Source organism: Macaca mulatta, chromosome 14 (assembly GCF_049350105.2).
Source record: "Macaca mulatta isolate MMU2019108-1 chromosome 14, T2T-MMU8v2.0, whole genome shotgun sequence".
Taxonomy (NCBI): Eukaryota; Metazoa; Chordata; class Mammalia; order Primates; family Cercopithecidae; genus Macaca; species Macaca mulatta.
In genome coordinates, this window is record NC_133419.1 from 5,618,635 (window position 1) to 5,681,844 (window position 63,210).

General features: G+C 53.1%; 3 protein-coding genes across 36 annotated transcripts; 2 read left to right on the plus strand and 1 right to left on the minus strand.

Annotated features, from left to right (window-relative positions):
• Positions 1-1,725: 1,725 nt before the first annotated feature.
• LOC114672218 (uncharacterized) lies at positions 1,726-19,266 on the minus strand. Of its 13 annotated transcripts, XR_013403459.1 has the most exons (6): positions 17,189-17,327; positions 13,747-14,964; positions 6,608-6,715; positions 6,243-6,335; positions 2,423-2,549; positions 1,726-2,275 (listed from the first exon to the last, which is right to left on the minus strand). XR_013403459.1 is itself a non-coding variant. In XM_077961876.1 (5 exons), exons 2-5 carry the CDS (start codon positions 18,085-18,087, stop codon positions 14,948-14,950), a joined length of 543 nt encoding a protein of 180 aa, XP_077818002.1. In that variant the 5' UTR covers positions 18,088-18,192; positions 18,293-18,357; the 3' UTR covers positions 13,630-14,947. The 13 variants fall into 13 exon arrangements, 2 of the variants coding, with proteins under 2 accessions (XP_077818002.1, XP_077818003.1); XM_077961876.1 differs by lacking the exons at positions 1,726-2,275; positions 2,423-2,549; positions 6,243-6,335; positions 6,608-6,715; positions 17,189-17,327 and adding exons at positions 16,148-16,404; positions 17,680-17,868; positions 18,008-18,192; positions 18,293-18,357 and having other exon boundaries at positions 13,630-14,964; XR_013403455.1 differs by lacking the exons at positions 1,726-2,275; positions 2,423-2,549; positions 13,747-14,964; positions 17,189-17,327 and adding exons at positions 4,106-4,223; positions 18,493-18,575 and having other exon boundaries at positions 6,608-6,826.
• On the plus strand, positions 16,997-27,707 carry MRGPRF (MAS related GPR family member F). Of its 22 annotated transcripts, none has more exons than XM_077961863.1 (5): positions 16,997-17,317; positions 17,612-17,733; positions 21,563-21,697; positions 22,008-22,111; positions 25,848-27,707. In XM_077961863.1, exons 4-5 carry the CDS (start codon positions 22,064-22,066, stop codon positions 26,829-26,831), a joined length of 1,032 nt encoding a protein of 343 aa, XP_077817989.1. In that variant the 5' UTR covers positions 16,997-17,317; positions 17,612-17,733; positions 21,563-21,697; positions 22,008-22,063; the 3' UTR covers positions 26,832-27,707. The 22 variants fall into 22 exon arrangements, with proteins under 22 accessions (XP_077817989.1, XP_077817988.1, XP_014968957.3 ...); XM_077961869.1 differs by lacking the exons at positions 16,997-17,317; positions 21,563-21,697 and adding exons at positions 18,487-18,892; positions 21,716-21,904 and having other exon boundaries at positions 17,610-17,733; positions 22,008-22,124; XM_077961864.1 differs by lacking the exon at positions 16,997-17,317 and adding an exon at positions 18,487-18,584 and having other exon boundaries at positions 17,610-17,733; positions 21,560-21,697.
• Positions 27,708-48,851: 21,144 nt separating this feature from the next.
• MRGPRD (MAS related GPR family member D) lies at positions 48,852-50,105 on the plus strand. The gene has a single exon (XM_001101665.4). It carries the CDS (start codon positions 48,970-48,972, stop codon positions 49,981-49,983), a length of 1,014 nt encoding a protein of 337 aa, XP_001101665.3. The 5' UTR covers positions 48,852-48,969; the 3' UTR covers positions 49,984-50,105.
• Positions 50,106-63,210: the final 13,105 nt, after the last annotated feature.

Below are 63,210 nucleotides of genomic sequence, written 5' to 3' on the forward strand. Positions count from 1 at the left end.
AGCAACAGGAATTTGGGGAGACCCGGGCCATTTGCTATGTTGGGAACAAAACGGCCTGTGGTGGCAGCCAAGGATGGGGCCGTGGGGGATGAGAGTCACCAGGGTGGCGTCGGGAAAGTGAGGGCTGAAGTCCGAGCCCAGAGGCCTGTGGGGTCGCGGGTACAGAGAGGGGAGAAGGCTGGGAGGGGCCCCTGGGGTGAAGCCCCAGGAGAGGGGGTCGGGGGTACAGAGAGGGGAGAAGGCTGGGAGGGGCCCAGGGGATAAAGCCCCGGGAGAAGCGGGGGCCAGTCAGGCCTGCCTGGGAGGACAGCCAGTGGGGTGGAAGCTGGGGCCTTGCCAGGTCTTAGGCCGGGGCCCTGGACACTCCCGCTGAGACAAGGATTTCAGCACAAGTAGTGTGTTTGGGTGGAGAGCCTGGGAAGAGGGGGAGGGAAGGAGGGAAGGGGTGCATGGGAGGGGAGAAGCCCAATTACGGGATTTTCAGCAGTGGCAGCAGGGCTAGGCCCCATGGAGACCTCGGGGAGACCACATAGAACAAGCCTCGGAGGTACTGGGGAGGTTGGGAAGCAGGGTGTTCCCCCCACTCCCGGTGGTCGCTGGCCATGGCTGGGAGCTGTTCCTGGGGTACAAATCTCCCTGCGTCTGTCCTGGGTCGGGGAGTGCAAACATGCAGCGGACGGCACCACGCACCCCTGCAAGGAGGCAGTGCCGAGCTCAGACCCTCCCCACACTCCCCACACACCCAGCACCCGCGGTTTGAGGCTGCAGTGAGCTGTGGGCATGGCAGCTCCAGCCACGCGGCAGAGCGAGACTGTCTCTAAAAAAAGGTTTTTAGAGACAAAGGCAGTTAGGACTTTCACTCATCTTCTTTTCTGTTTATTTATTTATTTCCTTTGAGGCAAGGTCTAGCTCTGTCGCCCAGGCTGGGGTGCAGTGGCACAATCACAGCTCACTGCAGTCCTGACCTCCCCAGCTTAAGCCATCCTCCCACCTCAGTCCCAAGTAGCTGGGCCACAGGCGTGTGCCACCACATCCAGCTATTCTGTTTCTTGGTTGTAGAGACGGGGTCTTGCTATGTCGCCAAGGCTAGTCTTGAACTCCTGGGCTCAGTGATTCTCCCTCCTTGGCCTCCCAAAGTTTTGGGATTATAGGCATGAGCCACTGCACAAGGCGAATTTTTTATATTATTATTAAAACAAAAATAAAAACAAGCACACAGATAAATAAAAAGTACAGGCCAGGCGCAGTGGCTCACACCTGTAATCCCAGCAATCTGGGAGGCCAAGACAGACGGATCACCTGACCTCAGGAGTTTGAGACCAGCCTGGCCAGCGTGGTGAAACCCCGTCTCTACTAAAAATACAAAAATTAGCCAGATGTGGTGGTGCTCACCTGTAATCCCAGCTACTAAGGAGGCTGAGGCAGGAGAGTTGCTTGAACCCAGGAGGCAGAGCTTGCAGTGAGTCAAGATCGTGCCACTGCACTCCAGCCTGGGAGACAGAGCGAGACTCCATCTCAAAAATAAAATAATATAAAATAAAATAAAAATAAAAGGTACAAACTGGACCTGTGCTACAAAGGGACTGATGAAAGGAACCAACGTAACCCACCCCCCAGACTATGTGTTATTCGCCCACAGAAAGCAGTGAGGCACCAACACCGGCTTCAATGGGAGTGGATCTTGGAAACATGACATTGAGTGAAGGAAGCTCGAAAGGCCACATATTACGTGATTCCATTTATACAAAATGTCCAGAATAGGCAGGTCCCGAGAGGGAAAGCAGCTTTACGGTTGCCAGGGCCTGGGGGGAGGGAGGAAGAGGGAGAGACTGCTAACAGGGATGGGGTTTCCTTTTGGGGTGATGAGAACATTCTGAAATTGGAAAGTGGTCATGGTTTTTCAACCTTGTGAATATACTAAAAACCATTGAAGGGTATCCTTTCAAAAGAGCCCATTTTATAGTAAGTGAATGATGGTGCAATTTTCAAAAGCGCACACGCAGCAGGGCCATCTTTAAATGAGATAAACGGGGAGAGCCTCTGGGGGGAGGCGCTGCTTCAGCTGAAGTCCAAAGGCTGATGAGGGTCCACCACGCCCTGGGTACAGACAGGGAGGCAGGAGGAGCCAGTGTGCAGGGGAAGTGCTGGGAGCCGTGAGCTTGAGAGGAGACGACCCAGAGGAAGTGAGGGGCAGCTGCAGACCCCGTGGGGCCTGGTGTCCGTGTTGAGAGGTTTAGACCTCACTCCGTGAGCAAGGAGAAGGCCACCGGAGGGTCTTGAGCAAGGGAGAGAAACATGTGGGATTTGTGCTTTTAAGAGGCCCCTGGGGGAGGCCTGGGGAGATTAGAGAGGAAGGAGGCCGATGCTCCAGGGGGACCAGGTGCCTCTGGGACGCGATGGCTTGAGACTGGGCTGCCGTTACCTGGTGCAAGCAGCCATTCCCCGCTGGGCCTGAAGAGGAGCCACGGTGGGGGCAGCTTGCTCTGAGGTGGCCGAACCTCACGATGTCTTAAAGGTGGTAACCCTGCCCTCAGACAATGAGCCCCAGGCTGCGAAAGAAAAGTCTGGGGGTGTTCCGGCACAGGAAGGGGCTCCACAGGAGACCCACCTCAGGGCTTTGCGGTGAGCTGAGGGTGAGTGAGACCCGGTGGGGCGGGGCCAAGGCCAACGCCACAGCTGCCCTGGGACCAGACTCTGAGCCGGCCTTGCAGGCGTTTTACAGCAGGGGACCCAGAGCCCGGAGGTGGGAGAGGAGGCTCCGGGATAGACTTGAGGTCGGGCGGGGCTGGGGGTCACGCACTCAGGGAGGGCTCGTCCTTCCACGGCCTGCCAGGGGCGGATCTCATCTCGGCTAGGGGGCCCTGGCAGTTCATGGGCAAGGCCTACTCTGTCACTGCAGCTTGCCCTTGTGGAGCTGAGAAGCCCTCACCCATCTCCCGTGGCTAGTAATGTACGTGAGCAGCTTGGAGAGTGGGCAATGTCCCCCAGCCCAGCAGCCGGGACCAGGAAGCTACTCAGGGACTGATGCCAGAAACAGCCTCTGTTCCCCTGCTGCGCTGGCTGAGTCCTCCACGCCGAGGACATTTACCACGCACCAAACCCCCACTGAGCATCTCCTGCGTGCCAGCTCCTTGCTGGGCACTGGGGTCAGCAGCATATGTGCCATGGTGCCCATCCCTGGGGAGAGGCAAACAAGCTCACCACAGGGACAATCTCACCGCACACCCCCCGAGGCCAGGAGCCAGGTCAGTCTCATTTACCCCAGGGTAACACACAGAGACTCAAAACATAGTAGCTGCTCAGCAAACGTTGGTTGGCTGCACGATTGAACCCATGCGTGTTGAATGGAGTCAGGAGCAGCAGCGCTTACGGAAGCGACAAACTGAGCTTGGGGTAAGGAGCAAGGCTTCATGAGGAGGCTTCCTGGAGGAGGTGACATCTGAGCTGGGCCCTGAAGGATGCATGGAAGTTTTCCAAGAGACAGTGGTAAGGAAAATAGTGTGATCACAAACTAAGAGGCGGAAAAGGGCCTGCACCAACCAGGGACCCCAGCAGTCCATGGCGGGGCAGGGGCTGGAAAGTTGGGGAAAGTTCTCCAGGAGGACTGTGGCTCTCCGGTCCCTCTCTACCTGGAGCCCCTTTGGGCTGGGCCAAGCCAGCATAATTCATCCAGCTCCTGGCTTGGCTGAGGGTCCCCCTGCTCCTGTTCCCGGAAGCCTCTTTCCCAGATGAGGCTGAAGATTGCACGGGTCAGGACGGAGGTGAGGGAGCTCTGCATTTCTACCAGAAGCGACTTTGGTAAAGCTCAGACCTGGGAGGACATGCACGGAACGTGGCGGTGGCTCTCCCCATCTCAGGGAGAGAACTCGGGCTTTGCAGACCTCCCTGCAGGGACCGCCCCCACCGCCCACCTGCAGAAAGAGGCCTCAAAACCACGCAGCCACACCCTCCCCTATAGTCAGGAAAGCTGCTAGGGCCTTCGTGCATTATCAAGGTGGGAGGGGTGCATGCCAGGACCAGACCCAGGACTCAGCATGGTGGAGCACGGGCTGGGATTCAGCCCCACTTACCCTCTCAGCCAAGGGCACTTGAGGAGTACACAACCCAGCAACAGGACAGGGCAGCCCTGCCTACAGCTCTATCCGTAGGGTCTCTGCAGTCTCAAGACAGAGGCCAGGCCCTGAGACATGTCATGCTCTGCTCTTTGGAGCTTCTCATTTCCCCTGAAAAACACTGGGAGCTGCCATCCACACTGCGGCTTTTATAATGAATGTTTCTGCTACTTTTCGGTAAGTGGGTTTAAAAGCAATTTTGGGAAGATGGGACAGTGATGCCGTAGTTTTTTTACCTCCCCCAATTCCCCAACGATTGACAGAGCACCTAGGATAGCAAAACCAAAAACCTCTGGATAACAGCCACAGTGAGACTAGGTGGCAAGCTGTCCACAGCACACAAGCAGGTGGGTACAAGTCACTGACAGCCACAAGCCTTGCATGGTATCAGCAACCGCAGGAGAGGGAGAGGAGAGAAGTCAATGCAGAGGGGGATTCTGATGATCCTGAGATCTGGAGAGACCCCCAAATCACAAGCAGGTACTCCCTGGAAAGCCCATGGTCCAGTCAGAGAACAAGAGTCAAAGCAGGGAGACTCACAGCCTTCCTTCCACTCACAGGCGCCTGCAAGGAGAAAGCAGCAAGGCAGATGGTGCGGGAGCCACTGGGCCACGGACTCTTGAAATTAACCAAGTGCAACTCACTTGCAAGACAAAGCCCGGCGCCGAGAAGATGTTGCTGGGGGTAGTAGAATCCAAATTGACCAGGGCAGAAGCAGAAAGGAAAACAGGTCCCAATAAAAGGGAGAGAAGAGAGCAGAGGCAGCAGGTTGCAGAAAGCAAGGGGCTGTATTTACCATCTCTTCTCAGAACTATTAGGTTGGTGCATAAGTAATTGCAGTTTATTACTTTTGCACCAACCTAATAATAACAGAGGGCGCTCTCGAGGGAGCTATCCTGGCCCATCTTTCCCCCAGAGATATTCAGAAAGAGGCGTCTCACTGTGGGGGACAAATGATCAACAGGAAGTGTTGTCCAAACCCATACAGAGGCGCTATACAAAAAGAGAGACAGCCGGGCGCGGTGGCTCACGCCTGTCATCCCAGCACTTTGGGAGGCTGAAGCAGGCGGATCACCTGAGGTCAGGAGTTCAAGACCAGCTTGGCCAACATGGCGAAACCCCGTTTCTACTAAAAAAAAAAAAAAAAAAAAATTCACAGGGCATGGTGGTGTGTGACTGTAATTCCAGCTACTCAGGAGGCTGAGGCAGGAGAATCACCTGAACCCAGGAGGTGGAGGTTGCAAGTGAGCCGAGATCGCACCACTGCACTCCAGCCTAGGAGACAGAGCAAGATCCGTCTCAAAAAGAAAGAGACAGGCTGGGCACAGTGGCTCACACCTGTAATCCCAGCACTTTGGGAGGCTGAGGCAGGCGGATCACCTGAGGTCAGACGTTCGAGACCAGCCTGACCAACGTGGTGATACCCTGCCTTTACTAAAAATACAAAAATTAGCCGAGCATGGTGGCACAGGCCTATAATCCCAGCTACTCAGAGGCTGAGGCAGAAGAATCGCTTGAACCCGGGAGGCGGAGGTTGCTGTGAGCCAATATCTTGCCATTGTACTCCAGCTTGGGCAAAAAGAGTGAAACTCCATCTCAAAAATAAAAATAAAAATAAAAGAGAGAGACTAAGGAGCAGAATGACAGCTCTACCCAGCCAACAATGGTGTGCCCAAAGGACACGTCCTCAAAACAGAGAGAAGCAGTCACTTTAACACAGATAATCATAGTATCTATGATTTTAGATATTAAGAAACTAATAGAAGTTATGGAAAATAGCATAAATCAGAACTAGAAAAACTCAGAAATGAAGCAATTGGTGAAAAGGAAAAGTTGTAAAGAGATGATGAAAGCAGAAAGGCGTCTAAATAAAAGAGAAAACTAATTAAGAAATGAATATTGAAACTGAAAGGAGTAGAAGGGCAAATGAGTACCACAAGTAAAGCCTTAAGAGAAACAGACTAGGAAAAGCAGGCTGCAGGGACTCCTGCCTGCGGTCACAACTACTCGGGCACTAAGGAGGGAGGATCGCTTGAGCCCAGGAGTTCAAGTCCAACCTGGGCAAAACAAGACTCTCATCTAGAAAGGAAGGAAGGAGGGAAGGAAGGAAGGGAGGGAGGTAGCTCATACCTGTAATCCCAGCACTTTGAAAGGCTGAAGCAGGCAGATCGCTTGAACCCAGCAGTTTGTGACCAACCTGGCCAACACTGCGAAACCCCATCTCTACAAAAAATACAACAAATTAGCCAGGTGTCGTGCGTGCCTGTAGTCCCAGCTACTTGGGAGGCTGAGACGGGAGGATCGCTTGAGCCCAGAGGTTGAGGCTGCAGAGAGCTGTGATCGTGCCACTGCACTGCACTCCAGCCTCGGTGACAGGGCGAAATCCTATCTCAAAAAGAAATTTTTTTTAAACTAAAAAATTAAACACCATATCCATCTGAGTTGGGAAAGGAAAGCAGGGCCACTCCATGCATTCCAGAGAAAAAGGGGCTTACTGTAGAAATCAGGGCTTCCACAAATGCAGGAGGAGCTGGAGGCGGGGGCTGGGGAAGGTGTGGGAAGCTTGCTGCAGTCTTCACCAGCGATCACATGGAGTCAAGGGCCTGCAGAAGGCAAATGGACGACGGTAGCTGTTGCAACAGAACGTGCTGGTAAAATAAAGAGTTTGCATCCTGTGAAGTTGGCGGCCACTTCCTATCGCACTGGAGAATTTGCTGGGGAAAAAAAATAAGAGCTCAGGGCTTTAAATATCCAGTTCAAGACCTAAAGTACCAGAAAACCTCCACTGGTGTCTGAAAGGAAGCCCATATCTCTTGTAGCCACTGAGTTGAGAGATCAAAAAAACCAACCCCAAACTCTGATCCCCTGGGTGGCAAAATAGAATCAAGTTCAACTACTCTGCGCTTGAACTCAGGGCCGCAAGCTTCTCTTCCGTGAAAGTCAGGGCACTGATGGGGAACGGATTCCATCTGGGAAGATTCTAATCCTAGGGCAGACTCTTCCTCAAAAGCCCCTACCACCTCCGGCTTCTAGATCTGTAACTAAACCGCAATCCCAGCAAGCTCCAGGAATGTGGCCACAAAATCTGACCCAGGAAGATGTGCTATACGTAACAAAATAATTAGGAGTCATTTCCACTTCATATTGGCAGAAACCTAGGAAATCTGTATGAGAACAAACCCTAAGGGTGTCAGACCGGGGGAAAGAAAGTAATGTCGGGTTGGGCTTAATTATTTTGATATGGTGCACTCGCCAGAGATTCTGAGCTCCATGTGTCCACTCGGCAGCTGGGAGTGGCTGTCAGAGTTGGCCCATTCCAGCAACTGAATCCTGGAGCGGTGGTGACCCATGATTTTATTTATTTATTTATTTATTTATGGAGACGGAGTTTCACTCTGTCACCCAGGCTGGAGTGCAATGGCGTGATCTCGGCTCACTGCAACCTCTGACTCCTGGGTTCAAGCGATTCTCCTGCCTCAGCCTCCCGAGTAGCTGGGACCTCGTGGTCCACCCGCCTTGGCCTCCCAAAGTGCTGGGATTACAGGTGCGAGCTACTGTGCCCAGCTGTTTCACCATTTTCAACAAGAAACACTACAATTTAACATCGTTCGGCCTAATATCTGGGCAATGTACTAAGATCTTACTTGACCTGATCAAGGGGATCTGTGAACAGGCAGCTGACTCAAGTCACTGTGGTGGAGGTTCGGTGCCCCGACCCAGTTCCCAGATTTTACCCAGAGCTCCTTGAATAAAGTGGGGCTGGGTCTCACTGAGGAGGGACGCTGCTCCAAGCATTTACAAGGTACACACGTTTTCCTTGCTGTTCCCAAAGGGACCTGTGCCATTTATCTGGGAAGGGTGACTGTGGAAAGGCAAATACCCAGAGGGGAGGGGGGTCACAGGGCACTGGTCTTAGCGGTACCCGTTCTGCCTGACACACACAGCCACTGCGGTCCCACAGTCACAGCACGGGCTTTTGGAGATCAAGCAATGAATGGGGTTTGTTCTGATCCGTCTCACGGGAGGCTCCGCAGGCCCTGAAACCCACCCTATAGTTATTTTCTGGCTCTGGAAAGTACAGTGGAAAAGGCACTCAGTCGTGCAGAAGCTATGGAGTGGCTCCTTGACTGGTAGGGTGAGGGCTACTATGGTAGAAAGGGCCACATGGACGCCACCAGCCCTGCCTCTCTCTCTCAACATGGAAAACCAAAAGTCATACTGTGAACTTAGTCAGGCAGTAACTGCAACTTCCTGTGCTCTTCTGGATGTAATGTTTTTTTGTTTTTTTTTTGAGACGGAGTCTCGCTCTGCCGCCCAGGCTGGAGTGCAGTGGCCAGATCTCGGCTCACTGCAAGCTCCACATCCCGGGTTCACGCCATTCTCCTGCCTCAGCCTCCCGAGTATCTGGGACTACAGGCGCCCGCCACCTCGCCCGGCTAGTTTTTTGTATTTTTTTAGTAGAGACGGGGTTTCACCGTGTCAGCCAGGATGGTCTCGATCTCCTGACCTCATGATCCGCCCGTCTCAGCCTCCCAAAGTGCTGGGATTACAGGCTTGAGCCACCGCGCCCGGCCAGGATGTAATGTTTTTATGGAGCAAGTCAACACAGCTCCCAACACTTAATACCAATTCTTTTATCTCTATACTCATTACTTAACAGAAACAGGCCAGGCGTGGTGGCTCATGCCTGTAATCCCGGCACTTTGGGAGGCCTAGGCGGAGGACCACTTGAGGTCAGGAGTTCAAGACCAGCCTGGCCAACATACCAAAACCCCATCTCTACTAAAAATATAAAAATTAGCTGGGCATGGTGGTGCATGCCTGGAATCCCAGCTACTCGGGAGGCTGAGACACAAGAATTGCTTGAACCTGGGAGGCAGAGGTTGCAATGAGACAAGATTGCACCTCTGCACTCCAGGCTGGGCGACAGGGCGAGACTGTCTCAGAACACACACAAAAAAAGAAAAAGAAAAAGAAAAAAATAGAAACAAACAAGAAGCTTGTTCCATTGGGCAGTGACAGCAAAATACCTTTGCCCCGTTACCTCAGGCCTACCAACTCCCCAGCCCTCTGTCCCAGCTAGTTCTGGAGTACTTCCATTACCTCACCATTCCACAGGCTGACACACTGGTCCACCGTAGTGATAGCATGCATGCGTTGGACCTGACAAGAATCAGGAAATACCTGAGCCATCTTGGCAAGACACATGCATGTCAGCGAGTGGGAAATGAGCCCCACAAAATGCCTAACATCTCAGTGACGTTTCTAGGGGTACGATGGTGTGGGGCGTGTTGAGATAGCCCCTTGAAGAGGAAGACCAGGCACCTCCTCCTGTTAAAAAAGTGGTGTGACCTTTGGCGGGGCTCTGGGTTTTGGCGCAGCTTACGCCTCATCCAGGTGTGCTCTTCCGGCGGACTCACTGGTAACCTGCAAGGCTGCTGCCAGTTTCAGGACCCAGGATGAGAGGAGGCTCTGCAGTACATCCAGGCTGCTTTCAAGCTGTCGTGCTATTGAGGCCAAGTGACCCAACAGATCCAGTGGATCTGGAGGTGTCCGGGGCAGGTAGGGACTCTGTATGAGGCCTCTGGCAGGCTCCAACAGGTGTCACAGAAGAGACCATTGGGATTTTAGAGCAAAGACATGTCCTCTTCTGAAGATAACTATTCTCCTTTTGAAAAACAGCTTCTGGGCCGGGTGCCGTGGCTCACGCCTGTAATCCCAACACTTTGGGAGGCTAAGGCCAAGGCGGATCACCTGAGGTCACGTGTTCAAGACCAGCCTGGCCAACATAGTGAAACCCCGTCTCTACTAAAATACAAAAATTAGCCGGGCATGATGGCAGGTGCCTGTAATCCCAACTACTCAGGAGGCTGTGGCAGGAGAATTGCTGGAACCCGGGAGGCGGAGGTTGCAGTGAGCCAAGATGGCGCCATTGCGCTCCAGCCTGGGTGACAAGAGTGAAACTCTGTCTCAAAAACAAAAAAGAGAAAAGGCCGGGTGTGGTGGCTCACGCATATAATCCCAGCACTTTGGGAGGCCAAGGAGGGCAGATCACAAGGTCAGAAGTTCAAGACCAGCCTGGCCAATATGGTAAAACCCTATCTCTACTAAAAATACAAAAATTAACCAGGCGTGGTAGCAGGCGCCTGTAGTCCCAGCTACTTGGAGGGCTGAGGCAGGAGAATAACTTGAACCCAGGAGGCGGGGGTTGCAGTGAGCCGAGATCAGGCCACTGCATTCCAGCCTGGATGACAGAGCAAGGCTCTGTCAAAAAAAAAAAAAAGAAAGGAAGGAAGAAAGGAAGAAGGAAGGAAGAAAGAAAGAAAAAGAAAGAGGGAGAGAAAGAAAGAAAGAAAGAAAGAAAGAAAGAAAGAAAGAAAGAAAGAAAGAAAGAAAGAAAGAAAGAAAGAAAGGAAAGAAAGAAAGAGAGAGAGAAAGAAGGAAGGAAGGAAAGAAAGAAAAAGAAAGAAAGAGGAAAGAAAGAAAGAGAAAAAGAAAGAAAGAAAGAGGAAAGAAAGAAAGAGAAAAAGAAAGAAAGAAAGAGAAAGAAAGAAAGAAAGAAAGAAAAAGAAAGAAAGAAAGAAAGAGAAAGAAAGGCAGGAAGAGAAAGAGAGAAAAAAAAAAGGAAAACAGCCTCTGGCTTGCTGTTGGACCCTAGAAAAGACTAAATGTGTCACATTTTCCCACAGGATGTGAGTTGCCCATCTGAAACTAGACGGTAACCAACCCAACACAGGATACACGTGATGTGTGCCACAGCACCGTGATCAGGTGGAAGGGGGCCACATGAGCTCAGACTTGAGTGGCTCCTGAAGTCAGTTGCATAAGCAGATGGCCCAGACTCCTGTGGCACCCCCTTCGCTGCAGAGCTCCTCCCCCTCCATCCACACGAATGATCTCATAGGAGTCCCTTATGACCAGCTGACCAAGGAAGAAAAAACTCCAGGCCTGTTTTACGTATGGCTCTGCTGGCATCGCCTGAAAGTGGGCAGCCAGAGCTGTAGCCCCAGGAAGGGTGGCCTTGAAGTGTCTGGGGACAGACCTGCAAACCGTGTACCTGGTTGTTCACTTTATATAGAAGGAGAGATGGTGAGAGATGTGGCTCTACACTGACTCATTGGCAGGACCCAATGACCTGTCCGGAGCTTGGAAGGAACACTACCGGACGATTAATCCAAGGTCTCGGGAAGAGGCATGAAGGCGAATCCCTTTTAATGGGCACAAGGGAGGAGATAGTTCTTTGTATCCCATGTAAATACTGGCCGCCAGTCAGCCTCACAGAGAAGGCTCTCACTAAACAGGTGGACCGGATGACCTATTCCGTGGATGACGCTCAGCCTGTTTCTCTGGCCACCTGGTTTCCCGTGAGCTCAGCCATGTGAGCTTCCCCCGGCCAAGGCGGATCCATCTACAATCACTGTTGAGATCCTACAGGCCCATGATGGGACATCATTCCCCAGGGGACCGCCAGCCACCTCGTGCGTGGCAGGTTGATTTCCTTGGACTAATTCCACTGTGGAAGGGGCAGAGATTTGTTTTTTCTGGAATAATCACTTGTTTTGTTTTGTGTTTTTGAGATGAAGTCTCGCTGTGTCGCCCAGGCTGGTAGTTGGGATTACAGGAGCGCCCCACCACGCCCGGCTAATTTTTTTTTTTGTATTTTTAGTAGAGACAGGGTTTCATCATGTTGGTCAGGCTGGTCCTGACGTCGTGATCCGCCTGCCTTGGCCTCCCAAAGTGCTGGGATGACAGACGTGAGTGCTGGGATGACAGACATGAGCCACCGCACCCGGCCAATCACTCGTTTTGAATATGGATTTGTCTTCCTTGCCTACAATGCTTCCTCCAGAACCCCCATCCGTGGGCGTATGGGACCTTACAGGTCATTACTGTGCTCCCTGCGCGTTGCTGCTGATCAAGAAACTTAGTTTTCCACAAATGCGATGGACCCATAGGTTTGTACCCACTGAATTCTCTGTCTTGCCAAGTTCCCCATCATCCTAAGCAAGGAACAATTTTTGGACACATCGCCGCCTTTCCATGGCAGGCGATGACACGTTGTGGGACTACAGGATGAAGTGTAGGCTCTGAACCATCAAGCCCTGAGCCCACCGGCACAGAGGGGATCACGGCACCGGCTGAGGTGGCTGGCCCTGACTCCAGGAGAAAGTGGGTTGCTATGATGCAATGGGAGACCCGTGCCTAGAATCCAGGAGATTCTCTGACGCATCCCTTAGCACTCCGGTGTCCCATGGTAAAAATTCATAAGAAACTACAGCAATGCAAAAGAGGCAGCCCCACCCAGGGCACAGATCCTTCGAGAATGAAGGCCTACATCCTGGTTAGTAGTAACCCCATCTCTACTAAAAATACAAAAAATCAGCCTGGCATGGTGGCACATGCCTGTAGTCCCAGCTACTCGGGAGGCTGAGGCAGGAGAATCGCTTGAACCAGGGAGGCGGAGGTTACAGTGAGCTGAGATTGCCCCACTGCACTCCAGCCAGGGTGACAGAGCCAGACTCCGTCTCAAAAACAACAACAACGGCCGGGCGCGGTGGCTCAAGCCTGTAATCCCAGCACTTTGGGAGGCCGAGACGGGTGGATCACGAGGTCAGGAGATCGAGACCATCCTGGCTAACACGGTGAAACCCCGTCTCTACTAAAAAAATACAAAAAAATAGCCGGGCGAGGTGGTGGGCGCCTGTAGTCCCAGCTACTCGGGAGGCTGAGGCAGGAGAATGGCGTGAACCCGGGAGGCGGAGCTTGCAGTGAGCTGAGATCCGGCCACTGCACTCCAGCCTGGGCGACAGAGCGAGACTCCGTCTCAAAAAACAACAACAACAACAACAACAACAACAACAACAAAGAAGGCCTGGATCACCTCACCAGACCAAGAACAGTGACAAGCTGAGATGGCAGGAGGGCAAAGGCAATGGGAATGCCGGGGAAAGGAGGCCTTATCTGCCCAGCTGGAGTCACAGGAACAAGGCTCGCGGCGGTTACGTGTGCTTTCATCCCTGCTTTGGTGTGAATACATGGTACATATTACTGAGTTCTTTTTCCTTCCCTCCTCCCATTCCTAGTCTATCTGATGTGTGTTCGTAGCTGTCAGCCGTATACCTAGCATTTAAGGTACAGAATGTGCAAGGCAGGTGTGGCTTAGGAAGGAGAGAGATGGACATGACCCAGATGTGGATAAAGGGACAAATGGGAACGGGTGCAGTGGCTCATGCCTGTAATCCCAGCACTTTGGGAGGCCGAGGCGGGTGTATCACTTGAGGTCAGGAGTTTCAGACCAGCCTGGCCAATATGGTGAAATCCCCTGTCTCTACTAAAAATACAAAATTAGCTGGGTTCGGTGGGCGCCTGTAATCCCAGCTCCACAGGAGACTGAGGCAGGAGAAACAGTTGAACCCGGGAGGCGGAAGTTGCAGTGAGCTGAGATCGTGCCACTGCACTCCAGCCTGGGTGACAGAACTAGACTCCATCTAAAGAAAAAAATATATATAAACGGCTAAAGATAAATTTTATATTATGCACGTTTTATCACAATTTAAAAAATGATCCTGGAATTAAATATTTTTTAAAAAGCAAAAGTGACTTGAAATATACACACCAACACACCTACACCCACCCCCCAGCCAGTGTCATCTGTTCAGCCATCCCGTGGAATCAAGCGTTGGGGAAATTCCAGATTCAAGAGATGCATTCGAGGCTGAACAATAGGAAGTTTTGTCTGGAAGTAGCTGCTTCTGATAAAAAGTTTCGGAAACATGGTCTCCCCCAAACAGAAGACCCCAGATCTCTCAGACTTGAGAAAGCAAAGAGTTTTGTACCAGTTTTGCACCAGTCCCAGGGGAAACTGTGACGAAGTTGGATTGGATCTGAAGACATATTTGAGTTTGGTTTGCACAGGCGTGCCAGTGGCAGGCCCAGAGGAAAAGCCCGCACGTGACCTCAGTGTTCAGCGTGACTTCAACTCTGGTCTCCCTCTCTGGATGCCCCAGAGCAGGAGTGAGCTTCCCGCCAGGCCCCTGAGGGTCCGACAGTCATCCTGGCAGCTGTTCTCAGGCTGTCTCTGGCTGCCCAAGCCACCCTCGCTGAGGACCGACCTAGGGTTTGCAGGTGTCTGCTGCCACAATAATCCACGAAGAAGGCAAGGGCAGTGGTGAGCTGAAGACAAGACCCCTCAAAGCAAGGTGGGAGGGAATTCTCAAAATTCTTTCTCTTCCCTGTAATGTTTCTTGGGGTCACCCCCCAAATAAAGTCCTTGCACCTCTCCACTAAAAGATTAAGTCTTGTTAAAAGAGCATCCGCATGGCAAACTGACAATTGCGTGAGCGGCCACCTCCTTCTCCTTCTCCTTCAGGTCTCAGTGCAAGCATCATCTCTGTAGAGGAGCCTCCAGCCCCACGCCAGCTAATCAGGCCTGGCCATCCCCCTGGATTAGTTTCTTGTGGCTGCTATGACAAATGACACACACTTAGTGGCTTAAACAACACAAGTAACTCTAGTAAGAGTTCCAGAAATCAGAGGCCTAAAGTCAAGGTGTTGGCAGGGCTGGTTCTTTCTGGAGGCTCTGTTCTGGAGGCTCTGTTTCTGGTTCTTTCTGGAGCTTGTTCCCTTGTCCTCTCCAGTTTCTAGAGGCAGCCTGCATTCTTTGGCTAGTGGCCCCTTCCTCACATCAACACATGGCCCACTACTCATTCTGATCTCCTGTCTCCTTCTTACAAGGACCCTTGTGATGACATGGGGCCCACATGGATAATCCACGATGATGCTCTCATCTCAAGACTCTTCATCCCATTTGCAAAGTCCCTTTGGCCAGGGTAAAGTCACATGTTCTCAGGATCTGGAGATTAGGACATCAACATCTTTAGGGGCCACTATTCAGCCCACCTCCCATTCCTCCCTGCCTACCACCTAAGTTTTTGCCACTAAGCCTGTTTGGTTTTCTCAATGCACTAATCACAGGTTGGAGTTCTTGTGTTCAGTTGTTTCTATTTATCACCTGCTCCCCATGCCCTGTGTCTGGTTCTTCCACAATTCTTTTCCTAGCACCAACATTGCTGGTGTTCAGTAAAAATGTGTTGAATTCAGGTAAGAATGAATGGATGGGTGGATGGGTGAGTGGGTGGGTGGAAGGCTAGATGGATGAATGGATGGATTGATAGATACATGGATGGATTGATGATAGATAAATGGATGGATTGATGAGTGGATTGATGGGTGGATAGATGGATGGTTTGCTGGGTGGATGGATGGATGGGTCGATGGATGGATGGTCTGATGGATGGATGGATGGATGGATGCATGGATGGATGGATAGATGGATAGATGGATGGATGGATGGATGGATGGATGGATGGATGGATGGATGGATGGATGGTCTGGTGGATGGATGAATGGATGGATGGTCTGGTGGATGGATGGATGGATGGATGGATGGATGGATGGATGGATGGATGGATGGATGCATGGATGGATGAGTAGGTAGATGGGTAGTTGGGTGGGTAGATGAGTGGGTGGATAGATGGACAGATGGACAAATTAACAAATGAATGGTCTACCATATGCAGGACAGAGGAAAATGTGGACTTTTCCTGAGATTCCCAAGATGCACCTTCCAGCACAGAAAGGCCCAGCCTAGTGGAGGAGGGGAACAGAGCGGAAGGAGAGGGATCCCTTTCACTATTAGGAAAGACAGCTAGGCCTTGGTTCAACCTTTATTTTTTAGACAAAGTCTCACTCTCTCACCCAGCCTGGGGTGCTGTAGTGGCGAGATCTCGGCTCACTGCAACCTCTACCTCCTAGGTTCAAGTGATTCTTATGCCTCAGTCTCCCAAGTAGCTGGGACTACAGGTGTGTGCAACCATGCCCGGCTCATTTTTTGTATTTTTAGTATAAAAGGGGTTTCACGATGTTGGCCAGGCTGGTCTTGAACTCCTGAATTCAGTCAATCCACCCGCCTCAGCCTCCCAAAGTGCTAGGATTACAGGTGTGAGCCACCACGCCAGCCGAATGGCCCTGCACACCTTCTTCATTGCAGGTGCGTTTTACTGTGTTTCCTTTGACCTGGTCTGCCTCTCTGTTGGACATCAGCTCCCGGAGGGCAGGGACCTCGCCTGTCCTGTTCATCAGCGCGGACCACAGTGCCTGGCACCCAGCAGTGCTCAGGAAATAGCTGCAGTCTTTACTGAGGATGGTGCTGGCTGCAGAGGGCCACAAGGACTGGTTCACACCCGCCCCCTTGTCCAGGGAGCAGCAGGGCAACCGTAGGCAACAGAAGCACCTGGTAGGGAGACATCTCTGCGGTCTCCTTCCCCCAAGGACCCCCCAACAGAGGAGGGTCCAGGCCTGCAACCTCAGGAGGGGACATGGGGAGAGGCGTAGGACCATGAGGCCCTTGGCAGAGGATGATTAAAAACAACGTTCTACTGGGAGGGCAGGGGAGGACTCCTGACGGCAAGTGGTGGCTGTTTAGAAAGTGAAGGCTGGACGAGCAGGGGCCATACCCCATTCTCAGCGTCAGCCAGAGCCCTGAGCCTCGCTGGGAGGGAATGGCACCAGCAGGACGCCTGGAGCAGGGAGCGGCGTTGCTGAGGTGCACGAAGAGCTCTTCCTCCAGGCGTCCGATCCCTCCTTGCTGTAACCCTGTGGGTCATTACCGTTTCCCATCTGACAGCTGAGGAAACCAAGGTCCCCGGTGGAAAGAAAACTGTCCAAGGTCACCCAAGCCTGGAGGCAGCACGGGAACTCCTTGCACTGGACCTCCGGGTACCCCCCCACACACCCCACCACTCCCCCGGAGGGCGGGGAGAGACCCCCAGGGTGGCTGCTGCAGACTGCACGTTTGTGGCCCCACCCCCTGCCCCTGCCCCGCTGCCCCACTGCCCTGAATTCATATGTTGACATCTAATCTCCGGTGTGAGGTGGGGCGTTTGGGAGAAGAGCGGGTTATGAGGGTGGGGCCTCATAATGGCATTAATGCCCCACTAAAAGAGGCCCCATCGAGCTTCCTCGCCTGCCTGAAAGGGGTCACCACATGGGGATGCAGTGAGAGGCTGGGTCCTCACCAGACGCTGAATTTGTGGGTGCCTTGATCTTGGCCTTCCAGCCCCCACAGCCATGGGAAGAAACGCCTGCACCGATAAGCCCCCAGTCTGCGGTACTGCGTCAGAGCAGCCGGACACACCAAGCCCACGGTAAGGGGACTCCACAAACCCAGGCCAGGACGACCTTCCCGTTTACAAGCGCCTCTCGCTTATTTTGAGAGAAACAAATTTCCATACCAAATAAGGTGGTGGACTTAAGAGCCTCTGCCCACTTCACACAATTCCTTTTAAGTGTCCAAATGCAATTACACTTGGAACTCGCCGGGATTCAGCCTCCCCCGGCCACCCCATGTAAACAAACGTTCCAGCTGGGCCCCAGCTGGCTGCCCTGGAGAAGAGGGGACGGGTCACCACCCTGCCTGCTGCCTCCAGCCTCTCTCTCAGCCTCAGGCATGGCCCGTGAGCCTCCAGGATCCCAGAGTCCCTCCTCAGCCCATCCCTGAAAAACAGACCCCAGGAGGCCAGCTGGGTCATGCGGGAAGCAGCGCGAGACTCCCTCTTCCACGGTGAGGTTTGCACGTGGGCAGGACGAGCAGGAGGCGGGCAGCTCCCAGCGCAGGTGCAAAGGCAGCTGTGTTTCTCGTTTCCCTTCAAGAAGCCCACAGAGGCACACCTCTCCCAGTCTGGGCACTACGCTCCTGCTGGGAAAGCTCAGAATTCACTTGGGCTTCCTGGACCCTGAGAAAGTTGGCCCAGGGCAGGAGGGGAGCCCTCTCATCACCCCTCCTCCTGGCCACCCTGCTGGCTCCTGCACCCCCCACTTTGCACCCCCACCCCTACCAATGCTCAGCGCCCCAGGCATGAACGCGTTCCAGGACTCCCCCCTCCAGGGGCTCAATGGGGAAGGGGGCCTGACTCATCCTCCTGCAGAGCAGCACAGGCACCAGGCACCACAGCCCGCCAATTTCCAGCTTGCTCGCCGAGCGCCGTGATTTTCCACTTGCGCCATCTGATTGCTATTAGGGCTGGGGAAAAGGGAATTCCTGGTTCCATAAGCCCCCAGGGGGCCCATGCCGAGTCCCGGGTGGGAGGGGGGAGGGGTGCCGCTTGGGCGGTGCTGCCCACCTCTGCCAATTCTGCGCTGCCCCTCCATGGAGCCCTCGCCCTGCTGCCCCCCACCGCTCTGTATCAGCCCTGAGTAAATTAAAACAACGGGGTGGGGCCTAGCCCCTCCTGGGCCAGCCTGCCCCGAAATGCCCACTGGGGGCAGACCAAAGGCGCCAGGCAAGTGTACAGCCGGTGCTCCCTCTCCTGGGCAGCCTTACCGAGCAGCAGAATGCGAGGGAGATGAACAGCTGGACTCGGGCAGCAGTGCTCGGGCCAACGTGACGTCACCAGGCGGAGAGATGAGTTCCCGGTGGGGCTCTGGGGGGGCTCCTGAGCGGGGCATTCCTTCCTGAAGCCTCATCCCTGCTCAGCCCCTCCTCCTGCTCCCCTCCCCTCCCCCTCCTGCCGGGCCAGGAATTGGGTTTGGGGCGGGTTCTGCTTCCAAAGCCATCTCTTCCAGCAGGCGAGGGCTCTACTCTGAGCTCGCATTTTCCGAGGCTCCGGCCGTGCTCGTGCTCGGCGCTGGCCTGCTGCCCCGGCGGGTCGGTCGGCCGGAGGCGGGAGCCACAGGAAGAGCCCTCCACAAAAGGAGGCCTCTGCGGACCAGGACAGCTGCAGGTAGCTCCAGGGGCCCAGGGTCCAGGGGAGGGTGTTCCAGCAACCGGGGCTGCAGGGTGAGGGCCAGGCAGGGAAGGAAAATGACGCGGGCACCGTCGGGGCAGAGAGGTGGACGCTGTCAGGGCAGGCAGCTCCCAGAAATCCTGAGGCCCCAAGCAGAGAGCCCTGAGACCCCAGAGAGGCTGTCACCCACTGGAGAAGCTCCCCTGCAACTCCTGAGGCTCCAGGGTTCCTGGGCCATGGAGGAACTTTAAAAGTCTCCCTCCTGTGGCAGGACCTGACCCCTCCCAGCTGGCCTCACCCCCAGCCCCACTGTCCAGCTCCTGCTCTGTGCTGCTGGGGATGAGGACTCCCTCTTGGTCCCTCCCCCAACCTCACTGGCCATTCAAGCATGCATTCGAGAGGGGCTGGAAGGGAACACCCAGCAGGCAGTGTCCCACACACAGGGAGATGGCTCCCCCTGCTCTCAGCCCTGGGGTGCACACGGGGGGTTCGTGTGGGCAGCCACAGGATGTTGGAGCTGCAGTCCCACCTTCTCCCAGGCCAGCGGCCTGATGAAGCTGTTGGCCTTGGATGGAGGCAGTTCCTGGAATGATCTGCAAGGTCTCAGTCCCCCCAGACAAGCCTCTTCAATCCAAGCTGTTAAGCAGGGCACTCCAGGCCTGGAGTGAGGAAAACAGAGGCTCTGTGCCTCGGGAGCGGGAGCGAGACAGGCCCCTCTGATGGCAGCCCAAGCGGCTAAGGAAAGGGGCTGGGACAGCCCCAGGCACGTCGGGGCTGGGTCATGGTGGGGTAGGGGTGAAGGGAGAGGAGGAGCTTCCTGCGGGCAAGGCTGCAGGAGGCTGACAGGTAGCCAGGCCACCCTTGGGCTTGCTCCGAGGGGAGGGTCAGGTGTGAGCTGCACTGGCAGCTTTTTTGAGTCAGCTTCAGTAGACACTAGTTCTGTCATAGCCCAGATCCCACCCAGAGGAACACACGTACACATGCACTCACACGCTCGCTCGCCCCATACACGTTTCACACACATGTCCTTTAATATGGCCCATCTGGGGTCCACTGGCTTCTAGATCTTTCTGTGCATGAGTGAAATTGCTTTTCAGGTTGTCCCTGGCAGGACAAGGACAAACGCACAGGACACCCACATAATGGAGGGAAGCAGATGGTAGAGAGGGGAGCTGGGGGCCCCCACTGCATGCCCAGCTGCAGCGTGGGGGGGGCCCCAGCCCACTGCCTTTGGGGTACTAGTTGGCTGTGGCTGGGGTCTAGCCTGGCCGGGGTGAATGGATGAGGCTCCTGTGAGTCAGGACATCCCTGGAAACAAGGCTGGGGGCCCAGACCTGGGGTGGTGGGTGTCGAGAAGGGCCACCAAAAAGAGTAAGGGCAATGGAGAGAGCTTGGGGGCTCTTACCAGGCGCCCGGAAGGATGAGGGCAGGTGGTAGGTCTGGGGTTGCAGGGCAGGAAAGTTCGGACAGGCCCCAGAGTGTGGAGAAGGTACGGCCTGTCTGTGGCAATGGCACAGTGGCCCAACTGGAGTCCAAGGAGGGAGACTAAAGTGACACAGGTCACAGCACCAGCTATCTGCAAGCCCAATGCACACACATCAGCAACGCACTGGCTCACTCCGGCACATGGGGCACCCCGAAGACCCCAGGCTGAGTCACCCGTAGGCCAGGCACAGGTGCCCGCAAACGCCCCTTGAAGGCCCAGAGCGGCGCGGTCCGGCTGCGCGGGGCCGAGGGGACCCAGGCCACTGGGTGGGACGGGTCCTGCGAGCGGCCCCTGGGGCTGCACTTGCGCCACCAGCTCCGGGAGGCCAAGGGTTAAAGAGGGGGCGGGCCACACGCGCAGACGGCCACCTCTTCCAGCCAATGGTGGGCGCGGAGGCAAGGGGCACGGCCCGCCCCCAGGCGGGAGGAGTGGGCGGCGGGCGGGGGCGCGTGGCTGGCTGAGGCCGGGCGGACCTGCTCGGCACAGAGGAAAGAATTTCCGGGGAGTTGAGCCGAGCGGGCTGCCTAGCTCTCCCCTTGGGAAAGGAGGGGCCCGGCAGCCTGCGACCCGAGCTGTGCCCAGCAAGTCCCTTCTCCGCTCATAGCCTCAGTTTCCCCCCCAGTACAGCAGGGAGTAATAGATGCTTCTCTGCGGGGAAGGGGGACAGGGCTCCACGGAGAGAAGCTTCCTCCAAGGGGGAAGCTCAGGTTGGGGGACAGGGATCAATTCCAGAGGACCCAAGGCAGGCAGACCCATGAGATCTGGCCGGCCAAGGTGGACCGGCCTCCAGCAGGGTCGCCCCCCTCCCTAGGCCTCCATTGGCAACCTTAGGGTGGGTGCAGCTTCCCCTCCTTAGGCCAGCAGCCCCTCCCTACGGCAGCTGCTCGAGACACAAATCTGCAAAGCTGCAGGGCATGGCATGGCTCTGGGTGTGCCTTTGGGCAGGTGACTTCACCTTCTAAGCTCAGGAGCGCCCATCAAAGGGGCATGAGGATACCTGGCCCCTAGCTGGTCATGAGGACCAAACCAGATGATGGGTGTAGGCCGGCTGGCAGGGTAAGTGGTGGTGACAGTGACGCTGATGACCGGGCTGTCTTGCCTCTCAGGCACTGTAGGGGAAAGGCCAGGTGCCTTAGCATGTTACAAACACCGGCTCAGCCAGAGCCCTCCTCCTCCAGCAGGTCCCCCCTGCCAGAAATGATCCCTCTTCCCTCTTCCCCTGCTCCTCCTTCTGGGACCGACTGCTGGGAAACCCGTGTCCCACACCAGGCAGGGCACAAAGGAAGTGCCCCAAAAATGTGTGTGGGTAAATAAAGGTATGTCTCCAAAAGCAGCCTGGCCCCAGAACTCCCACAAGAAGAGGGAAAGGAGAGGGCTGCTTTTCCAGTGAGCTGCAGTGGGGCTGACGCGGAGTCCACAGGCAGGAGGGGGCCGTGCCGCAGGGGTGACCTCCAGAATCTCACCAGGACAGTCCCACAACGCCCCTGCCTCTGAGGGAGTGGGGTGACTGCCTTTCCTCTAAGGTGACAGCTGAGAACCGCAGGCCTTGGGGGCCTAGGCATGGGGGTCCAGGAAGGGGAGGGGTCCCTGCTGCCCTCGTCCACCCTCTCTCTGGGCTTCCGCCAGGTGGGTGTGCAGACTGGTGAGCTGCCAGCAGGGACCCAGACGCGCCAGGCCTGGAGATGGCTGGAAACTGCTCCTGGGAGGCCCATCCCGGCAACAGGGACAAGGCAAGTGCCACAGGTGAAGGGCCCCGGTCCTGCCCAGACGGGTGTGGGTGGGAGGGACAGACCCAGCCCAGCATCTCCTCCCCTATCCCCCAGTTCCTGGCCCCACTCTCCAGCTCTGGACCCACAGTGGGCAGTGGGCTCCTCTGGGCTATGTGGCTGGGCACCAGTTCCCTGGACCCTCCTACCCTCCTGTCCTCATCAGTGAGGCAAGCACCAGGACTGGACACCCTCAAGGTCCCTCGCTGTGCTGACCCTGGGGTCGCCTTGTAGCATCCTCGCAAGGTCTTGTTTCATCTCTTCCCTGCAGAGGTGGGGCAGTCAGCTACTTACTACATCCAGGCGGGCCAGGAAGCCCTGGGACACTGACTCCAAGGTGGCCCTGATGTCATGTGTTCCGTGGAGCCCTGCGGGTCCAAGGGCCACCCTGAGAGTGTTGCCCCAGGCCAGGGTCCATTAGTCATGAGTCACCCACCCTGAGACTCTGACAACCCCTCCAGGCTGACCCTCTTCCTACCCTCAGCCAGCCTAGTCCCCTACTTCTCTGAGTCCCTTGAAAAGTCTGGGATTTCCTTCGCTCTCAACTTGGAAGGATCTCTTGAATCCCTGTCCATCCTCTTCTGCATTTGAGGAAACTGAGGCTTATACCCAGGTAGTAACTTGACTGGGATTAGCCCCTAGGTCAGGAGCAGAGTGGGGACTCCAGCCCAGCCCCCGGGATCTCGGCCCCACACCCTTGGGCCCTCTCCCTCCTCCCCGTAGTGACCGCTGTGGAGTGGCGGCCGCAGGAGGCAGAGGTTGGATTGGTGGGTGGGGTGGGGCCGTCTGCAGAAACTCCCAGCGCAAAGGCAGAGCTCGGGGTGGGGCCGGGCTCCAGAGCAGGCATTTTACAAGGCGGTATGTGGCTGGTCACGGCAGCTACACGCCCAGTGACTCACCCGGCCTCCCCCTCTGACTCCGAGGAGGGGATTGCAGACTTTTTCCAGCATGCATGCGTGCAAGAGGCACTGAGTTAGCTGACCGCCTCCATCCAGCCCCCTGAAGCCCAGCTCTTTCCCAGCGCCTGAGCTGGTCCTCTTGGGCCTGTTTGGGCACCAGATCCTATGGTCTAGTTCCCCAACCCAGAAGCGTGTCCAGGTCACCCACAGGAAAGAGAAGCTAAGGAGTGGGATTTGGGGCGAACAGACCGGCAGAGAGGTTGAGTCGATAAATGCATTTAGAGAATGGCAGGGAGGGAGCAGGGCCCCCTTACGGTGCTTGCCCTGACCTCGAAGAGTCTCCCCAGAGGTTTGCTAACGCCTCCAGTCCTGTTTTCAGGCTCCCCTTGACCTGAGCAGGCTGGGAGGTTCCTCCCTTTACAACAGGGTGTCCAACCCCGAGAACAGTCTCTCAGGACCCAGCTTTCTGCCGGAGCTGGGAGTCACCTGAAGGCGGCAGAATGGATCCTGCCTTCATAACCTTGTCTTTTGTTTTGTTAGGGAGCCCCGAGCAGTGGGAACAGAAGCCAGGCTTGTGGGGGAGACGCTGGATATGGGAAGGGGAGTGACCGTTCTCCAGGCAGGCAGCCTTTGCCTCTGGGAGGAGAGGTCGGAGGGGACCGCCTGAGAACTGCAGCCGGCCTGTAGAGAGATGGGTTGTTTGGCCCGCACAGCGTGTTTAAATGTTAACATTTAAAGATCGGGTATTTCACATTCCAGTCTAGAGTTCAGGCTTCTCTTCAGGGAGCGGGGGAGGACCATCAGCCACTCCAGCCCACCCAACCCCTGGCCCCCACCGGCTGGAGCACAGCAGGCCGCCCCCTTCACTCTCGAGAGGGGCTCTCGGGTTTGCCACTGTGCCCCCCTCATCTATTCCTTGCACCTGGCCCACCTGCATGCATTTATACAGACGCCTAGACGCTGAGGGCAGGACGGATACTCCACTGGGATGCACTCTTACAGCCACACCAACGGTTAAAGTATCGAAATGCTTCCCTGCAGCTTGATAAACAGCTGCTGCCTCTCCCCCACCCCAGGGACCCCCTGGACTTTCCCACAATCTGGAAACCCCAAGGGCAACCCTGGCTCATCAGGGAGCCACCTCTCATCCCACTAGAGGACAGGGTCCGGCTTCGGGGAAGGCCGAGGTCCACTTGTTTTTTTTTTTTTTTTCTTTAAATGTAACTTACAAGTGATTTTATTTCTTCAAATAGTTTCGTGTTTTTTGAAACCTTGCAAGATTTTGCAAGAATAGTACAATACCCACCAGTACTTCACCTCAGCTCAGCCATCATTAAACCTTCACCGCAAGTGCTTTCTCTGTATCTCCTGACAGATAGACTTTTTCCCAGAATGATTTGAAAGTAAATTGCAAGACTGGGCCCAGTGGCTCACGCCTGCAATCCCAGCACTTTGGGAGGCCAAGGCAGGCAGATTACCTGAGGTCAAGAGATTGAGACCAGTCTGGCCAACATGATGAAACCCCGTGTCTACTAAAAATACAAAAATTAGCGGGGCATGGCGGCATGTGCCTGTAATCCCAGCTATCAGGAGCCTGAGGCTGGAGGGTTGCTTGAAGCTGGGAGGCGGAGGCTGCAGTGAGCCAAGATCGCGCCACTGCACTCCAGCCTGGGTGACAGAGCGAGACTCTGTCTCAAAAACAAACAAACAAACGAAAGGAAATTGCAGACACCAAGCCCTTGACGCCCAAATAGCCTGTATCTTCTAAGAACAAGGACGTTCCTGCAGTCACATAGTGAAAATGTGCGTATCCATGGTACATTGTCACATTCAAAAGCTGCAACAGTGATGCAATGCCACTATCTCTGCACCGTCCATACTCACATTTCCCCAGTGATCCCAACCATATCCTTTCCAGCAGTTGTTGAGATCCAGCGTATAATCCAGGATTCTGGATTTATTTTCAGATCTTTCTGGGAAAAAAGTCTATCTGTCAAGAGATAGAGAGAAAGCACTTGTGGTAAAGGGTTAAGGATGACTGAACTGAGGTGAAGTACTGGTGGGCGTTGTACTATTCTTGCAATCCAGGATTCTATCACTGTGTTTCGGAGTCATGTCTCTTTGATCTTCTTAAAAATGGAAAGGCTCGGCTGGGCGTGGTGGCTCACACCTATAAACCCAGCACTTTGGGAGGCTGAGGCAGGTGGATCTCCTGACGTCAAGAGATCGAGACCAGCCTGGCCAACATGGTGAAACCCCGTCTCTACTGAAAATACGAAAATTAGCCGGACGTGGTGGCATGCACCTGTAGTCCCAGCTACTCAGGAGGCTGAGGCAGGAGAATCGCTTGAACCTGAGAGGCAGAGGTTGCAGTGAGCCGAGATCACGCCACTGCACTCCAGCCTGGGCGACAGAGTGAGACTCCTAAAAAAAAAAAAAAAAGAAAGAAAGAAAGGCTCTGCAATTTTTTTCTTGTGTGACTTGGATGTTTTTTGGACAGTCTACTCTGACCGGTGGGCAGCCTGACACCCTTCCTGGGCACTGTCTGGTGCTACCTCCACTGCTATAGGTGCCATTCTGTGCTGCTAGCTCGAGACTCTGGGACAGAGAGTTCACATGGGTTGGGGTCGGGATGTTTGAGAATAGAGTTGCAGCCAGTTACCTGCTCCACAGCCACTGCCCTACAGACCCCCTCCCTGCCCTAAGTCCCTAATCGGGAGCCCCCCACGCTAGGTCCCAGGTGCAGATCTGCGGGTGGGGACCAGCCGGCATCACAGGTGTCCCCCTCTGCACCTGTGCAGATGTGCCCTGGCATGAGCGAGGCCCCGGAACTCTACAGCCGGGGCTTCCTGACCATCGAGCAGATCACGATGCTGCCGCCTCCGGCCGTCATGAACTACATCTTCCTGCTCCTCTGCCTGTGTGGCCTGGTGGGCAACGGGCTGGTCCTCTGGTTTTTCGGCTTCTCCATCAAGAGGAACCCCTTCTCCATCTACTTCCTGCACCTGGCCAGTGCCGACGTGGGCTACCTCTTCAGCAAGGCGGTGTTCTCCATCCTGAACACGGGGGGCTTCCTGGGCGCGTTTGCCGACTATATCCGCAGCGTGTGCCGAGTCCTGGGGCTGTGCATGTTCCTCACCGGCGTGAGCCTCCTGCCGGCCGTCAGCACAGAGCGCTGCACGTCAGTCATCTTCCCCTCCTGGTACTGGCGTCGGCGGCCCAAGCGCTTGTCAGCCGTGGTGTGCGCCCTGCTGTGGGTCCTGTCCCTCCTGGTCACCTGCCTGCACAACTACTTCTGCGTGTTCCTGGGCCGCGGGGCCCCGGGCGCGGCCTGCAGGCACATGGACATCTTCCTGGGCATCCTCCTGTTCCTGCTCTGCTGCCCGCTCATGGTACTGCCCTGCCTGGCCCTCATCCTGCACGTGGAGTGCCGGGCCCGACGGCGTCAGCGCTCTGCCAAGCTCAACCATGTCATCCTGGCCATGGTCTCCGTCTTCCTGGTGTCCTCCATCTACTTAGGGATTGACTGGTTCCTCTTCTGGGTCTTCCAGATCCCGGCCCCCTTCCCCGAGTACGTCACCGACCTGTGCATCTGCATCAACAGCAGCGCCAAACCCGTCGTCTACTTCCTGGCCGGGAGGGACAAGTCGCAGCGGCTGTGGGAGCCGCTCAGGGTGGTCTTCCAGCGGGCCCTGCGGGACGGCGCTGAGCTGGGGGAGGCCGGGGGCAGCACGCCCAACACGGTCACCATGGAGATGCAGTGCCCCCCGGGGAACGCCTCCTGAGAGCCCAGCACCTGGAGGAGGCAGGGGCAGGAAGCGGCCTCCGGGACCCTTTGCCTTGGGACAGAGATGGGCACCTGCCTCTGAGTCCACAAAGGAGAAGAAACATGTGTTTCCTCTCCTCGGGCCTCCTTCTCCCTGGGCTGAGGACTCCATGGGTGGCTGGAAGACTGGGCAGCCACCTGCAAACAGACGCTGTGGTCCCTGCCCGGCTCCCCCAGCCATTCTGCTCCCCTAGAGACCCGTTGTACAGAAGTTGCCCCTAGGTGGTGGGGCCCCTCCTTGCCCCAGGCTGGTCGGTAAATGTGAGGAGGTGGTCACCCAGCCCAGCCACCTCTGCCTCTTGGGTCAGCCCTCCTTGACCGTGTCCCAGCCAGCGCCAAGCCAGCAGCTCGTCCCTGCCATTCGGGATTGTTCCCGAGGTTCGATCCTCTCAAGGCAGCATCGGTGAACAAATCCGAAGGAAATGGTGTCTGGAAGAAGGTTCTGGTTCACATGCCTTGTAGCTAAGTCTTTCTGCAGACCCTCGGTCAGGTCATTTGGTGACTTTGATGGGGGGGATTTCTGGTCACGTCAAGGTGCTGGAGACAGGAAGGACCTTTGGCCGCCTTGGGTCGTTGACCTGCCTTTTCTGACTCTGGGGCGGGCCAGTCCTGGGCTGCCTGCGGGAGCACTCAGGTATCCCGCAGGCCATGAGGACCCACTGGGCAGCTCCTGGACAGCCTCTTGGCTCCAGCCCCCACCCGAAAGTGGACACTGGTTCTGCCCTGGCCACCTGGGGACTGGCACTATGGTGCACAGTGGCCCAATGTAGCCAAAGGAAGTTTTATAAAAGACAGTAAAATGTATATCAATAAACATTTCATAACTTGCAGCCAAGAAGGCTTCATGCCCATGGTCATACCCCGGGTCTCCGTTTCCCACAGTGAGGACGCCCAAGGAAGGGCACAGAGTCCCGGGACAGGCGGCACCCCCTGCCAGCTCTCCCGCACACTGTGCTCTTTTCCTCTGCTCTCAGGCCTCCTCCTGGGGCTGGGGCTGCACACGCCCATGTTCCCGCTCCTGTGGCTTGTCCACTCCCTGCCAGAGGGAGCTGTGGTCAGCCAGGCTGTCCTCTGCCAGCGTATCCCACTGCCTCTTCTCAGCTCAGAGGCCCCCATGGCGTCTGGGAGCCTCCGCTCTCACCTCCTCCACACCAGGCCCTGCCTGTGTCTACCGGAGGTTCCATGGAGTGGGTTGCTGCCTCTCCTCCTGTTGTCCCTGTTCGGGATGCCCCTGTCCGTCCTGGGATCCCTGAGCCAGCCTCCCAGTGCCCAGACACCTCTCTACAGCCCAGCGATAGGCTGGGCACCCTCCCAGATGACAGCCCAACCAGGGCCAGGCTAGAAGGTTACCTGTCTGGCCCTTTTGCCTCTGGTCAGCCCCCAGAAGGGCCCCATCCTGGGTTCCTGGTGTGCAGCCTAGGACCTTGGCTCCTTTGAGACAAGCCTTAAGGCAAGCCTGCTCACCCCATGGTCCCATGGAGAGAGATCATGGCAGAGGTATTGGCGCCCCCAGTCAGGAGACGTGGCTGACAGAGCTGGGCTCTGCAGGGCAGAGCAGAGCAGAGCCGGGAGTGGGCAGGCAGGCAGCACTCCGAACTCCGAGCTCCAGGTGGGAATGGGTAGAGGCATGGGCAGTACCGCCAGGCTCAGCCACCCAACCGCCTGGAACCTGGCCTTTGATTGCAGACCCTGGAGCCTGCTCGGCCTGCCCCTGGTGAAGTGGTCCAGCCCTCGGTGGGCTGACTCCCCAAGTCTATGGCCCTGAAGGTTCACTGCCCAGCCAGCCTGACCTCCACTGCCCTCCTGTCCACTGCTCCTCCATGCTCCCCTTTCTAACAATCCTGGCCAGGTCCTCTCAGCAACGCCACCATTCTATGAAAAGAGGGGATCTCGTGTGGCCCAGTTGTAGTGGTTCCAGGACCTCTAGGTGATGAAGGTCGCATGTCCCCACCTGCTCCTTCCCAGTGCCCGGAAAGAGCCCTGCCATCCTCCAAGTCCTGCCCTCCCCAGCACTGCTCAGAGGATGCCAGAAGAGTGGAGCTGGAGACCACCACATCCAACAGGTCATTTCCAGGGACTCAGAGAAGCCAGGTGGGACCCTGAGCAGACACACCAGAAGGCAGGGCTGGGTCCTCGTCCAGTGGCGAAAGCTCCCACCAGCTCAGGCATCCTAGCTACACAAGTGGGCAGCAGCACGTCCCTGTCCCGAAGGCGGCTGGGGGGCCATCTGGGGTCCTGGCTCCTCCTCAGGGCCCAGAGCATCCCAGTTCCTGGGAATTCACCTCTTCTTTAGGAGTCCCCACCCCAGGACTCCAGCCCTGAGCCCTCGTGGGGAGCTGCTGACCTAGAAGGAAGGGGCCTCCCTGCCTGGGTGCAGCTGCAACAGCTCAGAGCCTGGGCCGGTGAGCGGGTGGACAGCCTCACCCAGTAGTAGGGCCTGGAGGTCAGGAACAGGCTGGGTCCAACTCTAGGAGGAGGCATCTGCCCTGATGGATCCTAAGGTGGGAGGGACCGAGGTGAACCCCGGGAACTGGGCCTCCCCCAACCTCTGGCCCTTCTCAGGTGCAAGTCTTTGCAGTCTTGCTAGGGAACAAGCTTTCTTCCCCTCCATCCCCCCGCAAAGCCCCAGGAGGATTCCTGCACCTCCCTGGACCACCTCATTCTCTGTGCTAATGGAGGGAGACTGCACAGATGATTAGATGAGCGGGAACTGCCCGCTCTCCACCACTTGCCTCCTCCTTCCTTTGGTATTTAATTATTAAAGTGGACTTGGGAGGAGCCGGAGGCTGCGGGGGAGAGTTCCATCCCACAGCTCTGGGAAGAGGATCCACAGCAAGTCACAGAATGGAGAGTGGGGCGTGGGACCAGAGTGTCCGGGCTGCCCCGGGGGTTGCAAAGCCGACTTCTAACAGCCATGTGGTATGTGGGAAGGGTGGGGTGAAGGGGCAGGGATGGGGGCACCAGGCAGGGCAGAACTCTCCACTTTTCCGTGCTTCCTGCCACCCACTATCTCTATAAAAATAAGCTGCTCTTTTAGACGATGCAAGGGATAAGCAAGGCCAAATTTGGAAAGTCAAGAGCAAGTCTCAGGAAGGCAGAGGGCTGCCACCTAGAAGCCATGGGACCTCAGTCTTGCTGTGCCTCAGTTTCCTTGGATAAGTCGGTTACAGCACCAACCTCCAGGAGCTGGTGCAGTGGCAGGGGGCGGCAGTCAGTATGCCCGATTGCCCTGGTCGGGCGTTCAGGGCAGGGAGCAGAGTGGCCAGTGCAGAAGGGATGTGCCTGTGAGTGGTTTGTTCCCAGCACCGATCCGCTGTTTGGGGACATACTATGGGCAGTGGCCGCTGGCCAAGAGCTGCACGTAGGTTTTCTGTTGACTGTCCATGCAGGGCTACACGGCCCATACTGTCAGCCTCAGCTGAGGAAGTGGGGGCTCATGAATGGAGTTTCTCATCCAAGGTCAGTCGCACTGGTGGACGGCCCTGGCTGGAGGCCCACATCACCATCCAGGGACTCCCCACAGTGGCCTTCCCGTTGTCCTGGAGGCTCAGCTCTCTGACCTTCCATCTCCCATCTGCAAAGCACTGGAAGTTGGGGTTCTGGGGAGATGCATAGAGTGGCCTGGACATGCCCATCACAGCCCTAAGATAACCCAGATGGGCCATCGAGACCTATCCACACTCTGTGGAGACCCATGGAGGAAACAGCTCAGTTTCAGGCTGTAGGTGTCTGAATCAAAATGGGGACTGGGAACGAGGCACTCAGGGGACACTCAGCAAACGGCCTGAACGCCGACGCCTCTCCCGTCTTTGTCTCCCGTCTTCACAAAAGGAAACGGAACGCTTCTCCGGCACCCACCCAGCTCTCCCGGACCCCCTGCCAACTGTCATTTTCAGATAACTTGAATTTTATATTTTATGCCAGGATTTTTAAGCCCCCAGGATCTTTTCACATCCGCACAGCTTGACTTGGAATCCTCAGCCAGGACCATCCTTCCTCGGCAGGACCCAGGGCCTCATCTAGAAGGTAGGGCAGGGAAATGAGGGTCCATCTATGCTCCAGCCCCTTAGTATACAGGGAGATGACCAGTCCTGGGAAGTGTGCCCTTTGACGGGCTGGTGGCAAGGTCAAAAAGCTGGGCAAACACATTGCAGAGAACCTTCCCAAACCAAAACCACTGACAGCGCAAGTGCAAAAACATTCCCTTTTAAGCCAGCAGGGGCTTGACAGTTGGAGAACTTGAAAACAACAGGGCACAGTTCACAAACTCAAAACTCACGGAAAACTCTGCGCGGGTGAGTCACAGTGCCAGCGCCAAGTTTCCTGGCATGGAAGAGGAGGCTCCCCCGCTCAGGCAGGTTTTTTTAAACGTCTTTTTAATTAATTGAATTCAGACCTAATTTACATAAAATAAAACTGACCCATTTAATATACAGTTTAATTATCTTGGACAAATGTTTATGTGCCCATGTCATCAGAATGTTTCCATCCCCGCCGCAGAAACGCTTCCGTCATCCCCCCAAAGTTCCCTGGCACCACTGGGCCATCGGTCCAGCCTCAGGCACACCCCTGCCCCCACCTGGGTGGACCATCTCTGCTTTTCTGCCACTACAGATTGGTGTCCTAGGCAGACTTTTACAGTGTATCAGACAGGGTGCTGGGTGGAAAGTAACAGAAACTCCAGGCTAATCTACTTTGGCATGTGGGGTAGCTGGGAGGTATGTGTATATTTAAGGGAGTTTACTGACTCACATACCCAGAAAGTTCCAGAAGTGATTCTGGCTTCAGACACAGCTGGATCCAGGGCCACAAATGATGTTCACTAGGCCACTTCTCCTTTCCCTGTTTTCATCCCTGCTTTGATCTGGGTTCCACTTATTCTCAATGGAAAAACTAAATAGCAGGTAAGCAGCAGTTCTCGGTTCATCTCCTACAAATTCTGCAATCCCAGCAGAAAGAGCACCCCCTTCCTGGGGATTCCAGCTGAAGTCCTGATATCAAGCACACTGGCCAGGCCAGGGGCACACACCCTCCTGGGAGCTGGAGGCAGGGATGGGGGACAGGGGGTGACAGTCGCCCCACCTAAGCTCAGTGGACTGAAAACGGGGAAGAGGTGCACCCGAGGTAAAACTGGCAGGCATGGCTGGGCGTGGTGGCTCACATCTGTAATCCCAGTATTCTGGGAGGCCAAGGTGGGTGGATTACTCAAGGTCAGGAGTTCGAGACCAGCCTGGCCAATATGGCAAAACCCCATCTCTACTAAAAATACAAAAATTAGCCAGGCGTGGTGGCGGGCGCCTGTAATCCCAGCTACTCGGGAGGCTGAGGCAGGAGAATCCCTTGAACCTGGGAGACGGAGGTTGCAGTGAGCTGAGATCACACCACTGCACTCCAGCCTGGGCGACAGAGTGAGACTCTGTCTAAATAAATAAAAAAATAAATAAACTGGCAGGCAAACAGCAGATGTTGACCACGTTCCTCCCCTCAGTCCACCCTCTATGTGTCCACTTCTTTCCTACCTATGATTTTTAAATGCTCCCACCCAAAATCTGTGGCTGTGTGATTTCCAACATAAAATGCCTTCCTTCCCCGCAGAAGAGAGACGACCAAAGTCAACTGCAGGGCCTGCCTCCCCAGCTCCGAGCCCAGGCCCTGGGTGTTACTCACGCCACCCTCCGCCAGAGCCACAAACACGTCCTCTTTGAATGGTACTTGTAGCACTTTCTGTGGACGCTGTCACCAATTCACCAATACCACAGACTGGCGGGGGCACTGAAACAACAGAAGTTTACTTTCTCTCAGTCCTGGAGTCCAGAAATCCAAAATCAAGGTGTGACAGGGCCGGTTCCTCTTGAGGCCTCTCTCCTTGGCTTGCAGATGGCCACCTTCTCCCTGTGTCCTCACAGGGTGGTCCCTCTGTGCCTGTTTGTGTCCTCACCTCCTCTTATCAGGACTGCAGTCAGATTGGATTCGGGCCCATCCTGGTGACCTCATCTTAACATCATTAACCATTTCAAGACCCTTTCTCCAAATATGATTACATTCTAAGGTACAGGGGGGTGGGGGTTCAACATACAAACTTTGGGGAGACCCCCTTCAGGCCACAGCAGTGCCCTTTGGCCAAATGATGGTCACTTTCCAGACACACAACACACAGTGGAAAGGAAAAAGGAAATAACAGCATTTTTTTCCTTAAATTCCCACTTGGAAAGGAAAAGGAAAGAACAAAAACACACGATGTTTGTTGGTCTGCGGTATATTCTGTGCTGGACAGGAAACCAGCAGCGTAAGGGGGGTCTCGATCAGCCCACCGGTGTGGCAGCCAGAATCCAAGACGGCCCCCAGCGATGCCACCTCACCCTCGTGTCATCCCCTGCCTGTGCGTATGGGCTGTACTAAGTGGCTTGCTTCTAACCGATGGAACACAGCAAAGCTGATGACGCTGCCGGCACCGTGACTTCCATCTTGCAAGCAGACTCTCTCCCATGCTGGCTTCAATGAAGCCAGCTGCCGTGTTGTGAGCTGCCATATTGGAGAGGCCCCCACGGCAAGCCATTGAAGGCAGCTTTTGGCCAACAGCCAGCAACAAACAGAGGCTCCCAGCCTGGCAGCCAGCAAGGAACCGAACCCTGCCAACAACCACATGAGTTTGAAAGCAGATTCTTCCCCAAGAGAGCCTCAGATAAGACATCTGTGGGGACCACTCCTGATGTCACACATTCTTTAAAGGCCTGGGGAAGCAGAGCTGAGCTGCCTCCTGACACACGTGGCCCAACACAGAAAGCGGGACTTTACCAACCTCACGGTGTCATCCCACCAGGACCCAGTCAATTGCACATGTAAAGGCAGGTATTTGCAACAAGTCTCTTTGCCTGTTTTAGGTATTAGTTTCTCCACTGGTCAGGAATCTTTGTTGCAAATGACAGAAACCCCATTTTTTTTTTTTTTTTTTTTTTTTTGAGACGGAGTCTCACGCTGTTGCCCAGGCTGGAGTGCAGTGGCGCGATCTCGGCTCACTGCAAGCTCCGCCTCCTGGGTTCACGCCATTCTCCTGCCTCAGCCTCCTGAGTAGCTAGGACTACAGGCGCCCGCCACCGCGCCCGGCTAATTTTTTTTTTCGTATTTTTAGTAGAGACGGGGTTTCACTGTGGTCTCGATCTCCTGACCTTGTGATCCGCCCGCCTCGGCCTCCCAAAGTGCTGGGATTACAGGCTTGAGCCACCGCGCCCGGCCTTTAGAAACCCCATTGAAACACACACACACACACACACACAGAATGCACTGGCTCCTATTACTAAAAAGTCCAGGCAAAGATGGGCTTCAAGAACAGCTGGATCCAGGTGCCTGGATCTGGGGACTCTGTCAATCAGCTAGCAGTTAGTCAAAAAATATGAGCATCTCTACATGCCAGGCAATGTTCTAGGCACAGAAGGCACGAAAAATGTGAGAACTGCCACCTTCTGGAAGCTTATGTCTTTCTGAGCAGTCTGTCTCTGTCTCTTGGGTCTTGGCCCATTCTCAGGCAAGATCTCCCCTCCTGGAGAAGAGACAGGCACCGTAGCCCCAGCATAGCAAACATAGAATAAAGAGGCCAGGGAAGTCCTCACTGTCACTGCAGACTCAGCACAGCCCACGCCCCTAAGACTGTCCCCAAGTCAGTTGCCTAGAGTCACTTCTGTGACCAGCCTCAATGTCTGGGGTCCTCGCTTTTTCTTTCCTCATGCACATTTGTTCAAAGCAGATGCCCAGCATCTCCCACGCCTATACCTCTTTCCACTGCAGGGCGGGGCAGTGAGAATGAACACTATGCTAGCTTGAGGACCCTCCTAGAGACTCAGCCATCCCCTGCACTACCCAGTACCTGCTCCAAGCCAGTACCCCCGCAGGCCAGGGGACACGGGTAAGACACCAGCCTCCATCCTGCCCTTGGGGGACTGACACATCAGAACTCTTCACTCGCCAGGCAGGAAGGGGGCCTCGGCTGGTGTGGGGAAAGGCCTGCCCTACCGTCAGCCTGTGTGGCATGTGTGTGAGCTCCCCTTCTTTCCAGGAATGGAGGGAGGCCCTGAGGGACGACAGGCATTTTGGTGAGGACTCTGAGGCTCAGAGAGGTCACCTGAATGGTGTGGTTCCCCAACTCATAAGCAGTGGAACTCAAACTGGAAGTAGGATCCTGGGCTCCAGGCCCAGCTCTCCTTCCTCCCCATCCCTCCGTAGGCAGCATCCTTAGTGAGTCCATTAGCCAGAGCGTCTCCCCAGGCAGGCAGTTGGGGGTGGCTGTAATAGCCTTTCCCAGCCCACAAGAACCCCCATGTCCTCAACAGCCTCACCTGGACCTCCCACGGCGGGTCTCACTAATGCTGTGAGGTCTCCTCGGCCATCCCCGGTGGCATTCAGGAAGGGAGGTATCGCCTTTCCTCAAAGGCCCCGGCCTCATCCTCCATTTCACTGCAGCCAGGCTGTCTCCTGTGGGGGCCGTGGGGCTGTGCTCAGGTCCATTAGCCTTGAGCCGGCTCTTCTGGGCCAGCACCGTGGCACCCACGTGCGGAGGCCCTGGCAGGCGGGGCAGGCACCCATCCTGCATTTATACCTCAGGCCCGAACCTGAGGGCCTTCTGCTCAGAGGGAACCCAGCGAAGACCAGCAGGGGATCCCAGGGACAGGCTCCTCTGAGCTTGGGGGCAGCCCTGCCCAGTGGGAGAGAAGCAGGCAGCTCGGGCCAGAGCCAGAACAGGGCGAGTGGCTCAGGGGCCTGGGCCTAGGTAGTTGCTGAAGCCTCCAGCTCTGCAGTGGGCAGGCACCTGCCACCTTCGCCGAGGGACCACACACTGCATCCAGGACAGGTGAGAGGCCTGTGTTTTGCAATCTGGGTGAAGGCAGGGGAGCATGGGGGACAGAGCGATGCTTTGCACCCGTGGGACCTGGGGGGGAGTTCCTGCTTGGCCAGGGTGGCCAGTAGCCCAGCAAGCACCTCAGCTTCTCTGAACCCAGATAAAGCAGAGATAATGAAACCCACCTCACAGACATTCAAAGCGCAGATGAGCTCACGTCACCAGCCCTGGGACCTGCCACCTCAGTGTGACAGCAGAGCAGGGAGAAGCGTCAGACAAGTTAAATTCAAGAAGACAGAGTTTGTTTTTGAGAAAACAAGCTTATGAGACAACCAGGCCCTGTGCTTTCATTTATGTTAAAAAACATACATTTATAGGTAAATGCACAGAAAAAAATCTTCAAGGATTTGTGGTGATACCCGGGGTGGGGGGAAGACAGGGGCAGACCTTCTTTCTTCTTTAGCATGGGAACCTTTCAAAATATGACTGTATTTGCATCTTATCTGTGTCATGGTTAAAGATGTTTATGGCCCAAGGAGAAAGGGACAATGTCATACTAGCCAAGGGAAAGAACCCGTTTCCGTGTTTTCAGTGGAATGGACAGGAATCCTAAAAGTTAACATGAGAGATTGTCTATCAGAAACCTCACCTGACATTGAATACGAGAGGACAGTTTCCAACCTAGTGCTTTCCCCAACACACACACACACACACAATCCTCAACACATTCTAAAAATCAGGCTCCGTTATTGGCCATAAGGCAGTGGAAATAGAAAATACTTTTAAAGACTGGGCGCGGTGGCTCACGCCTGTAATCCCAGCACTTTGGGAGGCTGAGGCAGGCGGATCACCTAAGGTCAGGAGTTCGAGACCAGCCTGGCCAACAGGTGAAACCCCGGTCTCTCCTAAAAATACAAAAATTAGTCAGGTGGTGGCAGACGTTGGTAATCCCAGCTACTCGGGAGCCTGAGGCATGAGGATCGCTTGAACCCGGGAGGCGGAGGCTGCACTGAGCTGAGATTGCATCACTGCACTCCAGCCTGGGCAACAGGGTAAGATTCCATCTCAAAAAAGAAAAAAGAAAATACTTTAAAAATCGGAAATATTTTAAACCCAGCAACTGGGGAATGAAAGCATGCCACGCACAGACCCGAAGCGTGAAAGCTCACACACAGGAAACGCCTGGAGGAACCTCTCCCCAAATTAATTATCTCTGGTGGTGAGATTATGAGCAACTTTCCTTTCTCGGTGTTTTGAGTGTCTATCCAGCGTCTCCAATGTGCTCTATAGTAAACACGAATAACTTTGGTCATAAGAACAAGACCCCCAAATTTCAGGAGGTGCTCCGTCTCAGGACTGTGCATGCTCACTTCCACGGGTCCTGACCCGGGGCCATCGCTGTTATTAACGCCTCTCCTCCCAGGGGTCTCCACGGTCTCTGATGTGTCCAGTGGCCAAGCAAAGCAGCGCTGAGCCCACTAGAACGTCGTAAACACCCCTTGACACCATGCGGCCGCTGATGGGCTGAGCAATGATCACTTACCCCCCACTGCAGTATCTCCTCGAGGTCTTGTTCATCATTGATTAGTGCTGGGGGGCAGGAGTTAGCGTAAATCGGGGCTTCTCTTGGCTCTGATGGGGATCGGGAGCAAGCCTCAAGCTCAGAACCTCTAACAGAGCCCCAGAGCCACTCAGGGGAACCGTGTGACCCCGGATGAGGGTTGAGCAGTCTGGGGCCCCACCAGGGGTCCATCTGTCCGTCAGTCCATCAGGCACTCAGCCAATAAACTCTGAGTGCTCATGATGTGCTGGGCACGGTGCCCCCTGGCTGGCCCTGGATACCCCTGCACCCTTCCTAGGAAGAGAAGGCTGAGAGCAGAGCCACCTGGGGCTGGGTCCCAGCTGTTCCTGCTGTGCCGGGCTCAGCTGGGAAGGTGTCTTGTGGGTGGGCTTCAACTTGCCCTCTCCCAAGTCCAGGATCAACCCCCCAGTGAGCAGTGTGTGGCGATGGTGTGAGGCACTCTGCTCTCTACGGTGGTCACGCCCGTGTCAGGGGCCACAGGAGTTTCCTGTGGCTGCACAGACCAGGCAGCTTAAAGCACAAAGCTCCTCTCTCATGGTTGGGAGGCCAAAAACCCAGAAGCAGGGTCAGCAGAGCCGTGCGCCCCCTGAGGCTCTAGAGAACCCCTCCTTGCTTCTGGTTTCTAGTGGCTCCAGGCGTTCCTGGGATGTGGCCGCATAAACCCAGTCCCTGCCTGTGTCTTCATGAGGCCTCCTCTTCTCACTAGGCAACTCCTGTGTGTGTCTCTTATAAGGACTGGGATTAGGGGCCAACTGCATCATCCAGGATGGTCTCATCTCGAGATCCTTAACTCAATTACAACTGCAAAGACCCTACCTCCAAATAAGTCACATTCACGGGTTCTGGAACAGGGACGTATCTTTAGGGGCCACCTTTCAGCCCCCCTACAGAAACCAGCCAAGAGTATAACCTGCTGGTCTGCACACTCATTCATCCGTCAGCAAGTCTTTGTTGAACATTTGCTACCTGCAGGCATGGTACTACGTGTTAGGTTTTGTTTTGTTTTGTTTTGTTTGAGATGGAGTCTCGGTCTCTTGCCCAGGCTGGAGTGCAATGGCGTGATCTGGGCTCACTGCAACCTCTGCCTCCTGGATTCAAGTGATTCTCCTGCCTCAGTTTCCCAAGTAGCTGGGATTACAGGCACACACCACCACGCCTGGCTAATTTTTATATTTTTTAGTAGAGACGGGGCTTCACCATATTGGCCAGGCTGGTGTCGAACTCCTGACCTCGTGATCCGCTCACCTCGGCCTCCCAAAGTGCTGGGATCACAGGTGTGGGCCACTGTGCCTGGACTCGTGTTTGGTTTTTTAAAGGGAAGGTGAGGGTTAAAGAAAGACACACACAGAGAAAGAGAGAGAGAGAGAGAGAGAGAGAGAGAGAGAGAGAGAGAGAGGAGGCTCTACAGGAAATGCAGGTACACTGTAAAAACCTGCAGAGGTCGGCAACCAGCTTGATGCCAGAGCCCACCACCGTTTACAGGCTGGGGTACTTGCAGGCTGGGGTACTTACAGGCTGGGGTGCTTACAGGCTGGGGTGCTTACAGGCTGGGGTACTTACAGGCTGGGGTGCTTACAGGCTGGGGTGCTTACAGGCTGGGGTACTTACAAGCTGGGGTGCTTACAGGCTGGGGTGCTTACAGGCTTGGGTGCTTACAGGCTGGGGTGCTTACAGGCTGGGGTACTTACAGGTATGGGCGTGAGGGGTCTGGGCAGTCAGGCTTGCTGCCTGGCAGGATATTGATAAGATCATGGGGGTGTTGCTTGCACTTTCTCCCAGCAGAATATAAAATTCGGGCTGTTTCTCACGGCCCGAATCCCTGTGGAATGTTTCACTTCCACCAAGGTCTGCGCAGTGGCGGGGGCCTTACAAAACGGTGCAGCTCACACTAGGGACCGGGTGGACAGACAGAGCAATCAAGTCAGACGCGGTGCCCACCCGTCCAGCCGACAGGCCGGCTGAACTCAATCCAGGGGCCAAGCCACAAACATGTATTGAGCACCACTGTGTGCCAGCCCCTGATTCAGGGGTGGCAGAGACACGTACTCTCCCCCACCCTCCACCTCCCCACTCACCCCTGCGCCCTGAAGCTCACATCACTGCAGAGAAGCCGGGCATCTCCACTGATGTGGCCAGTTTTCACGTATGTGTTGTCTTTTACTAGAAAATAGTCACAGCTCATTATTCTACTTCGGTTGGGATAAGGGCTCCTGTCCCTCAACCCCTCCACCCCAAATCCCTCTTCCTTTCCTCAGCCCCAGTGCTTGACACCCTTCTGCTATCAAGGAGTAAGAGGATGCCAGGGAGTGTCACCTTCCCCCCTCAGGTCCCTGGCTGACCCACGCCTGGTTCTGCGCCTCCTCCTGGTGACGTCCCAGCTCCTAGCTGGCCAAGCCCCCCACTGTAGGCCGGGTCCCCTCTCCTCTCGCCCCCTCCCCAGGAAATCATTCCTGCAGCTGTGGCCTCTCCCACGCATCAGGAGTCCCCTCTCCACTAACTCACTATCCTCGAATACAGCACACAATCACATCGTTCCAACAAATGGAGAGATCAGCCTCCCTGTCATTTCTCTGATCTCCTACCCCACCCATGACCACACATGCCTTTGAATGTCACCTGCACTCTCTCAGGGGTCCCTGCAGCTGAGCGTCTTCCCCGGGAGGGGTCCTCTGGGGCCATCTCCCTAATGCATGCCCCGCCCCCCCAACCTTCATCCCTTTGTGACCCATCAGGGTTCCACATAAAGGCCCCCCATCATGGCCGGGCGCGGTGGCTCACGCCTGTAATCCCGGCACTTTGGGAGGCCGAGGCGGGTGGATCACCTGAGGTCAGGAGTTCAAGACCAGCCTGGCCAACATACTGAAACCCTGTCTCTACTAAAAATACAAAAATTAGCTGGGCATGTTGGCCTGTGCCTGTAATCCCAGTTACTCGGGAGGCTGAGGCAGGAGAATCACTTGAACCCAGGAAGCGGAGGTTGCAGTGAGCTGAGATCGCGTCACTGCACTCCAGCCTGGTGACAGAGCAAGACTCTGTGTCAAAAAAAAAAAAAAAAGGCCCCCATCGCAGCTCTCCCCAGCAGCTCTCGCCAGCACCCTCACAGGTGCCAGGCTGAAGCCACCTTGCTGTCCCTGCTCAGGGACAGTCTCTCCTGCAGGATGGTATCCACAGGTGCAAGGCGGGGCCTGTCTCTTTCTCTCCAGCACCCCAGTACCTGGAATAGCCCCTGATACACTGCTGGCCCTTGGGAAATGTCTGCAAGGGGCTCCCTGGTGACCCCCAAGAGGAAGCCAGGTGCCCTGAGGGCCTCTGAACCCCACTGGACATCACCACCCTGTCCAGGCACCCAGAGCAGAGTGGGGGACGGGGAAGGTGGCAGGTGGGGGACAATGGCCTGGGAAGACCCATCTGAAGTATAACCACAAGGACCGTGGGACAGCAGCATGAGTCTGCACCTTCCCCTCTCAGAGTTGCGGGGCCCCTGGTCTCCCTTCCCCACAGAGCACTGCACAAACACCCCTGAACCCGCACAGAGTAGACCCGCGTCATCCTGCAGCAGCCATGTTGGTGCACAGGTGACCCACAGGTAGAGGCCAGGCTCCATGGCATTAGATGGGGGGTTCCCCAACAAGCTGGAGAGGGATCAGGCAACAGGTCCCCAAGCCCCCCTGGGAAGGGCCTGACCCTGGGGTCCAGCCACATACACACACACTTCTCCTGCAGTCAGCACCCTGCTCCCTCACCTGGCTTCCCCCAACTCCCTTCCCACCTGAGTCCCTCCCGGCCCCTACCCTCTGAGTCCCTCACCTTGTTAGTTACAGCCTGAGCTGTAGGGTGGGACTGCCTTTAACTGTGTGTTTCCTACACACAACTGTGAGCTCATGGCCGTCGTGGTCATCGTTGTATGTGCTCTGTGTGTCTGTGTACATGGGTATACATGTGTGTGTGTTTACTGTGTATATGTGTATGTGCTATGTATAGAGCTATGTGTTCTATGTGTATATATGTGTTACGTATGTATATATGAATATATGCTATGTGCAATATGTATATATGTCTGTGCATATGTGTGTGTGCACTATTATATATGTGTATGTGTTTTTATAAATATGTATGTATGTATCTGGCACATAGTATGAGTTTGGTAAATGTTTAAATCTGTTTTGAACCTGAGGGGACATTTCCAATGATAGTAGAATCTGAATTTACTACCACTTGCATGATGCCAAATCTCCCAGCCAAGAAATCCATCAAAAACCTGGTCCTGGACCTGTGAAATCCTTTGAATATCCACAGAGGCCAATGCCAAATGCCTGGGTAGCAAAACCTTTATGACAACATGGGGCTCCCAGAAGAAAAAGTAATGATATCCCTGTAGAAGGAAACATGACAACGTGGGGCTCCCACAAGAAAAAGTAATGATATCCTTGTAGAAGGAAACCAGTAATTGCAAACATAAAAATAAAAAAATAATAAAAATAATAATAAAAAAACAGCCAGTCGCGGTGGCTCACGCCTGCAATCCAGCACTTTGGGAGACTGAGGTGGGCAGATCACTTGAGGTCAGGAGTTCCAGACCAGCCTGGCCAACATGGCAAAACCCCATCTCTACTAAAAATACAAAGATTAGCCAAGCATGGGGGCACATGCTTGCAATCCCAGCTACTTGGGAGGCTGAGGCAGGAGAATCGCTTGAACCCAGAAGGCAAAGTTTGCAGTGAGCCAAGATCATGGCCACTGCACTGGAGCCTGGGCAACATAGTGGGACTCTGTCTCAAACACAAAAAAAATTAGTAAGGATGAAGAGGACCACTACATAAAGGACACAATTCCCCAGTGTTATCAAATAATCTTGGATTTGTAGTCACTTAACAAAGTTTCAAAATAGGTGGAAGACAAAATGACAAGACCTCAGTCATCACGGGTTGATATTTATAGCAGACAAATTAATAAAGCTACAGATAATGTAAATAGCATAATTTTTAAAACATAGTCAAACGGATATAGAAAGAAAATAGAAATTAACCATCTATTAGGCTTCAAAATGCATCTCAACAAATATCAAAAAACTGACCACATTATCTGACTTTCTTGCAATATTAACAACAAAAAGATAGCTAGACTCATGCATTACAAAATGTATTTCTAAATAACTTACAGACATTTAAAATTCGTATTTGCAATAGTTTTGAATTATAAGCTATTTAGACAACAATAAAAACACTCGATATCAAAATTTATGAAACATCTAAAGAAATACTTAGTGGTACATTTATAGCCCTAAATACCTGTTACCAAAAGGAGAAGATTTAAAAATTAATTACATAAGCATTCAACAAAGGAAGCTGAAAAAGAATCATAGCGTAAATTCAAAGAAAATGGGAAAAAAAAAATAAAAGCATAAATTAAGGAAATGTGAAGCAAAGAAACAGTAGAGATGATTTTATTTTTAAATAGTTCTCATAAAACAACCCTCTGGCAAACTAATCAAGAAAAAACAGGAGTGAAGTCACAAATAAAGACTGGCAGATAGAAGTGAAGTTGTAAAAATTCTGAATGAATATAAGAAACTACTGTGCGTATTATACTGATAAATGTGAAACCAAAAAGCAAGAACAATTTTCTAGAAAAATAATATTGCCTACTGTAACTCAGTAAGAAATTAAATGCCTGAGTAGACTGAAAACATTAAATACATTGGATTTGTAGTTCTTTTTAAAGCCATGCACGTCTACTCACACTTACATAAAAATTACCAGACCAGATGGTCTTACCTTCTGCCAAACCTTCAAAGAAAGATAATCCTTACATGACACAAATTGTTCTAGAAGACAGAGAAAAAGGGTAACCTCTCCAACTCATTTTATAAAGCCAGTGTCATCTTTTAGCTTTGAAATAAAAAACAGGCAAGGATAGTACCAGAAGGGGAAATTATGGGCCAACTGCAGATATAAACATGGATGAAAATGTTCTAAATAAAACCAAAGCAAAAAACCCTCAGAACTAACTAAATGGTTTATCTTAGAAATAGAAGGTTGAATAAATGCCAGAAAATCTATCAATATATATTCACCACATAAACAGACAGAAGGAGAAAAAAAGAAAATTTTTATCTTGGTAGATGCAGAAAAAAAGGTTTATGACAAATTCCATGCATTTATGATAAAAACTCTCAGAAAACTACAAGGAAACCTTCTCACTTTGATAAAAGATAGTACCAAAAACTGAGAGTAAACATCATATCTAATGGAGAAAAAAAGATAGTACCAAAAACTGAGAGTAAACATCATATCTAATGGAGAAACTTTAGACACATGCTCTTTAAAATTAGACAGAAGATGGCCGGGCGCGGTGGCTCACGTCTGGAATCCCAGCACTTTGGGAGGCCGAGGCGAGTGGATCATGAGGTCAGAAGATTGAGACCATCCTGGCTAACACAGTGAAACCCCAGGTTGCTAAAAATACAAAAAATTAGCTGGGCGTGGTGGTGCGTGCTTGTAGTCCCAGCTACTCGGGAGGCTGAGGCAGGAGAATTGCTTGAACCTGGGAGTCAGAGGTTGCAGTGAGCTGAGATTGTGCCACTACACTCCAGCCTGGGCGACAGAGCAAGACTCCATTTCAAAAATAAATAAAAATAAAAATCATAAACCCTCAGATCCAAGAACCTCAATGAATATAATGAACAGCAAAATAAACTATACCAAAAAATATCATATCTACACTTTTGAAAACCAACGTTAAGAGAAGACCTTAAAACAGCCAGACAGGCCAGGTGCAGTGGCTCATGCCTGTAATCCCAGCACTTTGGGAGGCTGAGGTAGGTGGATTGCTTGAGCTCACGAGTTTGAGACCAGCCTCGGTAACATGGCGAAATCCCATCTCTACAAAAAATACAAAAATTAGCTGGGCATGGTGGTGTGCACCTGTAGTCCCAGCTACTTGGAAGGCTGAGGTGGGAGGATGGCTTGAGCCCAGGAGATGAAGATTGCAGTGAGTCGAAATTGTGCCACTGCATTCCAGCCTGGGTGACAGAGCCAGACCCCGTCTCAAAATAAATAAATAAATAAATAAGAGGGAGAAAAGAATGGGGATTATTACAGAGCTCTTTTCAGAAGTTATGCAAGACAAGAGACCACATAATGACATCTTTAAAGTTTTAAAAGATAAATTTAAAAAACGGTCAACCTAGACTTCTTTATCTAGAGAAAATATCCTTCAAAAATGAAGGTGATATATTATCTACAAAAATTAACTTAAAATGAATCAATGACTTAAATATAAGAGCTAAAGCCACAAAATCCTTAGAAAAGAACACAGAGGTAAATCTCCAATCTCCATGAACTTGGATTTGGCAGTGGATTCTTAGATATGACACCAAAGACACAAGCAGCAAAAGAAAAAAATAGATAAACTCGACTTCATCAAAGTAAAAACTTTTGTGTCTCAAAGAACACCATCAGGAGAGTGAAAAGGCAACCTACAGAGTGGGAGAAAATATTTGTAAATCATATCTCATAAGAGTCTAATATATACAATTTTTATTTTTAAAAAACTTTCGGCGTGGTGGCTGACACCTATAATCCCAGCACTTTGGGAGGCCAAGGCAGGTGGATCACTTGAGGTCAGGAGTTCAAGAGCAGCCTGGCCAATACAGTGAAACCCTGCCTCTACAAAAGTACAAAAATTAGCCAGGCATGATGGCAGGTGCCTGTAATCCCAGATACTTGGGAGGCTGAGGCGGAAGAATCACTTGAATCTAGGAGGCGGAGGTTGCAGTGAGCCGAGATCGTGCCATTGCACTCCAGCCTGGGCAAGAGAGTGAGACTCTGTCTTAAAAATAAATAAGTAAGTAAATAAAACTTTAACAGTTCAACAATAAAAAGACAATCCAATTTTAAAGTAGAAAGGATCTGAATAGATATTTCCTCAAAGATATACAAATGACCAATAAGCACGTGAAAAAATGTTCAACATCATTTGTCATTAGGGAAATGCAAATCAAAATCACAATGAGATACTAATTCACACACCGACTAGGATGGCTACAATAAAAAAGACAGTTAATAAAAAATCTTGGTGAAGGTGTAAAGAAGTCAGAACCCTCATACATTGTAGGTGCCTACTTTATTCACGGAAAGGGCCTGGACAACGGTAAGAACTCACTGGGGTGCACTGAATGAATGAACTACCGAATTAATAATTGAATGCATAAACTAATGGAATCCTCCCAATGTCCGATTCATCAGCAAGGCTTATGGACTCTACTTTTAAATTGCATTCCAAACCGAGTTGTTTCTCATGACCTACACTCCACAGCCACCACCCCAGTTCAGCTCCCACTAGCACCTGCATCAGACTCCTTACTTGCCTCCCAGCCTCTCCTCTTGTCCTTATCAGTCTATTCTCCATGCAGCAGCCTAAACAAACTTTGAAAAATTAACTAAGTTACTGTCAACATCACGGTTTTCATGTTGGATGGTGGGTACCTACATTAATATGCATACAAACATACATACACTAAAAAATAAAAGAGGGCAACCAATGTTAACAGGATGTCATGAAAAAAGAAGTATTATTATTAATCCAATTCCACGCATCAGCTGTCCAATAAAAATGTAAGTAGGCCGGGCGCAGTGGCTCATGCCTGTAATCCCAGCACTTTGGGAGGCTGAGGCGGGTGGATCACGAGGTCAGGAGATTGAGACCAACCTAGCATCATGAGGTCAGGAGATTGAGACCAGCCTAGCCAACATGGTAAAACCCTGTCTGTACTGAAAATACAAAAATTAGCTGGGCATGGTGGCACGTGCCTGTAATCCCAGCTACTTGGGAGGCTGAAGCAGGAGAATTGCTTGAACCACGGATTTGGAGGTTGCAGTAAGCCGAGATCACACCACTGCACTCCAGCCTGGTGTCAGAGGGAGACTCCGTCTCAAAAAGAAAAAGTAAGTAAAACTTTTTAGATGTAATAAAATACCATTTACAATGCCGGTAAAACCACTACAACGATATCTAAAAATTAACACAATAAAGTGTACAGAACTTTCGTGAGTAAAATTTCAATGTTATGGCCAGACACAGTGGCTCACACCTGTAATCTCCACACTTTGAGAGCCCGAGGCAGGCCAGATCACCTGAGGTCAGGAGTTCGAGACCAGCCTGGCCAACATGGCAAAACCCTATCTCCACTAAAAATACAAAACTTAGCCAGGCGTGGTGGCAGGTGCCTGTAATCCCAGCTACTCTACTCAGGAACCTGAAGCAGGAGAATCACTTAAAACCAGGAGGTGGAGGTTGCAGTGAGCCGAGATTGTGCCACTGCACTCCAGCGTGGGCAAAAAGAGTGAGACTCTACCTCAAAAAAAAAAAAAAAAATCCAATGCTGTTATTAATTATTTTAAAGGCTTTGAGAGCAGAGAGGCATTTCAGGCTATGGACACAATGACTTAACATTGTGAATGCGACAGTTCTCTAACACAATAATCTGCAAGTTCTATGAACTTCTACTGAAAACTTGAGGGTCTTGTTCTTTTAGGAATTCCAAAAATTTGCTCTAAAATTTTAAGGAAGAATAAAGATTCACAAATGGCTAATTCAATTTTGGCAAAGAAAGTTAAAGAGGGAGATACGTCTCACAAAATAAAATGACATAGCACAAAGACAGATTTAAAAAAACAAAACACTATGTTAATGTTGTTGGAACGGAGAGATGAGCCAATGACACAGAATGAAGAATGAAATTAACAACCTAGTCCCATGTGTAAATGGGAACTTAGTAAGTCAATAGGGAAAGGATAGACTGTTTAGGAGATACTGTTAGGAAAGCTGACCCATAATATGGAGGAAAAATCAAGCTCATAAAAAATAGATTCCAGTTGGATCCAAGAACCAAAATCTGAATGGGAAAAACTATAAAAGTAATAGAAGAAAATATACAAGACTATATTTTTTATCCAGAGAGACAGAATACTTTCAGATCTAGAAGGCACAAAATTTCAGAGGAAAAAATTCTGAGGAGTTAGCTGTACCAAAATTTAGGATGTCTTCCAACCAAAGTTCACAATAGATAGAGTTGCCATAAAAAAACCAGAGAGTTCTCTGAGAAAAGTATATGTGATGTCTAAATCCAGCAAGGCATTAATATCTAGAAATACAAGCAACTCCTGTAAATCAGGAAGGAAAAGAAAGGAAACCCAATTGAAAAATGGACAACAGGTGTGAACAGGCAATTTGAAGAAGGGGAACTCCAAATGGCTAACAGATATATGAATTGATGCTCAAACTCACTGTAATCAGAGAAATGCAGGTTAAAACATCTATAGTATATCACTTTGCAACCATCAGATTGGCAAAAGTTAGAAAAACAAATAACACCAAGTGTTGGTGAGAGAATGGGAAAATGTGAACATTCCTATTCTGCTGGTACAGGTGAAACCTGAAGCAGCCATTCAGAAAAAGAATTACCAGGCAACATTTAGTGAAACTAAATGTGTATATGTTCTATGACCGAGCAATCCTCCTCCAAGAATGTATCCCAGAAAAATCCTGAGTCAAGTCCAATGGGCACATGCATGAGGATGTTCAACACAGTGTTTTGGTGATAATGGGAATTTTGAAGCAAGCTGAGGATCCACAGTAAGGAATGGATAACAGATCAGTGTGCATGATGACATTTTAAACCACAACTTTTGCATACAGCCCCCTGGATATATCCTACAAACATATCGTCAAGTGAAAAATTAAAAAAAAACAAAACCCATCATTAATTCTAAATCACAACATTTATGTAAATTTAAAACACAATGGGCAACCACTCCATCTTGAAAGACATTGAGGTATCCAAGGACTTGTGTGAAACAGGTTGGAATGGATGCAAGTGGTGGGAGGAAAAAGGCAGCTAAGATGGGATGGGGAAGGAAACTTGAATAAATGGAGGGTTTTTAACAGGCTGATGCTCATGGTGCATCTTAAATTAAGGAGTGTAGTTAATTCTACTCTTTGCCCCAGGCCTAATTTGTTTTTTAAGAGACAGGGTCTTGCTCTATCTTCCAGGCTGGTATGCAGTGGTGGGACCATGGCTCACTACAACCTCAATGTGCCCGGCTCAAGCGATCCTCACACCTCGGCCTTTCAGGTAGCTGACACAGGTGTGTGCCACCATGCCCGGCTAATTTAAAAAAAAAAAATTGTAGAGATGGGATCTTGCTATGTTGCCCAGGCTGATCTCAAACTCCTGGCCTCAAGCAAGCCTCCCAAAGGGCTGGGGTTACAGGCATGCACCACCACACCCAGCCCAAGGTCATTTTTTTTTTTAGTTAACTCAGAGGGTTTGACAATTACAGGAGGAAAAAAATGATATCAAATGTTTCTATCAAATATTTTTTCTACGTCTATTGATAATAATGACTTTTCTATAATAGATGTAGAAAAAGCATTTGATAAAAGTCAATACATCTCCATGATTTAAAAAATAATTCAAATCAAGATAGAGGAGAATTTTTTAAACTGGTAACGGACATCTATAACAGTTTTGTAGGTATAAAGGTGACCCTGGAGGCAGGTCTGGGCTGAGTGAGTCACAGGAGGGAGGGAAGGTTACGCCTCCCAGCCACGGTCTGTTGCATAAAGAATCTGGAGGGTAGAGCTCTGAAGCTGGAAATTCGAGGGGCTCCCAGGGATTCCCCCATGGTCCCAGCAACACAGAATTTCACATTGGTGCATCTTCCTCTTGTAGGGATGAACCAGACTTTGAATAGCAGTGGGACCGCTGAGTTGGCCCTAAACCATTCGAGAGGGAGCGTGGTGCATGCGGCCTGCCTGGTGCTGAGCTCCCTGGCCATGTTCACCTGCCTGTGCGGGATGGCAGGCAACAGCATGGTGATCTGGCTGCTGGGATTTCGAATGCGCAGGACTCCCTTCTCCATCTATATCCTCAACCTGGCGGTAGCTGACCTCCTCTTTGTCTTCAGCATGGCTGCCATGCTCAGCCTGGAAACCCAGCCCCTGGTCAGTACCACTGACAAGGTCCACGAGCTGATGAAGAGACTGAAGTACTTTGCCTACACAGTGGGCCTGAGCCTGCTGACAGCCATCAGCACCCAGCGCTGTCTCTCCGTCCTCTTCCCTATCTGGTTCAAGTGTCACCGGCCCAGGCACCTGTCAGCCTGGGTGTGCGCCCTGCTCTGGATGCTGTGTCTCCTGACAAATGGGTTGACCTCTTGCTTCTGCAGCAAGTTCCTGAAATTCAATAAAGACCGGTGCTTCCGGGTGGACATGGTCCAGGCTGCCCTCATCATGGGGGTCTTAACCCCAGTGATGACTCTGTCCAGCCTGACCCTCTTTGTCCGGGTGCGGAGAAGCTCCCAGCAGTGGCGGCGGCAGCCTACTCGGCTGTTCGTGGTGGTCCTGGCCTCTGTCCTGGTGTTCCTCATCTGTTCCCTGCCCCTGGGCTTCTACTGGTTCGTGCTGTACTGGTTGAACCTGCCGCCTGACACGAAGGTCCTGTACTTCAACTTGTCACGCCTCTCCTCGTCCATGAGCAGCAGCGCTAACCCCCTCATCTACTTCCTGGTGGGCAGCCGGAGAAGTCGCAGGCTGCAGGGGTCGCTGGGGACTGTGCTCCAACGGGCGCTTCGTGAGGAGCCCGAGCTGGAAGGTGGGGAGACGCCCACCACGGGCACCAATGAGATGGGGGCTTGAGAGCCACCCACAGGTGCTTCCCATCTGTGCGAGCCTGTGTCCTGGAGATTCCCGAGCCGTGAGCTGCCTCCCGCCTCATCCTTGCCAAGTGCCTGGCCAGCCTTCTTGGGGGAGCCCCAAGGACTTTGCAACTGCGTGTGGGGGTCACTTCCCTGCATGTCAAAGCTCCCCACACCACCTGTGTCCTGAATCTCACAATGCAACCCTGCGGGAAGGTGCAATTTATTTGGTTGTAGCAGATCATCTGGTTGGGGGAAAATACTAGCTTTTAGCCCTACCCAGCTTTAAGCTGGTTATCTATGGGTGGATAACAGGCATCTCATTTGAATATGAAAGTTTTCTCCCAACCACCTTCACTGCCTAAGACAGCATCTTTGTGCAGGGGCGGGTGACCCGGGGGATCTTTGGCCCTATGCTGGTCCTTGGGTGGCACCAAATGGCCACCAAGGCAGTACCCCCATGCACCTTTCCCCAGGTGTGCCTGCAGTCTGCAAGTAAACAGTGCTGCCATCGCTGACCCAGATCTCGCTGGCTGTGGGCCATGAGACTCTGCCCCACTGTCCCTCTGACCCCTGGCCAGCCCTTGACCCCTGGCATTTGCTGTTAAGTTGCCTTACCCTGTCACCCCTTGCACCCAGGGCAGGCCTGTTCGCTTTCCTCCAGGCTGCACTGGGAAGGGAAGAGCCTCTGCCTGGGTTCACTGGCAGTCACTCCAGCAGACGCTGATGGGACAGTGCCCCAGGCAGTGGAGGACAGCCTGCCAGGCACTGTCCCCCAGAGCCAGAGTCTCGTACCTGACTGACCGTCCCTCCCAGGGCCCCCTCACTTTGCCCAAAGGCCCAAAGAGGGAACATCTGGGACACACATCAGCCAGCTCCACTCTCCTCCCTCCCCTTTTCCTTCCCACAGTCCCCAGGGTCCAGAACAAGGCCGATGTTCCCTGTACTTTCCATACATCACAGCCCTTTCCTACCACCCAGCATCCGGCCTCGAGGCTCAGGGCTTGCAGGGAGGGGCTGCAAGACAGGAGGTCCCTGCAGAGTCAGTCCCGGACTTAAAGAGGTGAGGGAGGAGGAAAGACAGGGAGTGGAAAGATCCTGTCTCCAGACCACAGCCTGGCCTGCAAGCCTGGCACCCAGCTGCCTCATCCTGTTTTTCAGGTCAGAAGGTGAAAATGATCTTGTTCTTTCTCTTGGCATCTTTCTGAAGCAAATCTCAGTCTCCTCCCAAAAGATGGAACCTTTGAACCAGCCAGGGCACAGGTCAGATCCTGAGACAGGAGAGGACGGCTCATCAGTAAGCTATAAAATACACCCTGGAATCAACTCTCACAGCCTACGGTTCTGTGCCGTGGCAGGCGATGCTGTCCTGAGGACTCGAAGACTATACACCTGGACAGGACTCCCCTTCCTGGGGTCTCCCTGGGTGTTCACTACCCTGGGCTGGGGGCTGTGCAGCCCTCGCAGGAGAAGTCACCTCTGAGTGCTTTCATTTCCTGGGCCATGTGCTTTCCCACCTAGAGCTCAGGCCCCCGGGTCTGCATGTCCCAGAGAGGTATGCAAGGCAGAGTGGCGGTTCTTTATCAGTCATTCCAGCATTTAGCAGAGCGCTTGGTGCCAGCACTGGCCTCGCATGCCACACACACTTAACAAGTGCTTATTTAGCCAGTAAGAGTCACTGATGCTTTACAGCCCATGTTTTCTCCAGGATCCAACCCACATCTTTTTTTTTTTTTTTTTTTTTTGAGACAGAGTCTTGCTCTGTCTCCAGGCTGGAGTGCAGTGGCGCAATGTCGGTTCACTGCAAGCTCCGCCTCCTGGGTTCACGCCATTCTCCTGCCTCAGCCTCCCATGTGGTTGGGACTACAGGCGCCCGCCACCACGCCCAGCTAATATTTTTGTATTTTCAGTAGAGATGGGGTTTCACCGTGTTCGCCAGGATGGTCTCGATCTCCTGACCTCGTGATCCATCCGCCTCGGCCTCCCAAAGTGCTGGGATTACAGGCTTGAGCCACCGTGACAACCCACATCTTCTGACTACAAACCCCATGCTTCACGATCCTTCTGCAACCTGGGCAGCCACAAGGTGGCCCAGTCTGAAGCCGACGGTTGGTAGGCGGACCATCTTGCTTCTTAGCAGTCAGTGGCTACCACAAGGCCCCTCATTTGCAAGGGGAGGAGCCCTAGGAATTGTTCACATGATGATGTTATGTTTCGATAAAACTTATAAAATGATATATTCATGAGACCTTCTACTCTGGTACCTCCATCACATTCCACTTTAGGTCAGATGGCACTGGTGTGCGCACAGGTATTTGGGGGGTGGGGTTGAGTGGAAGAGGAGTTGGGGGTCCGTGCAGTTTGGGCTTAGTGAGGTGTATTTATGTGGTTTCCGATCACCTCCATGTGTGGTTAGGCAATTGCTAGCGCCCCAGGGTAGGAAGTATGTGGAGTAGTGGGTAACAGAAGAAATAAGATTTGAAATGTACAGAATCAGAAGCTAGCTTATAGAAGAATCCTCCGATCCCCAGATGTACAATTCTAAGTGGGGGGTTCTGTTCTCACCGGTGCCTGCTCAGAGCAGGTCTCCCCTGTTAGCAAGATCCTTGCTAATACAGGGTGTGTAATCAGAACACATACCACATTTATCAATTTTGTTTCAGAGTCAAACCCTGAACTGAATTCCTTCTCAAAGTTACTTGGGCCTGTGCCCAGGAATGAACAAGGACAGCTTAAAGGTTCGAAGCAAGACAGAGTTGGTTAGGTAGGAACGGCTCCCAGGAACCACCTCCTCTGCCTGTTTTTGTAGCCTGGACGCTGATTGATTCGGGTAAAGCAGCTCACGGTGCCCCTCTGCAGTTTGCTAGATCAGACGCCCATGGAACTCACAGCTTCATGGGTCTGTTATTCATTCCACAAACACTTCTGAGCACTCACCAGGAGCCAGGCATTCCTTGTAAGAGGCTGCACATCCATCCACGGAAAAGGAGATATTCGGAAATTCCCGGAAGACACAGGACAGATCCTGACCCCAACCACCCAGGGGCTTCCTGTGCCTGAAGGACGTCGTCCTCCCTGATCTGAGGCGGCGGTCCCAGCCTTCCTAGAACAGCTGCTGCCCTCTCCAGGGAGCTGCGTTACAGGAAACAAGATTCCCCCCGCCCCACCCTCACAGTCATCCTTACCTTGGATCAGATCCCAGCCTGACCCAGGGTGGCTGGAGAGGAACGCAGGAATTTCATACTCTGTTGTTCAACATCTGGGTGATTTCTGTGGGAATGACATTTTGGGAGCGCTTAACAGGGGAGGGCGTCCGTTATTGAAGATTGAATGGAATGCGTCATATGTGTGCGTGTACAGAGCCCCTGCGTCCCACGGCCAGGCCCACAGGGTTGGATGTGGCCTAAGAATCTGGTTAGCACAGATCTGAAACTCACCCAGGCCAGGGAAGTCAGATGACGGAAAGCCCACCGCATAGAATGTAGAGAGAAGAACTCAAATACACCAGAAAAAAACAGGTGAATCTCCCACGGCAGGCACTCTCCCCCTCACCACATCCACAGAGGACCCAGAGGACGCTGTCCCCCAGCGACTGGGGACATACACGGCAAAGGATGCACCAGGATGTTCTCAGATGCTCCGGCCATGGCAAGAGGGATATTTTGGAAATGCATGCACTAGAGAAAGGACGTGTACAGATGGCCCTGTTGCCTGCGGTGGGTCCAACGTCCAATCCCCTTTCTAAAGCGACCAGAGCACCCTTGGTGGGAACGGCCACCCTGTCTTGATGAGCCGGTAAATCCAGTACCTTGTGCCCTGGAAGTGTAAGGAACCCCTTGCTGAAAACCCTCATCATCTCATCCAACCAGGGGATGGGCGTGGCCTGCACTGGGTGAAAGGGTGTATCCCAAAATGCCGCACTCACCAGAATCTCAGAATGTGGCCTGATTTGGAAATAGGGTCTTTGCAGATGTACTTAGACAGGATGAGGTCATATGGAGTAGTGAAGGCCCCAATCCAACATGACAGGTGTCCTTATCAGAAAGCCAGGCGAACAGACACAGATAGAAAGGAGAACACTGCCTGATGAAGGAGGCAGAGGCTGGAGAGAAGCAGCTACAAGGCAAGGAATGCCAGGGTTGCAGGAGCCACCAGAAGCTGGGAGAGGGGCAAAGAGTGGATCCTCCCCTCGAGCATCCAGAGGGAGCCAGCCTGACCCTACTTTCATCTCAGACTTCTGGCCTCCAGCACTGTGACAGAATGAATTCCAGTTGTGTTAAGCCACCAAGTTTCTGGTATTTGTTATGGCAGCCACGGGGAACCAATACATGGCCTAGGGCTGCCCACTGACACCTACACTCCGAGAGAACTGAAGTCTGACACAAGTAACCCAACGAGGGAAGGCGCCTTGGCCACGTCTGGCCCTTGAGTAGCTCCTGTACTTCTCCAGCCTGTTCTCTAGGCACCAGTCAATTCAGCAGCTCCTTCACAGGCTTCCAATGAATGTCTATCTTTCTTTTTATTTTTTCCTTAAGTCAGACAGGGCTGATTATAGCTGTCTCAGCCAAGGAACCCAGATACACATTATTGTCATTTGGGTAACTGCATAAGTGGAGATGTTTTGGGCAGCAAGTGAATGAAACTGAGGTCAAACTGGATCAAAGGGAAAGGAATGTATTTGCTTCAGTAACTAAAAGCTCCAAAATATCATGGCTTCAGGCATGGGCCGATCCAGGTGATCTAACAGTGTCATCAGGAACCTATTTCTCTCTCTCCATCAGTTCTGCTCTCCACTGTGACCTTTTTCTCAGGCAGGCACTCCCCCTTTGTTGGCATAATGGGTTCCCACTGTGCAGACTTCTTTCCGTCCCACCAGCTCCGTGGCTCCAGAAGGAGGAGAGTTCCTTTTCCACAGTATTTCCCAGAAAACTCCTGCGACCGACTCTTGTTGGATACATTGCAATTGAGGCTTCTTGGCCTAGAAACTGATGTACTTTTCCCAAAATGAATTATGGAGCCAATGGGGTGGAATAGGGTGGTTGTCCAAGTCTGGAGCATGTTAAACTCATGTGAAGCCAGAAGTGAGGTCACAATCCCCGCCGAACAACATCGGGGCCATGGGCGTCATGACCATTGGCTGGCCAGGTTTGGGATCTGGCTGGCCTCCAGCTCTCTTTAAAGCATGGCTGTCTTGTGGAATATGTGTGTTCCGTCAACTCCAACAATCAAAGCCAAGGCCTTGCAGAGTCACGGTCCTTCAATTGGCACCAGGGCCAAGATGTTCCTCCAGTTTTCCCCAGCTCTTCCTGGTCTGCAACCTGGCCCTGTGAGTCGTGCAATATTTGTGGGGTGGGGGGACACTGTAGGGAACTGAACTGAATTTAGTCCTCCTGAAGAATGTCAAAAAAATGTGACTATAGGGGCACTGCCAGGACAGCCACGGGAGGAACTGATAAAAGAGGTAGGAAAATCAGGACATCACACTGCGTCAGTGTAACTACCAACAGAAGCTGGAATAACAGCCAACTGTAGCTTTCATTCCATAGAAACAGATATCCACTCTAGCTTTGTAGCCATGTGGGGCTACCTCCCCACATTCTGGGCTGGGCTGTTGTTTGCTGTTGCTGCTCACTGATAAAATCTGCTACTTTTGTGTTTACGAGTCAGTGTGTTCCTTAGGGCTTAATTTCTATTTCCCCAACAGGGCTCATCTGCTGCCCCCATCCCCAGGTCACAGCTGAGGGGACAGATGGCTCTCACAGTTGGGATGACATCCAGCTTCTCAGGCAGGAAGCGTGCCCTGGAGGGACTTTCTCAGGTTGGCTGGCAGGACCCCTGCCTTTGCTGGGACTTCAGCGTGGAGTGGGGCATTCATCGATGCCTACAAGTTTAGGCCACTTGACTCTTGCTATAGTTTGAATGTATGTGTCCCTTCAAAATTCATACGTTGAAATTTAATCACCAGTGTGATAGTATTAAAAGGTGAGGACTTTAGGAGGTGATTGGTGCCCTTTTGAAAGGGATCGGGGAAACTGGCCAGCCCCTTTTGCCCTTCAGCCATGTGAGGACATAGGAAGAGGTGCCACTATGAAGGCAAGACTGGGCCTTCACCAGATACCAAGTCTGCTGGCACTTTGATCTTGGACTTCCTAGCCTCCAGAACCAAGAGAAATAAATTTCTTTTTTTTTTTCTTTCTTACTTTTTTTTTTTTTGAGACAGAGTCTTACTCTGTTGCCCAAGCTGGAGTGCAGTGGCACAATCATAGCTCACAGCAGACTTGAACCCTTGGGCTCAAGTGATCCTCCTGCCTCAGCCTGAGTAGCCGGGACTACAGGTGCAAGCCACCACACCTAGCTATTTTTTTTTTTTTTTTTTGTAGAGATGGTATCTTGGTACATTTCCCAGGCTGATCTTAAAGCCCTGGGCTCAAGCAATCCTCTTGCCTAGAAAGAAATTTCTACTCTTCATAAGTATAAGTACCAGGTGTAAGGTATTTTGTTATAGCAGCAGGAACTAACAACGACAACTCTCAACCTCCTTGAATTGCTAATCCCTGGTGGAAGGGACCTCTCTGCACAGATCAGTTATTCCCATTTTCAGGTACTTCAGCCCCCAGAATACTGATTTTGTTGGATGGGACCCCCTACATTATTTAAGAAGGTGATTAAGTTAACATGAGGTCATTAGGGTAGACCCTAATCTCCCATGACTGGTGTATTAGTCTGTTTTCATGTTGCTATGAATACATACCCCAGATTGGGTAATTTATAAAGAAAAGAGGTTTGATTGACTCACAGTTCTGCATGGCTAGGGAGGCCTCAGGAAACTTACAATCGTGGGAGGCAAAACAGGCACGTCTTACACGGTGGCAGGTGAGAGAAGTTTGTGCCAAGCAAAAGGGGAAGCCCCTTATAAAACCATCAGATCACACGAGTACTCACACACTATCATGAGAACAGCATGAGCGTAACCACCCCCATGATTCATTTACCTCCTACCGGGTTTCTCCTTATGGGAACTACAATTCAAAATGAGATTTGGTGGCTACACAGCCAAACGATATCAACTGGTGTCCTTATAAGAAGTGGAGATGAGGACACACACACACACACAGAAGGACAACTTTGTGATGCAGGGAGAAGGTAGCAGAATCTGCCAGCCAAGGAGAGAGGCCTCAGGAGGAACCAGCCCTGCTGACTCCTTGATCTCAGACCTCCACGCTCCAGGACTGTGGGAAAATCAATGTCTGTTGTGTAAGCCTCCTGGCCTGTGGCTTTGTAATAGCAGTCCCAGCAAACGCATGTCAGGCCTTCCTCAGTAGACACACACAGTCTGAGCACAACATCAGAGTTTACACAAAGTAGAACTTGTACAACAACTCACCACCTTCCCGCTAGCATCACAAATGGCGCAGCTGGGCACTGAGAAGAAGCTCACTGTCCCCCTCCACACCCCATGCAGACCCCACCAATCCTACACATTAGTTTGCCGTATGCAACACCCCACTCCCAGGTCGCAGTTTCCCCATCAGCTAGGAATCAGTTTTGAGAGATGGAAATCATGTAACCTACATTAAGCACGCTCCTTCTCAGAGGTTATGGCACCAACAGTTAGAACATCCACGGCATGGTCTTGTGTCAGGCATGGCTGGATCCTGGTGTGATCTCACATCAGACATAGCTGGATCCTGGTGTGATCCTGCCTCAGGCATGGCTGGATCCTGTTGTGATCTTACATCAGGCATGGCTGGATCCTGGTGTGATCAGCAGCCTGGCTCTCCCCAGCTCCCAGCTTTGGCTTCCTTTGTTAAGTCCTTTTCAGGCTGGTTCCAGCCTGTGAGGGCAAGCATGCCACCAGCAAGACCTAGTGGTCCTTTCTTCTCCAGCTGAGAGCCCAACACTTCTTCAAAACCCCAGAAAAGGGTGGGTCAGGAGCGATGACAATCAGCCCAGCTGGAGCCACGTGCCCATTCCTGAAACAATGACCTCGGTCAGGAGGTATACTATGCTGTGGCTGGCCTGGGCCAAATGTCAACCCACAGAACCCCACCTGGAACCCAAAGATAAGGGAAACCCAAGACGTCTCCACAGAGGAAGAGCAAATTGTTCTGTGCAGGAAACATAACCATATTTCCCTACAGTGTCTGGGGTTGACTGAAGCACGTCAGTCTCTGTATTAGTTCATCCTCACACTGCTATAAAGGAATACCCGGTGGGGCACAGTGGCTCACGCCTGTAATCCCAGCACTTTGGGAGGCCAAGGCAGGTGGATCACTTGAGCTCCAGAGTTCAACCCCAACCTGGACAATATGGTAAAACCTCATCTCTACCAAAAAAAAAAAAAAATTGTTTTAAATTAGCCAAGTGTGGTGGCGTGCACCTGTAGTCCCAGCTACTCAGGAGGCTGAGGCAGAAGGATGGCTTGAGCCTGGGAGGTGGAGGTTGCAGTGAACTGTGATCATGGCACCACCACACTCTACCCTGGGTAATAAGAGAGCCCAGGCAGTGTCTCAAAAAAAAAAAAAAAAGAAAAGAAAGAAAGAAAAGAAAAAGGAAAAAAGAAAAAGAAACACCTGGGACTGGGTAATTGATAAAGAAGAAGGTTGAACTGGCTCACGGTTCTGCAGGCTGCACAGGAAGCGTGGCGGCGTGTCTCAGCCTCTGCGGAGGCCTCCAGAAACACAGTCAAGGTGGAAGGCGAAGGGGGAGCAGGTACATCTCATATGGTGGGAGCAGGAGGAAGAGAGAGACAGGGGCGGTGCCTCACACTGTCAACCCGATTCCATGAGAACCCTATCACGAGAACAGCACCACGGGGGAAATCCACCCCCAGGATCCAATCACCTTCCACCAGGCTGCACGTCCTACAGTGGGGATTACAGTTCAACATGAGATTTAGGCAGGGACACAGATCCAAATCATATCAGTCTCCAAGCACCTGGACTGCCAGTATCTCAGTATCTAGAGTCCTGGCTCTTCCCTTTTCTGCCACCTGGTGCCAGCATGCTCCCTGCTCTCCCGTGCCTGCCCTTCTCCAGCTGCGGGCCAGGGCCGTGAGAACTCACATTCACAGACTTCAAGATTCTCCACCACCAGCCAGCCCGTGACATCAGGACTTCGAGCCCTTTATTCATTTCCTGTGGCTATTGGAACAAATTGATGACATGCTTAGTGGCTAAGAAAAACACAATTTCTTTTTTTTTTTTTTTTGAGACAGTCTTGCACTGTTGCCCAGGCTGGAGTGCAGTGGTGCGATCTTGGCTCACTGCAACCTCTGCCTCCCGGGTTCAAGCAATTCTCCTCTCTCAGCCTCCTGAGTAGCTGGGATTACAAGTGCCCCCGCCGACCACGTCCGACTAATTTTTGTATATTTAGTAGAGATGGGGTTTCACCATGTTGGTCAGGCTGGTCTTGAACTTCTGACCTCAGGTGATCCACCCACCTCGGCCTCCCGAAGTGCTGGGATTACAGGCGTGAGTCACCGCACCCGACCAACACAATTTTTCATCTTACAGTTCTGGAGGTCAGAGGTCTCAAGTGGGTCTTTGGGGCTACAGTCAAAGGTCGTGCTCCTTCCAGAGGCTGTAGGAGGGAACCCACTTCCCTGTGTTTCCCAGCTTCTAGAGGCAGCCCCTGTTCCTTGGCTCAGGGCTCTGCATCCTTCCAACCTCCACTCTATCACCACTTCTTTGACATTGACCCTCCTGCTTCCCCTTATAAGGACGCTGTGATTACATGCAGGGCCCACCCAGATCACCTCCCAGCTCAGGATCCTTTACTCAATCACATCCGCAGAGAACCTTTTGCCACAAAAGATTTTAGAAATCAGGGCACTGTATTCGTTGCCTGGGGTTGCCATAACAAAGTCCTACAGTCTCCTTGGTTTAAAGAGATAGACATTCTGACCGGGCGCGGTGGTTCACGCCTGTAATCCTAGCACTTTGGGAGGCCGAGGCAGGTGGATTGCTTGAGCTCAGGAGTTAAACCTGAGCAGTGCCTCTGAAACCCCAGCCCTGAGCCACCCACCCCTGCCTCCTCCCAGGCCTGAGGCTATGGCCAGCCATGTACAGCCCTGCCCCTGGCTCCCTGCTTTTCCTGACCCCAGCGTCCAGCGGTCACTTAACTGGCAGGTAGTTAGTGTAGACCAGGCACGGAGGTGGATGACAGCAGGACCCAGTGAGGAGAATGAGCTATGCAGGCCTGGCCACATGAAAATTCTAACCACCAGCAAGGCACAGGGACTGAGCAGCCGGCACAGACACCCACGGCCTTGGGCAGCTGCTGGGGCCCTGCTGTGCCAGGTGCTCACCCTTTAGTTTCCGAGTCACTGAAAGGGAGGCCCAGGGGTCCTGGGGAAGAGGCTGGGGCAACGAGGGCCATGGGAAGGGGATTCAGGGCACTCGGGGAAGGGCTGGTTATCACCCAGTACAGAGATGGTCCCTATTCCAATGGTCTGCAGGGCCTTCCTATACATGTAGCCACTGAATAGCAGCGTGGGTGAAGAGTCCAGAGCTGGCAGTGTGTGCTCAGCCATCTGAGCAGAACAGATGGCCCTGGACAGGGGGCATGTGGAGAGGCCTGTGGGGGGCTGCGGGCAACGAGCAAAGCTGTACCAGCTGCTTCTCCCGGCCTTGAATGGCAGCCGGGGAGACAGGTCCAGATCTAGGAGACCCGGCCAGGAGGTGGGGGAAGTTGATAGCGAAGGGACACTCAGGGGCCATGGGATCCATCGGCACCACAGGTCTCTGCCATCCCTGTTCACCCAGAGGCCTGCAGACCAGGAACAGGGCAGCTGTGGTGGGCACACCTCACCCAGGTTACCATCAGCCCACTGGCTCAGTGGCCCCCTCAGGAGACAGGAGACACACCCTAACCCCAGTGGGCCCCCAGCACCCTGCACAGAGCATGCGTACAGCAGGCCTTTAACACATGCTTGATGGAGTAGGAATGGCGCTCCCTCGTGTGGGGTCGGACGGCTCTCCACACACTTGGCACACGCAGTGGCTGTCAGGTCACCCTTGCCTTTGCGGCCCTTTGGCTTCCGCATGGATCTGGGACAGCAGTGGAGTGCCAGGGGCTCCAAAAGTGACTCAAGGCTGGCCCTCCACCAGGCAGGCAGCTCCTCCAGCTTGTAAACAAAATGGGCCATCTGGAAGAGGCAGCAAAGCAGGACCTCGGGATACGCCACCCCCACCTTCCCCTACCCCACCCCCAGTCCCCCCACCCTGCCCCCATCCCACCCCAGCCCCCCCATCCGGCCCCACCCCACCCCATCCCAGGCCCCCATCCCGCCCCCAGACCCCCCACCATACCCCCGCCCTGCTTTCAGCCCCCACCCTGCCACAGCACCCCACCCTGCCCTCACCTTGCCCCAGCCCCCCACCTTGCCCCTACCCCGGCCCCAGCCCCCCACCCTGCCCCCACCCTGCCCCCCGACCCCTCACCCTACCCCCGCCCAGCCCCACTCCAGCACCCCCATCCTACCCCCGCCCTACCCCAGCTCCCCACACCCCTCACCACTTCCCAAACAATTGCTCCCCAGCGAGGCCCTGTGCAGAAGGGCTGTGCATGGCTGGGGAGGAGGGGGCCATGTGCTGAGGGCCCTGGAGCTCAAAAGCCTCCCACGACACCCCCTGCCCCAATCTCAGGTCCCCCTCATAAAAACTGCTTCCAGACATCATGTCCCCATCCAACCGACTCCCGCAGCCCCAGAGTGGCTTGAGACCGGAAGCCTCCGCCATCCAGCCTGGACAGGGAGGCCCCCATTGCAGTAAGCAACTGGGGTGCAGTAAGCAACTGGGGTGCAGTAAGCAACTGGGGACCCCAGGCCGTTGAAAGTCGCAGAAGTGAGCTGGCACTGCCTATTCCCAGGAATTTCTCCCAGGGAAAGATTTCACTGAAACGACCCCACAGAGCTGCCATGCAGATGAAAGGACGCAGTGCAGGTGCAGGACTCGGCGTAACGCCCGGCACACAACACAGACTCGAACGTGACTTCACTAATAACGACTTGCATGTAGCCCTCACTCCGGGCCATGGCGGTTCCTGGCATCGTAAGGAAGTTAATCACTCAGGCCCCCACAGCGCCGGATACTACTGTTCCTAGCGCTATCCTCGTTTTACAGGCGAGGCCACAGAGGTCTGGAGGGGTTGAGTGGCTTGTCACAAAGCCAGGAGGCAGCAGAAGTGGACTCTGCAGCCAGATGTTGGGGCTCCAGAGCCGTGAGCGAGCATAATCAACAGGCTATTCTCGCTCTCAGGGGGGGAAAGTGCGTCTCCTCCACCGTCTCACGCTCTCCAGCCAACCCCGAGCCCAGCATGGAGCCTGCATCCAAAAACACGGGCGAATGCTTAGTATCCTCCATCTCCAACAAAGCTCGGGTCTGCATTCGGGGCACCAGGTGGGACCAGGACAGGGATGACGCTCATTCTGAACACTGAATGAAAAATCAAAGTGCACACTGGTCGGGGGAGACCCCAGCTCCCTGGGCAGAAAGTTAGAAGATTCTCCGCTGGGTGCATTCATTACCTGGAGAGTAACTATGGCTGCTGGAACAAATGACTACTCAGGAGTGTGAGGTGCGAGGATCGCTTCAAGCCAGGAGGCGGAGGTTACATGCAGTGAGCTGTGATTGTGCCACCGCACTCCAGCCTGGGTGACAGAGTACAACCTTAAAAACAGAACCAGCATGGTGGCTCACACCTGTAATCCCAGCACTTTGGGAGGCCGAGGTAGATGAACTGCTTCAGCCCAGGAGTTTGAGCAGCCTGGGCAACGGGTGAAACCCTATTTCTACAAAAAATACAAAAATTAGCCAGATGTTGGTGGCGCACGCCTGTAGTCTCAGCTGCAGGGGAGGATGAGGCAGGAAGATCGCTTGAGCCCAGGAGGTTGAGGCTGCAGTGAGCTGTGATTACACCACTGTACTCCAGCCTGGGCAACAGAGCGAGACCCTGCCTCAAAAAAAGAAAGAAAATGTAAATCAGATCTTTCCCAGAGGCCCCCAGCTGTCCTCCCCTCCTCTGTTCGTTAAACAGAACCAGGTTCTCAGGTTCCCCTGGAATCAGGCTCCCAGGACCACCTAGAATAGGCACAGGTCAAGGGGACAGGCTTGCCGTGACTGGCTGAGACCCCCATAACCCATCCCCTGGGGCCACGCACACCTGAAACCACAGCTGGGCTCTCCTGGCAGGGCTGATGTCAGATGTCTCCCCCAGCAACCAAGGT

Coding starts and splice junctions, on each gene's coding strand:
- LOC114672218 (XM_077961876.1), bottom strand. CDS start 18,087: ATGAGTCAGGCCCCCTTCCCCATTGAGCCCCTGGAGGGGGGAGTCCTG. Junction 17,869..18,007: donor GCCTGGGGCGCTGAGCATTG/GTAGGGGTGGGG, acceptor GAGCTTTCCCAG/CAGGAGCGTAGTGCCCAGAC. Junction 16,405..17,679: donor GACCCAGCTGGCCTCCTGGG/GTCTGTTTTTCA, acceptor TCTCCCTACCAG/GTGCTTCTGTTGCCTACGGT.
- MRGPRF (XM_028833101.2), top strand. CDS start 21,396: ATGAGGACCAAACCAGATGATGGGTGTAGGCCGGCTGGCAGG. Junction 21,438..22,007: donor GGTGTAGGCCGGCTGGCAGG/GTAAGTGGTGGT, acceptor GGCTTCCGCCAG/GTGGGTGTGCAGACTGGTGA. Junction 22,125..25,847: donor GGACAAGGCAAGTGCCACAG/GTGAAGGGCCCC, acceptor GCACCTGTGCAG/ATGTGCCCTGGCATGAGCGA.
- MRGPRD (XM_001101665.4), top strand. CDS start 48,970: ATGGTCCCAGCAACACAGAATTTCACATTGGTGCATCTTCCTCTTGTA.